General features: G+C 30.7%; 9 protein-coding genes across 14 annotated transcripts; 5 read left to right on the top strand and 4 right to left on the bottom strand.

Annotated features, from left to right (window-relative positions):
- Positions 1-2,880: 2,880 nt before the first annotated feature.
- Positions 2,881-6,164, top strand: LOC148204770 (C2H2-like zinc finger protein). Its single transcript, XM_088097496.1, has 3 exons — positions 2,881-3,485; positions 3,626-3,726; positions 5,103-6,164. Exons 1-3 carry the CDS (start codon positions 3,007-3,009, stop codon positions 5,759-5,761), a joined length of 1,239 nt encoding a protein of 412 aa, XP_087953622.1. The 5' UTR covers positions 2,881-3,006; the 3' UTR covers positions 5,762-6,164.
- Positions 6,165-12,380: 6,216 nt separating this feature from the next.
- Positions 12,381-15,925, top strand: HXK3 (hexokinase 3). The gene is made up of 9 exons (XM_088097480.1): positions 12,381-12,754; positions 12,888-13,038; positions 13,376-13,558; positions 13,859-13,933; positions 14,167-14,322; positions 14,419-14,514; positions 14,608-14,738; positions 15,014-15,095; positions 15,476-15,925. The coding sequence occupies exons 1-9, from the start codon at positions 12,480-12,482 to the stop codon at positions 15,818-15,820; spliced, it is 1,494 nt and encodes a 497-aa protein (XP_087953606.1). The 5' UTR covers positions 12,381-12,479; the 3' UTR covers positions 15,821-15,925.
- Positions 15,926-16,681: 756 nt separating this feature from the next.
- Positions 16,682-18,639, top strand: LOC124842518 (SNARE-like superfamily protein). The gene is made up of 6 exons (XM_047319020.2): positions 16,682-16,846; positions 16,931-17,029; positions 17,107-17,157; positions 17,324-17,497; positions 18,086-18,145; positions 18,377-18,639. Exons 1-6 carry the CDS (start codon positions 16,844-16,846, stop codon positions 18,416-18,418), a joined length of 429 nt encoding a protein of 142 aa, XP_047174976.1. The 5' UTR covers positions 16,682-16,843; the 3' UTR covers positions 18,419-18,639.
- A 278-nt stretch (positions 18,640-18,917) lies between these two features.
- Positions 18,918-23,675, bottom strand: LOC124842516 (uncharacterized). Of its 5 annotated transcripts, none has more exons than XM_047319018.2 (14): positions 23,522-23,675; positions 23,212-23,343; positions 22,831-23,021; positions 22,273-22,321; positions 21,792-21,898; positions 21,438-21,660; positions 21,082-21,349; positions 20,931-20,994; positions 20,777-20,831; positions 20,585-20,645; positions 20,399-20,495; positions 19,949-20,266; positions 19,650-19,874; positions 18,918-19,402 (listed from the first exon to the last, which is right to left on the bottom strand). In XM_047319018.2, exons 2-14 carry the CDS (start codon positions 23,306-23,308, stop codon positions 19,052-19,054), a joined length of 2,106 nt encoding a protein of 701 aa, XP_047174974.2. In that variant the 5' UTR covers positions 23,309-23,343; positions 23,522-23,675; the 3' UTR covers positions 18,918-19,051. The 5 variants fall into 5 exon arrangements, with proteins under 5 accessions (XP_047174974.2, XP_087953593.1, XP_087953598.1 ...); XM_088097467.1 differs by having other exon boundaries at positions 20,585-20,642; XM_088097472.1 differs by having other exon boundaries at positions 21,082-21,337.
- Positions 23,676-29,054: 5,379 nt separating this feature from the next.
- LOC124842521 (gibberellin-regulated protein 11-like) lies at positions 29,055-29,839 on the top strand. The gene is made up of 3 exons (XM_088097490.1): positions 29,055-29,173; positions 29,339-29,399; positions 29,496-29,839. The coding sequence occupies exons 1-3, from the start codon at positions 29,096-29,098 to the stop codon at positions 29,675-29,677; spliced, it is 321 nt and encodes a 106-aa protein (XP_087953616.1). The 5' UTR covers positions 29,055-29,095; the 3' UTR covers positions 29,678-29,839.
- A 3,902-nt stretch (positions 29,840-33,741) lies between these two features.
- Positions 33,742-34,650, bottom strand: LOC148204768 (snakin-2-like). Its single transcript, XM_088097459.1, has 3 exons — positions 34,493-34,650; positions 34,350-34,389; positions 33,742-34,223 (listed from the first exon to the last, which is right to left on the bottom strand). The coding sequence occupies exons 1-3, from the start codon at positions 34,643-34,645 to the stop codon at positions 34,042-34,044; spliced, it is 375 nt and encodes a 124-aa protein (XP_087953585.1). The 5' UTR covers positions 34,646-34,650; the 3' UTR covers positions 33,742-34,041.
- A 7,031-nt stretch (positions 34,651-41,681) lies between these two features.
- Positions 41,682-42,722, bottom strand: LOC148204767 (transcription factor bHLH52-like). Its single transcript, XM_088091520.1, has 2 exons — positions 42,084-42,722; positions 41,682-41,897 (listed from the first exon to the last, which is right to left on the bottom strand). Exons 1-2 carry the CDS (start codon positions 42,720-42,722, stop codon positions 41,682-41,684), a joined length of 855 nt encoding a protein of 284 aa, XP_087947646.1.
- Positions 42,723-46,181: 3,459 nt separating this feature from the next.
- LOC124836945 (vacuolar protein sorting-associated protein 35B-like) lies at positions 46,182-54,048 on the top strand. The gene is made up of 22 exons (XM_088097453.1): positions 46,182-46,390; positions 46,458-46,554; positions 46,660-46,783; positions 46,904-47,092; positions 47,497-47,590; positions 47,794-47,850; positions 47,939-48,028; positions 48,128-48,250; positions 49,340-49,414; positions 49,483-49,542; positions 49,975-50,091; positions 50,188-50,427; positions 50,501-50,566; positions 50,759-50,848; positions 50,930-51,019; positions 51,783-51,872; positions 52,099-52,167; positions 52,533-52,613; positions 52,703-52,810; positions 53,067-53,170; positions 53,451-53,564; positions 53,641-54,048. Exons 1-22 carry the CDS (start codon positions 46,298-46,300, stop codon positions 53,849-53,851), a joined length of 2,382 nt encoding a protein of 793 aa, XP_087953579.1. The 5' UTR covers positions 46,182-46,297; the 3' UTR covers positions 53,852-54,048.
- Positions 54,049-55,267: 1,219 nt separating this feature from the next.
- On the bottom strand, positions 55,268-61,628 carry LOC124836940 (ABC transporter B family member 13-like). 2 transcript variants are annotated; one of them, XM_047312192.2, is made up of 10 exons: positions 61,246-61,628; positions 61,093-61,147; positions 60,808-60,983; positions 60,513-60,713; positions 60,054-60,313; positions 59,666-59,979; positions 58,850-59,073; positions 57,938-58,724; positions 57,599-57,840; positions 55,268-57,202 (listed from the first exon to the last, which is right to left on the bottom strand). In XM_047312192.2, exons 1-10 carry the CDS (start codon positions 61,501-61,503, stop codon positions 55,979-55,981), a joined length of 3,741 nt encoding a protein of 1,246 aa, XP_047168148.2. In that variant the 5' UTR covers positions 61,504-61,628; the 3' UTR covers positions 55,268-55,978. The 2 variants fall into 2 exon arrangements, with proteins under 2 accessions (XP_047168148.2, XP_087953570.1); XM_088097444.1 differs by lacking the exons at positions 61,093-61,147; positions 61,246-61,628 and having other exon boundaries at positions 60,513-60,709; positions 60,808-60,931.
- Positions 61,629-70,252: the final 8,624 nt, after the last annotated feature.

Here is a 70,252-nt window from a genome sequence, read left to right as displayed (position 1 = left end):
TGTGTTAAAAAATAGGGTTTGGATCGGTGATGTGTAGTTTATATGTTTTCTTTATGATAATTCTTCTAATTGAATGGTTGGCCAAATCTATGTCTCACCTAATAATAATACTAATTTTATGTGACTTGTCCCGATTTACTTAATATTAAAATTGATTTCTCAGCCTTTTCTGCATTGTACGTTGAATCTCACAGAAATTCATGGAATATGACATATGCAACAAGACCAACTCCATGTTTAGTAAAATTATTTCATATTTAATTTAAAGCAGTGTTGTATGAACCTTTTATTAAGATAGCAAGAGTTTTTATTATTCTTTTATGTAAGTAGAGAATTTAAAAAAAATAGTTATATTAAAATGTCTACAAATCAAATTATATATAAATTAAATTTCAATACATGGAAAAAGCATTCATAAAAGAATTGTCTAAATAAATATATGTTTTAGTGGACATTGTATTCTTAGAGAAAAAGAAAATTAGGGAATGAGATTGGAAGGTGCAAATTAGCATATGTTTTTTTGGCTCATATGCTTTTAACTTTTGCTTCCTTTTGGAATCTTATGATCGTTTCTTGTTAGCAAAATTAAAAAATAAAAATACCCAATCCACACTTTTTCAAACCAAATCTCACAAGTTGCTTCATTTCACTGTTCTCTTTCTCGGATCTATTTGACACTATTCTAATTGCTTTATTCTCATGTTGACGAACTTTCCAAAAGGAAAAGAATAACTGGTGTTTTTTTTATGTCTATGTTTAACGAAAACTTCAACTTTAATCGAAAATTCTAACTATAATTCACTTGTTACATTATTAAATAAATGTAAATATACATAAAATGTACTTTTTTTTATCAGTTTTTACATAATATTTTTATTTATTTTATAGACAGAATTTTTTTTTTTATGTTATTACCTATAGAATATATTTAAAATAAGATATCAAAAAAACAAAAGAAATATACTATAATTTTAGAAATTGAGTTTTAAATAAATAATACAGCATTATAAGAGATAACATATGAAAAAATGACACATTTTTATTAAAAAAAAAAAACAAGGTTTGAAAACAAAAGTAATAATTAATTATCAATGTAACTGATTCTAGCGTGGACCGCGCAAAACAAGGAAAATAGTAATATATTGACAGCTAATATTATTTATATAATCTATTAACAACCATTCATTTAATTACTTAACAAAATATTGTTAATTATTTCAAATAGTATTATTATGAAGAATTATTATTTGGTGTTGTGAGAGCATGATTTTTCTTAAAAGGAAAATACTACACATCAAACATCTAAATTAACCAACACAGGTTTTTCTAGATTAATATGTAATATTAAGTTTTGCATTTAGCCATAAATTATTACGCATAATTAAATGATTTTTTTGCAATTATCAATTTAAATATTATACCTAAAATTGTTTCTAATTGGTTGATAATGTAATATGTTATTTTGGCGAGATAAGTTTGTGTAAGAAATAGTTTTATTTATGTTTTGATCATATAAACTTGGAAGCAATTGAAAAGCACACGAGCTATTTAAAGGAAAAATAATACTTTCATACACTAAATTTTTACATTTGAAATTACCTTTTCTTATTTATTTATTTTAAATACAAAAATTTAATTTTTTTATGACTATTTTACCGTCTTAAATAAATATAAAAGAATGTCATCTATCATTATTTTATTTAAAATGCACAGTTGGAAGTTACAAAAAATGTTGGCGTACGTAGATGTATGCAATGCAACAAGTGATAGTTTATGTTCCATTGATGGCATCATTCTCACGAACTACACATCCTGGTCAAGTGCCTATTTCTGCGCCACCTTTCCATTCACCACATCTTTTCAAAGGTTCCTCTTCTCATAACAATTAATTCTTATTTAACAAAACTACCTTATTTCTATTGGTACAAATAAAATCCCACGATAAAATAAAGAATGACATGAATTTATATATATATATATAAAATATCTCTGTTTTAGAGTGATAAAAAAGTAAATTCAATTTATTTCTATTTATTTTTCTTATTTCTAATATATATATATATATAAAAGCTGTATAAATTAGTTTAAAGGAAAATATCTTAATTTATTGGTAATTAATTATGGTAAAGAAAAAATTAAAGAGCATTTATTATCGGATTTTTTCTATTCACATGTATACAACTACATCTACAAACTCTACATATATGCGAATGTTCAAACATAGAATTGAAAACCCTCCAACACAGTTAACACCTTGGTTTTTTCCTCACCGTCGAAGCACAGGTAGGCCACAGCTTCCCAGTTATAGGGGTGCTCACATGGCCATTTAAAAAAGTATCAAATATTAATTACCATTTCATATCTTTCAATTTTTTTATTCATTTGAAGACATTCAATCGCACTTTCACGTTCAAATAAAATCAAACCCCAACTTCTAGCTGAGAAATTCAAATCTCCCATCACTTGTACCATAAATTTTTAGTTGAAGGACAAGCACCCCACCACCCTCTGTTAAAAACTTTAAAGTGGAGAGAGAATATATAAATATATATATATATATATGAATGAAGGAAGAGGAAGCAACAAATATACTAGTATTCGAACACGTCCAAAATCTTAGTGTTACATTTATTTATTACATTCCCAATAGTGTACCAGAGGTAAGTGCATTTTAATTTCACGCGTTTGTAGGTCCAAAGCAGTGAAACTAATAACTATATTATAAAAAATAAAAAAATTAAATTGTGATACAAATACTACTACTCCATTATATATTAACATGAGGGTATAAATAAATAAATAAATAAATAAATAAAGCATGAGTGGGTGTCCCACCACACACAGCACCTTCTGCATCCTTCTTTATTACTCATCTGTGAGATCCTCTATTCTGCTGTCTCTCATTTACACAGAAAAAATAAAAATCAAAACTTGTTCAAAAGACAACCTTTTTCATTGTATGAAACACGGAGAGAATTACCCTTTTGCTTCTCAAGGCTCTCTTTCATGGCTCTCTTAACTTCCCTGCCTGAGCACTCCACCACCCCAAAACGCCATAAACGAAAACCACAGCAACAGCAACAACAGCAGAAACAGAAACAGAAGCAGAAGCAGAAAGCAGCTTCTTCATGGGATCAAATCAAGAACCTTTTAACCTGCAAACAGATGGAAGGATCGAGGGTTCATGACCCTTCAAAAGGGTACTCAAAGATAGGGTCTTCTTGCAGCTCCATATGCAGCTTCAGAGACGTTGTTCATGGGAACACACGTGTGGTGCATAGGTCTGATAACTCTTCGCCGGAGAGTAGCTCTCTGGGTCAGGAAACCGGTTTACTCACCAGGAAACCGGTGACCGCTTCTACACGGTCCACTGCCGCAAAATCAAACGCTGGAACAACCTACACGTCATCATCATCTTCCAGGGGAATGCAGTTCAGAAAGCTATCTGGCTGTTATGAATGTCACATGATCATTGACCCTAGCAGGTACTACTACTATACACAAACACTTCAAATTAATTGCTTTAATTTCTCCTGAATTGATTAACTTATATATTTATCTTTTTTATAGTAAAAATTCAAACATTTTATTTAATGAAAATGGCTTTGAAAATGTTATAATTCAGGTTACCAGTTGCAAGAAGCACTGTGTGTGCTTGCTCTCACTGTGGTGAGGTCTTCCCTAAAATGGAGAGTTTGGAGCTTCATCAAGCTGTTCGTCATGCCGGTATTTTCAACATATCTCTCTTTTTTTTTCTATTTTTTATTTTATTTTCAGAAGAATATACATGCATCATATTTTAATTCCATTTTGTAATGTGATTTAATTTCAGAAAAATATTAATTCCTTCCTTTAATGCCATTTAATTATTCATTTATTCGTTCTTGAGTGCTAGTATACTAATACAGGTTAACGTTTTACATCTTTAATCCTCAAAGAGAAACAGTAACAGAGGTCTTCTAACATTAACTCGAATAATAATTTTTTTTTTCATGATATTAAAAAATGCTGTACTTCATCTGTTTTTTTTATTTATTTTCTAAGTGTGACTTTTTAGTTTAATTTTCTTTTCAAATTCAAGATAATGTTAATTATTTTGTCGTTATTTATTACATTTTTTTTCACCTAATCTGATTTCGACCTGGCAGTCTTAAACTACACTTAAATGTCAATTATAAAACGAATTTAATGTTCTTTAATTAATTCATTTAAGTGCATCCATTGACTTTATTTCTTTTACGAAGATATAACTACGTTTGTTTTCAATGACTGTAACAATTCATTAGGGTACTATAATAAGATTTTTATTCTGGTTACCTTTCACTAATTAATATCATGAATGTTTCACTTTACTGAGGAAAAAGAAGAAAAAAAATATGGAACATTGTTTGAAGCATTATAACAATTCTGTCTCTGTCAAAGTTAATTGATTGAACTGCCTTGTGCTTGAGGGAACGTGTTTGTGGGGTTAAAAAGTAAAAGTCAGCTTCGAAATCCGAAACATGGACTCCATCCATGCATTCGAACCTTTTATCCGATAATTTTGCTCTTCACGGTTACTTCCGTCGCAATCAACCCTAACACTGTTCTTTAGGATTGGATTTATCTTAACATGTTTGAAAATTTTATTATAATAATTTTTTGAAAAAACCAAATGGTAGAAATTCCAATCTAGTTTATTAGATAAAAAAAAATATTATATAAAATTAAAAGATGCATTAATTTATTATCTCCGTTAAACTTCTTTCTATACATCCATCATCATAAATCTCCTCTTCGATACATCTATCACTGAATAAATTTAACATTCAGAAAATGCACCCACCAAAATTTCAGTGCATTAGTTTGTGGGGGCAAAACATCCTCGATAGCTTGTTGTGTAGGAGAATTCGTACGAGATCACAGCTGTCTGCTGCAAAGGAAGATAAATGATCTGCTTCCGCAACGCGCCACCTCTTTATTGGTCCACACAGCACCACCCACCAAAAATAACAAAAAATTGACAATTGCGAATTTTCAATTAACTATGACTTGTTTAATTATAGTATTTATATTCTATTTCTACATTGAATAATAATATTAATTGTGTGTTTGGTGAACAGTTTCGGAGCTGGGTCCGGAGGATTCGGGGAGGAACATAGTGGAAATAATATTCAAATCGAGCTGGTTGAAGAAGGATAATCCCATATGCAAGATCGAACGGATACTAAAAGTGCACAATACTCAACGCACCATCCAACGGTTCGAGGAGTGCAGGGACACGGTTAAGAACCGTGCGCTGGGCAGCACCAAGAAAAACCCCAGGTGCGCAGCCGACGGCAACGAACTCTTGCGGTTCCACTGCACCACCTTAACGTGCGCACTTGGCGCACGTGGGTCATCCTCGCTGTGCTCCGTACCCGGCTGTGGTGTCTGTACAATCATCAGGCACGGTTTCCAAGGCGGTGGCGGCGGCGGCGGCGGCGAACACGCGAAGGGCAAGGGCGTGAGGACCACCGCAAGCAGCGGTAGGGCACACGACTCCGTCGTGTGCGGCGATGGCACGCGGAGGGCCATGCTGGTGTGCCGGGTGATTGCGGGGCGCGTGAAGCGCGTGGCGGAGGACACGCCGCCGTCGGAGGAGGAACACGTGTCGGTTGCTTCCTATGATTCTGTAGCCGGGTACGCTGGAATCTACTCGAATCTCGAGGAGTTGGTTGTTTTCAATCCAAAGGCTATTCTTCCTTGTTTCGTGGTTATTTACAAAGTGCCTTCGTGTTAAGGAAACACAAAAAAAAAAAAATTTCTATGATCGTAGCAGTACTGTATATTTAAATTTCTCCTTCAATTTCACAACTCTACCAAATAACAATGAATAAGTTACTAGTTATTGGTAATTGTATAGTTCAGTTACAAGTTGATAACTAGTAATTTATTGATCGTTAATTATATGGGGTTGTGGAATAGTGAAAATGTAAAGAACATCATGGTAACTGAATCATGGTAACTGAATCATGGTTCTTGAGTTATGGAATTAGAATGTTGTAATGTACTTTCTGCTATTTCTGCTATTTCTGCCATGCACACGCATGACCATCTAATTATGGTGGAAGGTGGATGTGGAACCCAGTTTGATGTAGTTACTTTTTCTTGCCATGAGTTTTCTAAGTTTATATATTCTCACATGATCTTGTGCTAATGCAGAATGTTGTTTTCTATACGCAACACTTCATTAAGAATGTATGAGTTTATGGAACAATATTAGCATTTGAGGACATTTAGTGCTTTGATTAAATTAGTAATGTGATTATGTTATGTCAATGTGTTAAATTAAATCTATGGTCAGGAGTGATTAGATGAAGAAATGGAGGATTAATGTGAGGGAGACAATGCATATGAAGCATTAAAACATTGTTCTCTTAGCAGGACCAGTAATAATTAGGAAGTCCACGCTTTTATTTTTCTTTCAGTTTTCTACCTATAAACAAGAGCAAAATGTCTTTCCCCAAAATAAAATGATGAGCATTGGTAACGGTGCAATTACAAAATGTTACTTCCTAAGTTTTCAAAGGAGTGAAATTTGAATCTCAACTCTCTAAAATCACATGGTAAGTGATTTGTTTCTCATTTTCATACCCATCAAGTAAATATTATTTAAACAATATTTAGAATTACAAATTTATTTTTCATTTATATACCAAATGAAAAAAATTAAATTTAATCATTTAAAGTTAGAACGAAACGAACTTACTTTTTATCTACCAAATTTAAAATTGAATTTGTTTGCATTTATAATTTTAACAAAAATTGTTAAATTAATCATTTTGTCCCAAACAGGTTAAATTTGATTAAAGAATAATCTTTTTATACATTATTTCGTATTTATTTACCTTTATAACATTTGGGTATAATAATGCCGACAAAGGGCCGATTTTTTAAAAATTGTAGAAATTAAAAAAATAAATCTTAAAATAATAAGACGTAGTCTTTCTTTGTCAACTTTGTTCATTATCACCATAAACTTTTATTTTTGTCGTGGTTGCAAGAATTTCTTCTTGGAAGCCGAGAATCTTTTATGAATTATTTGAAGGATTAGTAGCATGATTTAAGAATTGAATGAGACACAATGATGATGATGGTCAACAAATCAAGGAGGTAGAATTGTTGTATTAAGCACAATAATTGAAAGAATAAGAAAAGGAAAAAATGAGAAGAGGAGCAGGTTGGGTCGTGATCTGTTTGGGTTGTCCTTCTCTCAGCAACACTTTACTGAGCAAAGCATAATGAAGAACACTGCTTTTTCTATTCCTTTTTTGTTCCTTTTTGAAGGCATCTATTAGGGTTGGTTCATTGGAGAACAACACAAGATGATAATGATGGTGATAATTGCAGACACATGCACCAGCACATGGATATTTATACTGTTTTTTTCTCTCTGTCTTGTGTGATTGTATTTTGGGACAAGCCATGCATTACGAACACAGTACTATCCCACCGAATCTAACATCCCACAAGATCTTGCTAGAGGAGTAAGTAATATGCATCATTTTGTTGCTTCCATTTTCTTAATCATTAATTAAGAACTAGGTTTAAAGTTGTACTGCTTTTACACACCAAAAACGACAAATTTAGGGTTTTTGGGTTTCTTATTCTTACCACTTATAATCATTCTCAAAAGCTATAGCCTCTTTAGAGAAAATTGGTTTTTGCTCTCTAAGTTTTTAATCCCATTTAAAAAAAAACTTTTGTATTGTAAATATAATTAATCATCTTTCAATACTTTCCGAATTACAGAACTAAAGAGTTCTTGTTCCTTGTTAATAGAGAACTAAAAAGATTTTGGAATATAAAGTTCTTCTAAGAATACTAATTTGTCAATATGTACAACTTTTTCATTTTATAAATGCTTTTTTTTTTGTTGTAAAAATAATTAAATTTCCATGAGTTAGTCAAATTACATTTAGAATGTTGAATATTAACAGTACTCTATGTTCACACGGCTATTCCTATAGACCGACCAAACAGGATTAACGTGTTACAAAGATTGGTCAGTCATGCTTCTAGGACGACCGAGTGACCATAAATTCCAAAGAGCCTTAAATACAACTTACAATTGAGTTTATAGGTAAAGCGTACTTACTATGTATTGGGTCATGATTATGACTGTGTCGATCACAAACCCATCAGGCAATTTGCAATTAGTATTCCGATGGAGGCGCGGCGGAGGGATCATCAATGGCGTGACGGAGGCGCGGCGGAGACGGGACAGAGACACGGCGGGGCAGAAAGGCGCGTGGCCGTTCTTACTGTTCTTCTTCTCTCCGTTCTGATTCGCAGCGAAGGAGGAAGTTTCCTTCCCTCCCCTTTTTCTGATTTTGATTGAGTTGTTTTATGTTTGATTGATTCTTTGCAGGAGTGTTAGTGTTTGATTGATTCTTTGTAGGTGGTGGTGGGAGCGCGCCGTCCTCGTTCTTTGTTCTTCGCAATTGGGAATCTTTGATGATGATGGTGTGAGATGGAGCAGTGGACGTTGATGGATTGCAGCCAAGGACTAACAACTAACCTGGCGAATGATGAAAACAAAAAAAAACCTCTACTGCCTCTGTTTGATTTGAACCGAGGCAAAAGCACACACCTTTTTGCCTCGGTTCAGAACCGAGGCAAAAAACCTACCCCTTTTTGTCTCGCCTGTATATGTCTTGGTTGTGGAACCACTGCTTATAAGCGAAAATAAACGCTGTCGTTTCCCTTTACTATACTAGTGTCAAAACCTATTAATATGAATATAAGGTAATCGCTTGCACTGTTTGGAGTTGAAATATCAAATACTTTGGAGAACTTCACAATAGAAAACTAATGCAACGTTCAGTGACCCAGAGAAAAAGTGTGTACGAGTGTTTTAATTGTGATCACATTTTTCAATTTTTTTTCAGACAAACTTGTAACAAGGAAGACGAGTGGTTGGGAGAATTTCTTCTTACAAATTATAGCTTTTTTATTCACAGTTAAGCCAAATAATGTAGTTATAATTATGTATATAATAATTTTTATGATACGAATATAAAAACCAACTAAAATTTTATATTTTGCAATCTTATGTTAATGATATAAGATATGTTGATTATACAGTGTAAAATTCTTGAGAATGTTTGTTCTCTCTCTTCTTGTATTGAAAAAAGTCTTGTATTAAGAAAAGTGTTTCCTTATTGTTGTTTAGAACCTAAACATATATACGTGAGGAAATTATTTTAGAATCACATAGATTTTTTTATTTATAAATATTAGGTTTAACTATTTTTTAATTTTCTAAAAAAAATACTATATCCTTACTAAGTTTCAATATTTCACTGGATTTGGACGCCAGCAAGTTGAGTGCTTCATCCTACACCTCCAACATCTCATCCTGCACCTCCAAAAATTCCATTTTTAACCTTCTGACACCCTGCACTTCCAATTTTTAACTTTCTTCTCTTTCTTATTAAAGATATTTTAATAACTATCTTTTCATTTTCTTCTCTTTTTTATTAAAGACACTTTGCACCACCTTAAAATTAATTCTAATTTAATTTAAAATTTAAATATTATTTAATATAATTTTATATTTTAATAATTATTAAAATATGATTTATATTATAATAATAACTATATTAAAAAAATAAAAATAAAATAATTAAAATAAAAATAAAAATAAAATAATAATAATAATATAAAATTTGACTTAATATATTCAAATATATTGAATTATATTAAAATATTAAAATATTAAAATAAATTAAATAATTATTAAATTGTAAATAAAAACAAAAATTTTTAAACATTTGTTATCAAAAATCAGTTTTGTTTTTTATTTAAAATTTAATCAATATTTAATTTAATTAAAGTTATAGTATTATTTATTATATTTTTATATTTTAATAATTATTAAAATATGATTTATATTTTTATAATAGTTTTATCAAAAAATAAAAATAATAATAACTAAAATAAGAGTAAAAATAATAAAAATAAAAATTATATTAAAAATCACATTTAATATATTTAAATATATTAAATTATATCAAAATATTAAATAAATTAAATAATTATTAAAATTTAAATAAAAAGTAAAATTTTAGAAACGTTAGTCGGATATTGACGTCCGATAAATTTATAATCGGATATGGATATCCGATAAATAAATTTTTCTAAAATTTTGATTTTTATTTTAATTTTAATAATTATTTAATTTAGTTTAATATTTTAATATATTTAAATATATTTAAATATATTAAATGTGATTTTTAATATTATTTTAGTTATTTTAATTTTTAATTTTTAATTTTTAATTTTTAATTTTTAATAAAACTATTATAAAAATATAAATTATATTTTAATAATTATTAAAATATAAAAATATAATAAATAATGCTATAATATTTAGTTAAAATAAATATTGATTAAATTTTAAATAAAAAAACAAAACTGATTCTCGATAACAAGTTTTTAAAATTTTTTGTTTTTATTTACAATTTAATAATTGTTTAATTTATTTTAATATTTTAATATAATTTAATATATTTGAATATATTAAGTCAAATTTTATATTATTATTATTATTTTATTTTTATTTTTATTTTAATTATTTTATTTTTATTTTTTTAGTATAGTTATTATTATAATATAAATCATATTTTAATAATTATTAAAATATAAAATTATATTAAATAATATTTAAATTTTAAATTAAATTAGAATTATCATTGAGGTGGTGTAGAGTGTCTTTAAAAGAAAAAGAGAAGAAAATAAAATTTCTTTAATTAGAGAGAGAAGAAAGTTAAAAATGAAATTTTTAAAAAGGTTGGAGGTGCAGGATGTCAGAAGGTTAAAAATGGAATTTTTGGAGGTGCAGGATGAGATGTTGGAGGTGTAGGATGAAACACTCCAGCAAGTTTTTATTTAGTTATGGACTCAAAGTTTGGTTGGCCCGTCAAAAGGAAGAGGTCCATCACCCCAAGTGTTAATGCACCTCTCCACTATTTTCTTTTATTCTAAAAATACTTTACACCTTCCCACTATTTTCTTTTATTCCAAAAATACCCTACACCTTCCCACTATATTCAACAATCTTTCTCTTTCTCTTTCCACGTTAATGGAGCATTCACATGGCTCAGATTTAAACTTGGGATATATTGTAAAATTTTATTTATACTTTCCCTTAAATTAGTTTGATTCAATCTTATTTTCACTGTTCAATATTTTTTTTCTTCAAATTACTTAATAAATGGTAAAATTTTGTTCTAAATTTCTAGAAAAATGTTTATATATATGTGTGTTTTTTTTACATTTAATATCTATAATTTTTAACATTATACTATGTTTTAACTTACCGACATGTTTGACTCAAATAACTTGAATAAAGTATTTAATTTATTAGATAAATAATATAAAAATATTATTAAATACTTAAAATATAAAAAAAAGTTATTTGTTAAAGATTTGGAATTTATTTAGTTTTTTCGTCATTATAAAGTTACTATATAATAATAATAATAATATATTATTTACTATTAATATTATTATGTTTATTATTTTGTATTTGCATCTAACTTTTAAGTTTATAAAATGGAAGTGGTAAAAACACTAATATTGAAGTTTTTTCTAAATTTTATATTTTGCACTATATCACAAATTTAAATCTAAGCCATATGAATGCTCTATTAATACAGAGAGAGAAAGAGAAAAATTACTGAAGATAATAGGAAGGTGTAGAATATTTTTAAAATAAAAAAAAATAGTGAAAAAGTGTAAAATATTTTTAGAATAAAAAAAAAATAGTGGGGAGGTGAAAAAATACTTTGGGTGGTGGAGGGAGCAACACCCAAAGCAAGAACGAGTGCAATACTCGGGCTTTAACATCCGCAGCCCAGCATTGCAAAAGACCAGAGAAAAAATAATTGATCTGAATACTTACTATATAGTCCAGTTTTTTAATTTTTTTTTATGGGCCTTTGATATATGAATGCACTTTGATATTTCATTTTAGAGCTAATTATGTTTTAATTCAAGATACATTAATTTCTAAGTCTATCAATGTAATAAAATGTTTTACCCCACAATGAAAATCTTTGCAGTGGCATTATACTTATATAAAATTCAAAGCATTCAATAAATCTTATTAATCGTATATAGAGAAAATTGTAATAACTTCGTCTATAATAGTAGATTATATTCGTATTTTTTGTTTAAATATTTCACTTTAAATTTATTTCCCTCTTTTGTAAGTTTTTCTTAGATTACTGTTTTATAAGTATGATTAACATTGCTCTAATAATAATATTAATTAATAATAAAAATAAGCCGTGTTTAACTAATTCAAAAGTTAAAACATAACCGTTTTAATGACTGAAATTGGTTCATCATCAAGTGAAGGAGAGAGAGAGCAAACAAGTGAGTTTAATTACTGCTGTGTTTTTTTGTCACATAAAGAATGTGTTGGATCAGCAAAAAAGAGAAAAACAAGCATGATGTCCGTTACAGTCACTGCCGCCACTTGCTTCGCCGGAGGCTCCTATCTTTCACGGTCGCCACGGCGGAGCTTCGTGGTGGCTCTCCGATCTGACGTGTCAAGTACCGCAACGAGAATATTGACGGAATTGAAACGCGAGTGTGCCACTCCTCTCCCCCTTCTTCAGCAAGTGGCCAAAACCATGTCTGATGATATGCGAGCTGGGCTTGGGCTTGGGCTTAAGCCCGGGCTTCCCATGATACCCACCTATGTTGAAAATCTTCCCACTGGGTATGTTATGTTATTCGTCAAGGTTCTAGGATTGAGCATGTTAATGATTTAGGATTGAGCTAAACTTATATTGGGGTGGCTAGTGTTGTTATTAATGATTTGATGTGTGTTGTGTTGGATTGTGACATGTAAGGAATGAGAAAGGGTTGTTCTATGCCTTGGATCTTGGTGGAACAAACTTCCGTGTGATGAGGGTGCAGTTGGGTGGGAAAGATGAGCGTGTCATCGACACTGAGTTTGATCAAGTTTCTATACCACAGGATCTCATGTCTGCTACATCACAAGTAACAAACTAAGTTATTTATTTTGCATAATATATGATGATCATTTTGCTTTTCTCAAAATGTCGCCATGTTTAAGTAGTGCTTTCAAATCTATAATTTGTCTGTTCCCATATAGGGTATGATATTTTTGTTATATGTAAACTTGCCCTTGATCACTCACTCAGGACATTTCTGCTATTTGATTTTATGAACACTTATTTCGGAACAATTTCTAAGAAAATCAGAAACTAGAGATCATGGTACATATATAGTTACTATAAAAGTAATGATGATAGGAATGACTTTTAATCTGTCAGATTATTTTTTCTCATCAAACAGATGCTGAGTTTCATTGCAGGAGCTGTTTGATTTCATTGCTTCCGGGCTTGCAGAATTTGTGTCAAAGGAAGATGGTAGGTTTCATATCTCACCGGGAAGAAAGAGAGAGATTGGATTCACGTTTTCATTTCCTGTGAAGCAGACATCTATTGATTCTGGCATACTAATCAAGTGGACAAAGGGTTTTTCAGTCTCTGGAACAGTATGCATTTATCTACCTTTCCTGAGTGCAGAACCACTCTCCAATCTCTATTATTTAACTTGGTGTGCATTCATTCACAGAAAAACTTCAAACAAAACTAAGATAATAGTTGCCTTGCCACTATTAAAAACAAACTATAAATTTTAATACAAGGGCACTGTGCCATTTAATCAGGCAATGTAAGTTGTGTCATTTAATCAGTACCATTAACTAGAGTTTTATGTTTTGGTATAGTTAAATGGTAACTGAAATATATTAACCCAATTCTGGCATGGCTGAATTTTCAAACTACTTACACAGGCAGGAAGAGATGTGGTTGCTTGTCTGAATGAGGCAATGGAAAGACAGGGAATAGATATGCGAGTTTCTGCTCTGGTATGTTGTTTTGATGTCAATAGTTTTATAGAAGTTCAAGAACTTAACCAAAACAGACTGATCCAATCATGAATTGTTATATAATATAATTCAAATTTGTTGCTTCTTTAGTTATTTACTTTAAAATTCATATATAGAATCTAATTATGCAATGTGTCTATTTGTCAAAATTAAACTCAAAAATGCAAACTTATAGAGTGGTGCTATAATTTTAGAAAATGGGTACTTAATAGGTGAATGATGCTGTGGGAACATTAGCTGGAGCGGAATACTGGGACAGTGATGTTGTGGCTGCTGTCATTTTGGGTACAGGAACCAATGCTTGCTATGTTGAGAAGATCAGTGCCACTCCTAAGTTACAGGGCCATGCCTCTTCTTCTGGCAAAATGGTTAATATAGACTTCATTACTCTCCTTCTTTTCTTCATATTAATGCTATGGATGAAGAATATCATCTTAATATGAGCAAAGCATTCCTTGATTCAGATCATTAGCACTGAGTGGGGAGCTTTCTCAAATAGTCTCCCTTCAACCGAGTTTGACAGGGAAATGGATGCTGCTACCATCAATCCAGGGGAGCAGGTAACTTTTGAACCATCTCCTCTATTATTTAGATGTTCTTCCGACAAAGTAGCAAGTAGAAGAGTCACTGGTTCTCTTCACATTACTTGGCAGATATTTGAAAAGACAATCTCAGGACTGTATCTAGGCGAAATTGTTAGACGAGTGTTACTCAAAATGACTGAAGAGGGTGGTTTGTTTGGCAGATTTGTCCCACAAAAACTATCTACACCATTCATACTCGGGTAAATTTTATTTCAGTTAAAAATCAGAGGTGAAATCATATGACAATCACTCTGTTCACGTAGTTCTAATTTCAGTTTACTATCTCTAGTTTTCTCTCAATTATTCATTCTCCAAAGTATATATTAATGCATCCCAATTTTCATAGTTCACTCTTTGCATCTTGTAACTCTACACCTTCTTATCATATACATGTTATGCTGGTTAAGGTATATTTTCGGCTTAAGACTCTTGAACTATATTCAAACTGAAATATGCCTTTATATAAATTTAACAGAACCCCAGATCTATGTGCCATGCAGCAAGACTATTCTGGTGACTTACATGCAATTGGGTCCCTCCTCTATGATATATTAGGGGTAAAAATTTCTTGTCCTAAACTTGATGAAAATGCAGTTTAAGCACATGTTCCATAACTCAACATTACCAAGTTACTAACGGATAATTTCTTTCATGGATAAAGAAAGAAGATGGTAATTTTTCAAGAAAACTATAATAGTAGTATAAAGAAGCACCATTTGGTTATTTTACAATCAAAATATAAAACTCATTCTTTCAACAGTGTTTTTTTGAATTAACTCTACAAAATTTAATTTATTTAAAAGCTTATGGAAAATGGAGAAAAAATGTCCTTGTGCATCAGACTTTCAAGATGATAAAGAGTTATGATTATATTATTATGTGACGCTGTCAAACATGAGCTCATTCTGTTTTGCTGACACTGACTCATTCTCTTCAGGCTGAATCCAATTTAAGTGAAAGAAAAACAGTTTTAGAGGTTTGTGAGACTATTGTAAGGAGAGGAGGGAGGTTAGCTGGTGCAGGAATTGTGGGGATTCTACAGAAAATGGAAGAGGATGACAAAGGTCTCATATTTGGCAATGGAAACAGAAGTGTTGTTGCCATTGATGGGGGCTTATACGAAAATTATCGTCAATACAGGACTTATTTGCAAGATTCAGTGAAAGAGCTGCTAGGGTCAGAAAAATCAAACAATGTGGTGATAGAACATACAAAAGATGGATCTTCCATAGGAGCTGCTCTGTTGGCTGCTTCAAATTCCATCTACCAACAACACTTATAGTATTCACTCTGACCCTGCTTGAGGAATTTTTTTCATTTGTAGTATTGAAATTTGAACTTTATGTAAATTATTCTTAGTTTAAATATTAGTATAGTTTTTTTTTTTTGGCATGAAAATCAGTTTTTAACAAAATAATCTAATTCAATAAAAAATAAGCAAAGTTTAATGAAGAGTTATTTCTACCAAAAATTGTATTTAAACTATGTCAAAACAATTTAATCTAGATTCAGTACAGTGTCGTTCAAATAATTTCTTGGTGTATTATGTATTATGATTCAGTGGCTTGATACTAAAATGTATACATTTAACATGTTTTAGTAAGGTTAAGCAAAAAAGAAAAGAATCACAATAGTAGAAAGACACATGAAAAAAATAAAAAAAAATAAAAAACTTCTGGAAAAGTCATAGCAGTTATTGTAAAAAAAATGGTAAGGAACTTGTTCTTTTAAAACAAATTAATTTTAATTTTAATATTTTTATTTACATTTGTCAAACTTTATTTTGTCTGTTCTTATTTGGTACTTGTTACTATATGGACGTAAGATATTTTTCCATCTAATATTAAATATTTAGACAAAAACTTTAAAATTACAAAATGATAAAAATACTTACTTAAAATGACCCAAATCAAAATTTACATGTTTTACTGTAATAAAACAATTTTAGATTTTAAAGGAAAGAGAGCTATTTTATTACAAAAACTAAAACAACATTTTCTTTCACTCTAAATTTAAATTATAAAAAGGAGATTATATAAAAATGTAAATTATTTGAAGTATTTATTCGAAATTAATTTGAATGTTCAAACTTCAAAGAAAGTCAAAATATAGGCAAAACCCTTGTCTCTCCCGTCTGTGTCATTACACGCTAGCAGCATCCAAAAACAAACAAAATAAAAATAAATAAAAATAACATAGAGAGAGTTTCAAAGTAAAGTCGTTGGTATGATCATCTTCTTCGTCTCTCGCACTTAGATACATTGCACAATTCTCCCTTCTCTGGAACCCTAATTCATCGTTGCAAATGGTAAATTTCTCTTACTGATACTCGCTTTCATGTCAATTTTCAATTTGGTTTTTGTAAATTGTTGTATCCTTTTCGTGTTTGCAGATCCGATTCATTCTGTTGCAGAACAGACAGGGCAAGACTCGTCTTGCCAAATACTACGTTCCTCTTGAGGATTCGGAGAAACACAAGGTCGAATACGAGGTAACAACAACACGATTCCTTTTCTTATTCGCACAACTAACAACGCCTTAACCTAATTTTCACCTCAATTTTCTCAGGTTCATCGCCTCGTCGTAAACAGAGATCCTAAGTACACTAATTTCGTCGAGGTCAATTTTATCTCCGCCATTTTGATTATCATGCAATTTGTTGTTTGTCTGTTTATTGATTGATGTTATGGAACTGTGACGAGGTTCTGGTTCTGTCGCTCTTAGACTGTCTGAATTGCTACAATGTTTTTGTCTGTCGGTGTTCTTACCATCTCGTGTATTGCAGTTTCGTACGCACAAGATAATATACAGGCGATATGCTGGCTTGTTTTTTTCACTCTGTGTTGATATCACTGATAATGAATTGGCATACTTAGAGTGCATTCATTTGTTTGTGGAAATACTGGATCACTTCTTCAGCAATGTGTGTGAACTTGATTTGGTATTTAACTTCCATAAGGTTTGTTTTTCATCTTATTTTCCCTCTACAATTGTGTTCTTATCTGACTCCTGTTTTTCTTTGCTTGTTATAGTTTATTTTCAGTAAAATAATTGTGTGACTGTTTATGTGGATGTAGGTGACTATAAGCCGTAGTTTCTAGTCTCGGTATTGCTATTAATTGATTTCTTCTGCTGCGTGTATTCTTGAGCTCATGTTAGGATATTGACAAACCATACCCGACAATAATCAGTATGCTACATTGATTATTTAGCTGCACTAATCAATATGTAACACTATAAATTAATGCTAAAATGGGGTCTGGGACAGGATTACCTCATACATGTGGAAAACCAAAGAATATAATCAATATGTAATGTCATCGTTTATATACATCAAGATCCTCTGGTGGATGTATGTATGTATGTCTGTTATAATGATTTTTACTGATCTTTGTTTTATTTTTCTTTCTAAGTACAGTTCATGGTGGTTTAGTGTTAGGACTGGAGTAGTTATTGCCCACCATATTGAACGTTTTTCTTCCTTGAGATTATTATTACTATTTTTGAACGTTTACTTACTCATGTAATTTACCTGTTTGTCTTGAAGGTCTATCTTATACTTGATGAATTCATTCTAGCGGGTGAACTGCAAGAAACAAGCAAGAAGGTATGCATTATTTTGGTTTCTAAGCACTCCATGTATGGCTGCTGCTTTAAGGTTTAAGCCTTGTTGTTATACACTATGATTTCAGGCATAGTTGTCTACTTCTATAACTTCTTCCTACACATTTCTCCGCTTATGAAAATGCTGTTTTGGGTGTAATTGTTTTGACATAGCTATGAAGTCCGTGGAACAGAAAACCTCAATTCGATAACTAACCTGTTTTTGTGCTCGCAGGCTATCATTGAGAGAATGGGGGAATTGGAAAAACTGGAGTGATACATTACTTTTCTGCAGTCGTAGCAGTTTGGAGGTTTCGATGACTTGCTTTTGCCCTCGGCGTAATTCTTGCATTTCAATTGTGATACAGAATTTTGAAAATATTTTTTCTTGAGCCGTGTATTCAGTAGCCTTTACCTACGCATCTTATTGGGCTTATGTTTATATTTGTAAGACATTAGTCAAATCCGGGTTTTCAATAGCCTTTCTTTTATTGTCGATTTCTATTATGTATTTTTTTTAAAAAAAATTATTTGCTCGTCGTGACAGTTTGTAAAACACTTAATGGAATATAACTGGACAATTGCAGTGTATAAGCAATGAAAATCGATTAATTTTGGTGGTAGGGATGAACCATTAGGGAACAGATACTGGTGTTTTATTTTCAGTTAGATGGTGCTAGTGTCCTGCAAAATGAAAAATGATTAGGGGGCAATCCTTCTAAGTTTGGTTGGGGGATATTTTAGCGCAAATTAAGAGTTCTATGTTACTTTTAATATGAAAGGTGAAGCTCTAGAAGCTGCCCGTGTAGAAATATAAAACAATGAATCGTAGTACTGATGTTGGTCATGACTTTACAATCGCATTGGCAGCCACATTGTTGCACTAGTTGGGAGTGTGTCTCTGGTTTCTTCATATGATGAAGGGGGATGATGAAGGTCTAGTCCATTTGTCTTGGAAGGGTGCAAGGAGCTGCTTCTGTTGGGCAGGGATTGAAGAAATCTTAGATCCCAACGTATCTTGTGATGCAGACGAACAGGGAAGAATGGCTTGGGAACATGGATTCATTGCAGAAGAGTCATGCCTTGCACTTTGCCAATTAGGAAATTGGGTCCTCATTATATTGAAATTTACTGTGGACCTACTTTGTTCTGCTTGTTGCAACCCCCAAAAGCTTCGATGATCTGATTTATGTGAGAGCGTTGAACTATAATTAGTTCCACATAACGGGTTACCAAAATAATGAGGTTGCTGCAACCGAACCTGCACTCAATTAAAGCATTGCGTGACGATACTAGCAGGACAATAAGAGTGCATATTTATGAGATATTAAATTGCACGCTAGTTTGTTCAATTCATTACTAGCAATAAACTTTAGGCACCTCATTTCATATAGATGATCACATTAAACTATTTTTACCAAAGTTGGACCCTAGATTTCCGAGCCTATTTTATTGGATTAATGATACTTTAATAACATTGCTCTTGCAACAAAAGAGATATTTAATACCTGTGGTCCTGCTACAGAAAGCTGATCAAGGAAAGAAGTTGAGGCATACTGACTCTGAGCTACAGGAATTGGCATGACCACCCCATGCTGCTGTGCTAGTGACTGAAAATAAGGCATTTGCAATTTTGATAATGGTTCCAACCTACTTCCAATTTTGTTATTATTATTATTATTGTCGGCCTTTAACCCATTACTTCCTGCTGACAAGGACAAGAAGTTGAAATTCTGCATAATAAGGATAATCATTAGTGCATGAGGAAGAGGGGTGGCATCATCACCAAAATTAACCTTAGGCTTACTTGCTTTTGAGGGCCATAAACCACAGGTGTTGGAGCAGACTGTGATATCTCTCGATAATGACATTGCTGCTGGAGAATAATATTCTTACTCTCATTGGGATTCGTCACAGTAGAAGTAACTCCATTTTTCATTCCGTTTAAGCTGTGCGCTTGTAAAAGAACTCCACGCTTTGATCCTTCATGTGCTCTCGGTTGATGACAGTCAAAAAGCCTAGTTTCTTTGATAACCTGTCTTTTTGGCATCTCTAAACTCTTGATTATATGACTGATGTGAATATGAGCTGCACACTTCTTCCATGATCTCTTGGGAATAAAAACCTGCATGGTTTGTTATTGGCAACGATAAATTGTTGTTTGAGTGGAATGTACACAATTTAGGATCAAGAGAATTTAACATAATAGTGTAAGTCAAACAAAAACAACAGTGATAGTAAATTTGTTAGTCCTTACCCTCCCACTTGACGAACAAGCTGAAGTTTCCATCAAATCCAGTTTGGAGGCACGGATTGCAGCTTCAAGCCAATCAGGAGCTTTAATAGCAGAAGACCTTGGAAAGGAAAAAAAAATTATCAGAATTGGACAAACAGTAACAAAGGTACCTAACTAGGCGAAAATGAAGAATGAAAGAAACTTTACTGAAGATAAGCCTGGCTAGTTGGTGCCAATGGAGACAAGCCTGGCCACAATGCAAGGCCTTCTGGAAAAAAATAAAAGAAGTTCGAGAATCAGCAAAATTAAGGAAAAAACTTTTCGCCTATACTTTAGTCATCAAAATGAGATCAGCCATATCAAAAGGGGCATTTGATCTTCGAGAATGAGGGAGCATACCGTTTCCTTTTTGTTCCTTGATCATATGCTGTTGCTTGCAATCAACTTCTCTGGCCTAAATGTAAGCCAATAATACCAAAAATACAAGTGTACCAGCTCAGAAATCAGGTTATGGTAGGACCGAATAAACTGTAAAAGTTGAAATGTTCATCACCTCAAATTCCACGTGTGGTTTCCTCTCAACTTGAGAAATCTTTGATTGTCTGGGCATATTTAATCTGCAATATGATGAAGCATGTCAATAGCAACAGACAAAGGACTTGAAAAATAGAGATATTTCAGAATGTAACAAAAAAATTACCCACCCCATTGCTAGACTTAACTCAGAGTCGTGCAATGTAACTCTGTTGCCATTTTCACTCTTAACAATCACACTAGGCATGTTCTTGTTATTTATTGTTCGAGAAGTGCCATGAGATGGCATCAAGGACGTCGTACTCTCAGGAAAAGCAGGCTGCTGTTGTTCTTGACCAACATCTTCATTCAAACAACTTTTTTTTGAAGCTTCTAAAGGCGAACTCTCATGACCATAAGCGCTTGCACCCTGAATAGTTGCTGAGGCTACAATAGAATCTATGACAAAATGAATAATAAGAAAGTGAAAAAGATTGAGTAAATATTTTTACAAGTATCCCAGATAAGGGAGAGAATGAAAAACAACCTTCCAGAGCAAGAGCAGCACTAGCATTATCCTCCAAGTTTTGCAAAACTGACGAGTTATCTGGCAAAGATTCCCCTTCTAGTTCCTTATTATTGTGATTGGAGCCATTGTCAGGGAACATTCCAGCCAAAGCATAGAGAGTCTCAGCAACCTCTTCCTCATCTTTTGTGATGGGCCCAGAAACAACTTCTCTTGGGGTCCATTGTCGTCTTATTCCTTGTTTCTGCAAAAGCATAAAATTCCAAGCAAAAGGTGAAGGAACAGAAAATGCTGAGAAATTAAACCAACAGAGCAAAAGTGTCAAGTTTTGAACTGGCAAACACAGCCCACAGATGTCTTAGTTACAACACTCACTTTGGACTTCTTTACACTATCCTTTTTGAGAGATTCTATTCCATCCACCTTATTCTTCGCCTTTTCTGAATCAAGTAACATGGATTCGCGACCCCGTTTCTTCGTGGCTATGTAATTTCAAAATACAAAACAAAAAAAATCATAATATTTTTAGCAAACAATATTTTTTCCCCACTTTCTACACAAGATTGCATGCAGAAGAAGAAAACTACTTGGTCAATTAAAAGCTTATAGTACATTAAAATATCAGTGGAACTAAAACGATTGCAATAATTCACGAGTAAAATAAAAAGACCAAAACTAAATCCGTAGTCCAACAATTGCAACAAACAAACAGAGGAAAAGAAAAGGAAAAACAAAAGCGCTTCTCAGAGATTGCTCAGACTCTAATCCAAAATCAACTATAGCAGAGAATTACAAAGGAAAATGCATATTATGCATACATTAGAAACGCTGGGTTTCGAATTTGAAACTCACGCACCTGAACGTAGCTTCCGTGGAACAGAGGCACCGTTGCAGTCATTAAAAAACTGTCAAATCATTCAGAGTAGAGAAAGAACCAAACACAAGAAACTCTTCAGTGAGAAAAACATCCCCGAATTAAAAAGTAAGCAAATAAATAAAAAATAAAAACCCACTTCCTAATATGCTTTTGGTATCAATTTTACATTCAAAATGAAGTTTCAATTCTCAATAATCTATATAATAAAATTTCGTCAAAAATAATGTGATTATCCAGATAAATAAATTTCTAATTCTGAATGAAAAACACACGAAAACGCAACATGTAAGTTTCTTTCGGCGATTCTACCAGAAAATAAAATTGAAATATACTTCTCTAAAACAGTTTCCAAGTAAACTAAAATTGTCTTCCGGAAAAATTAATTAGAGATAAAGTTTGTATAAATTAGTGTAGAATAAATTAATTTTAACCTTTATTTTCTCAACTTAAATTTCGTTTATGAAACTCTACTTGGAAAAAAATCGTACAAAATTAGGCATGAAACAGAATATTAAGCACATAACAAGAAGAAGATACATTTCTATGAAGCTTGAATCTCTTGGTGGTGGCAATGAGAGCCGAAGAAGAGTCACGTGTTTGTTGTTGTTGCTGTTGAGAGACATGGCAACTCATTTGAAAGCTCGTCGACGCCGTTCCCACCGCACTCAAGCTTCTCACCTTTTCCTTCTTCAATTTCTCCGAGAATCGAAGGTCGCCACGGCTGAAAACTACGCCTCACAAACCAAAACAGGTAAGAACGCAGGGAAACAAGAGAGAAAAACGAAGAACACAAAGCGTTATCTGCAAACTCTTCGTTATCGTAAAAGATTAAGAAAAAAAAAAAGAGACAGGAATAACGACAAATATAAAATAGGTTTTGTCTGGTAGCGCAGAAAAAGTTGGTGCTGTGTAATTTACCAGCGAGGAGGTTGTGTTTGTGCTTGTGCTTGTGTCGTCGTTTGTTCGTGCTTGAGAACACACTGCTTCCACGCCTCACGTTTCGAGCTTTGTCCATTTCTCCACGGAAAAATAACAAACAAACAACAAGAGCTACAATAATAACAATAATAATAATAAGTTATAGGAATAATATCGTAGCGAAAATAGTGATAAGTGAAAGAGAAGGTTGAGTGGTATGGAAGGTGTTTGATGTAATGTCCGGTGAAGTTGAAGTTGAAGTGGAAGGGTTGAGAGAGACAAAAAGGAAGTGAGATTGTACGGTGCTTACTTGTTTACATGTTAAGACTACAAACACAGTGGTTGGTTTTGGCTTTTGGTTTTTGGTTTTTGGTTGAGTTCAGTGGAAAAGAAGGCAGAGAAAGTAATTGGTGCCTCGTGTTCAGAGAATCAGGTTCTTTTTTTAAGTAAAGGTATGTGGCAGAGCAAAACACACCCAAAAGTCAGAAGAAGAGTGCCAAAGATCTAACCACCAATAAAAGGCAAGAAAATTTCAGATTTATGGTTCTTAACAATTTTATTTAGTTATGATTTCCAAAAAATTAAACAAAATGGGTCAAGAAATTAATGTTGGAGACATTAATTTCATGCTATGACTATGGAGATTGTTAAATGAGCATGGAAATTGTAGGGTAGGGTTGTAGGGAAAACATGAATGGATTACTTAAAGAAGAAGAAAAAAAAAGTGTGAATTTTGAAACCTTGAACAAAAGAGAAATAATTATCGAAAATTATTATTTTACACACATAATTTTTTTTTACCTTCATTTCACAAATATAAAAAAATATGTATAATTTTTTTTTATTTTTAATTATTTTATTTTTATATTGTATATCAAATAAATGTAAAAATATATTACCTTATCGTTATATCTTTCAAAAGAATAAAACAAAAGAAAAAGAGAATAGGAAGATTGAAAATGTTGATGGTAAGTTTTGATTGAACAATGAAGTGTGAGAAATGATTCTGTGGAAAAAAGAAAGAGGCTTTGGGTTAAGTTGCATGTAATAGCTATTCTTCTTCTTTAATCCGATAGGTAGTTACCTAAGTCTTTTCAATGTTGTCTCATTAGGATTTCAAATTGGCTTCTTTTTCTCGTTTTGCTTTATTTTGCACTTTTCTGCTTTTTTTATTTTATTTCAATTTTAATTATAATGATAAAAAAAAGTTAATTATCAAAATATTCCTTGTACAACGTAAGAGAAACTGCCCAATTGCGTGGATTTATTTTTGTTTGATAGTGTGGAGAAGTTACTTTTAGCATGTTTAGATACTTTTTTTAATAGAAAAAAAAAATCTATAAATTAAAATTATTTTGTAAGAAATTTGTCCATATGATTTTCAAAAATTTTATTTTTAATTTATACCTAAGCTATATATTGTTTATTTTTTCCTTATATTTTCATTAAAATCGTTCCAAAAAATTTACAGATATTCCACGCTAACTACTTATACGAACCATTATATGAACCATTTGTGGTGATTTTTCAAGGTTTATTAAGGAGTTTTAAACGTCAGGAAAATTTCTAATAATAAAATAGTAAAAGAAATTGTCAATTTTAGAAAGTTTTCGAGCTGAAGTCAATTTTTGAATATTTTTTAATGGAAAACATAAATTTAGTGCAGGTGGCAGGGCGATTTTTGTAGTATGCATTCGGTATATTGATATTTGATTTTGTTATTAAATGTAAGGTTTGTTTTCGTATACGTGTGTTAATCTCAAGTAGCTTATTGTGTTTTTTTCTGTCTCAATCAGGTCCATAAACTTGTTAAAATAAGTCAATTAAGTCCTCTCCGTTAAGTTATCACAGACGGTGTTAAAATGTGATGACCTGGTGTACACATAAGATGTTGATGTAATAATGCTATATTACGTGAATTTTTTTTTTAAATGAAGAGTTGAGATGACACAAAATTTAATTAGAAATGTGTTAGGGATTCAAAGTCTTCATCATCCTACACCGTCTTCATCCTTCACGTACTGTGCAATGGAGTCTCTATAAGGTTGCCGACCGTAAATTTCAGCGTCATCAGCATGTGCACGACAAAAGGCAAATAGGTTTTCTACCTTAAAAGAATGTATCATGAGAGAAACAGAATGATGATAAACCAATCTGCAGATTTTATAGAGATGGCAAGAGAATTCCTGTTAAAGAAATAGGCAATTAAACCCCTCCAACGCAACCTCCTCACCTTTCTCCTTGAACCTTCTCACATCACCTAAACCCCAAGCCTCTTCCGACCTCCCCGAAGATACCAATTGGTGCTACAGCGAGATCTTGAACATCGTTAAGAAGGGTAAAGTCGAGCGAGTCAGGTTCAGTAAAGGCGATTCCACCCTCCAACTAACCATCGTTGACGGTCGTCAAGCCTCCGTTATCGTCCCCAATGACCCCGACCTCATCGACATCCTCGCCATGAACGACGTTGACATTTCTGTCGCCGAAGCCGAATTGCCTAACAGCTTATTCAACATCATTGGTAATTTGTTCTTCCCCTTTCTAGCATTCGCTGGGTCATTCTTCCTCTTCCGCAGAGTTTCAAGAAGTCCCCGAAACCGGCGTTGAAGAGGTATTGGATAACGTTTTCAAAGAACATAAAGAAAAACGAAAAGAAACAAAAGAAGACGACCTTGAAGTGGAGGATGAGGATTTTGTCGACGTTCTTCTCAAAATTCAAGATGAGAGAACGAATTAGGGTTTTCAAAAAGTCTTCCCCTTTTTTTTTCTGTGCCTTTTGATTCTTCTTAGGATTAATCACCTTAGCAGGTATGTTCCCTTTAACCATTCAATTCCAATTTTAATTTTTTTTTCAAAGATAACAATGTTTTTTGTCTCGTGAATTTTGGGTTTTGATTGGGTTTTTTTGTTTTGATATTAGAATGGTTTTTGTTGCAGTGTGGTGTGATTGCAGAATGAAAAATAATGGAGAAGGACTGGAAAAGTTGGAAGATGAAGTAGAAGAGGAAAAAACAAAGAAAGATTGCAGCTTTTGAGCGTTGGAAGAGATGGGAGAGAGAAAGTGGTGAGACAGAAGAAGAAGAAGAAGAAGTTGATTTGAGGTGTGATGTGAGGTGGAGGAAAAGGCACCGAGCACGAGCCTCTCAGTGGAAGACGATGAAGACTTTTAATCCCTAATATTTTTAATTAAACTTTATGCCATGTCATTACCTACAAAAATTTCACGTAATATAATACTGTCATATCAGTATTTTAAGTGTGACCACGTCAGCACAGGCAAACGACGTTACCGGAGAAAGCTTAATTGGCTTATTTTAACAAGTTTAAGGACCCGATTGAGACAAAAAAAACATAATAACCCACTTGAAATTGACACACAAATATGAGGACCAAATAAGGATTTAAACCTAAATTTAATTATAGTTAGTGAATATAAAACTTTTAAAATGATTATTTTACAAGGCGATTTCACTGTTCCTACTATCTCTATCTCTATCTCTTGACTCTTATAAATAATATTTTAACATCAAAATTTTTATATTTATTTGATATTATTTTTTTTATCATTTAATTTTTTTAAAATATATATAATTTCACTTTTTTATAATTATATAAATGTATCACTTTATCATTTCTATTATCAAATTGGTGTTCTTAAATAAATGATTCGACCGGGCCCCTTAAAAAAATTGAATTTGGTTGACGTAATTTGTTTTCCAAATTACAACATTTCAGCCTCAGGGCTAATGTGTTTTCTTGACCAGTTTTAAAAGAAAATTAAAAATAAAAATAATTAAATTTAAATAAAATATTTTTTAATTTGGAGTGATATTAATAAAATTAATTTAAGTTTTAAATATATTGATTTATAATATATGTTCATTTTCTCTATTTTTGGAAGATAAATGTTGGAATTATTTTTATACAAACTATACTCATCCTTTATCATAAATAATTTTCCTCAAGGGAATATGAATAATCTAACTCTCCTTTTAATCATTTAGAAATTCAAACTTGATATCATTTATTAAAATGAACTCACTTACTTGAAGGTTAATTTTCACTCATAATTCAATTAAGAGCATTTATACTATCCATGAGATATTTAAGAAAAATTAGGTATAGAAGTTACATTAGACCATTATCGAAAGTACTGCTTACCCAATCCTTTGATTTGGTCCCTGCACTTTGAAACTTCTTACGGGTTTTTTCTTCATGCACCTCTATAATTTCTAAAATAATCATTTTATCTTTATAAAAGTGACTTCCGAAGTATTCATTTCAAAAACCTTCCTATAACAAAAATGATGTAATATTAACAATGAATGTATTTTAGTCTTTTTATTTTTAATATGAGACGCAGTTAGTAATATGGAGGTGCAGGAAAAATATCCTTATTAAGTTCGACCCTTGGCCCTAAATATAGAAGCCCGGCCCAATTTGACTTTGGACTTCAACTTTTTTGTCCAAACTTCATTGGAGATTACTCCCTCCACCACCATGTATTGTTTCCTGCACCTCTACAACTTTTCTTATTTACTAAGCTAACCTTATCTAAAGGTACCAACTTTGACCATATGTCAATCACTTTTATCAAATCCACTTCCTTTTTATTAATATTCACTCTTAAAGCTTAAAGATTAAAGAGTCTAATATATATATACAAATTCATGCTCATCTTATCTGCCCAACCACCATGGTAAGAGTATGTAATGTAGATACCATTTTCGTTCACCTTCTACTTTCTTTATGTTAATATTTCTGTTTCTATGTTTCTCGTATATATACTATGTTTTAAAATATTTTTGTTTTGTATAATTCGGAAATCATTTTTATTTTCAAATTCTACAACCTATTTTTTTTTTAACTTTTATGTAATTTAAAAGTTGTTTTTTATTTTAAACTTTAGTTTATATAATATAAAAGTATTTTTGTTTTTTGCATAAAAACCATGGCATGTGGGCCAGTTTAGTTTCTTAACTACGGGGTTGTAGAAAAACAATGAAGGAAACGAATGCTCATATCCGTTTGTCATTAAACGGATTCTTATACCGTAAATGGATGTGCACGTCCGTTTTTTAAACAGAATTTTAAATTATAAAAACATAATATATCTATATATTATTAATATAATTAAACTAACTTCATAAATATATAAATAATGTAAAAATTAATAACTCTAAATTAATATTTTGACATTATAAAGTTATTGAGAATTCTTCAACGGATATGAAAATCCGTAAACGGACGTCAACATTATTAAAGAATAAATGGTGAAAAGTAAATTTTTTTAATCATCCAACTTTAATGTCAACTGAGGGTAGACTGGGGATATGGTAGTGCAGGAAGAAGGACGTAATGTCAACTGAGGGTAGATTGGGGATATGGTAGTGCAGGAAGAAGGACGTGGTAGTGCAGGAATAAACGCTCCAATTCATTTGGATTACAATAGACAAAAAAAAAATTCACACTTACATTTTTTTTATAAATCAAACACATTTTTACAAATTAAATTTGACATAACCTGTAATGAACAACGTAATCTAAAATTTGTTTATTTATTCTCTATACTATAATTATTTATTCGTCGTATATAACAAATTTCCATAACATGGATACATACATTGTTTATTCTTTACAAAAAAGAATACACTTTTGATTCCTTTAGAAATCTTCAACACTTTTATAATCTATACCTTGAAGGAAAGAAAAAGGGACCCACTTTAATGGAATATATTAGTTTTAAGAGGGCTAATAAATACAACAACACTTCTTTCGTTTAACTCTTCCATGCAACTATGGCTATAAATACAACTACACTTTTTCTCCTCGTTCACATAGCAACTCAAAACCTTTTTCATTCTCATCTTCAAAACTCACCTTCATGGCCATTTTCAAGCCTCTTCTATTTTCAATTCTCATTTCTCAAATCATTGTAATTCTCGTGGAATCGGATACAATGGTAAACTTAACTTTTTCCTTTAATATATATACACAGGGTTATAATCTTCTTTCAATTTCATACAAATCATATTATATATATATGTTGAAATTTTGCTTCTCTATGTCTTTTTTTCCCGACCAATCTTCAAAATTGCATGACGTTTTGTTTTCTTAAACATCGCAGGTTATTATCAAGAACCCATTAGAACAACCAAGTCCCAGCCCTTCTTCACCTCCAACCATAGGTACAAGTTCTTTGAGTAAACACTAAAGCTAACCTTTGATGTTACATAGACGATGTTTTAAGAACTTTTTTTCTTTTTTTTTTTTATGTTACGTAGATTGTGATGGTGAATGCAATAGAAGGTGTCAATTATCATCAAGACCAAATCTATGTAAAAGGGCATGTGGAACTTGTTGTGAAAGATGCAATTGTGTGCCTTCGGGTACTAGTGGTCACTATGAAGAATGTCCATGCTATGCAAATTTGACTACTCATGGTGGAAGACACAAATGTCCTTAATTAATTACGCTAATTAATTGTTTTCTATATATGAATATAAACGTTTGTAATAATTTAGTTTGGTTGTTATATCTATGCATTTTAAGTGGTGCATAGTTACTTATTACTAAAGTGAAGTTTCTCACTTTGCTTTCCTTTTAAGGTATTTTTCCTCATCTTTCACTCATGTCTTAAAGATACAAGAGTAAATAGTGGAATTCATCTTCAAGCATTGTTAACTATTTATATATATATATATATATATATATATATATATATATATATATATATATATTTATTTATTTTTGCTTTAGAGTTAGGGTTAATTAAGTCTTGAGTGTTGAAGAATGTTGATATATTTGTATGAAGTTATGTGACCAAATTTGGGGTGAAATGAATGAAGGGAAAGAAAAGCTTAATGTTTAAGGAAAGAAAGAAAAAACATAGGAAACAGGTGGAATGTTGTTTGAGAGCATTTATAGGATGGTGAGATTGAAGTAACCATCATCACATTCCTACATGGGAGCCTGGTAATGTTGGGAACCATAACTGGTGCAGGTTTTTGTCACCCTCACTCACACACAATTTCTACTCCCAACCTAAATGTTTTTTTAATGACTAAAATAAATATTTAAAAAAAAAAAATTTATGTATTAGAAATTTTACATCGATTAAAAATAAAGTTAATTTAAAATATATAAGTAAGTGCAAATCTCAAGTTAGTTTTGTAGAATTGAATTAAGTTTAGAATCCAATATTTAACATGATGTTAAAGTCTGATTTAGATTTTATCCTATCAAGATTTCTTATTTGTTGGATATATTTTGAAACTATATAGATATTTGATGTTTGTTTGATATATTTTGAAAAATACAATGTGATCTTCTTAAAAATAACGAAGAAATGTTTTTTACTTTTTTTAATAAAGCAAATTAGGTAAATGATGATTTTGTTAGCTGTATACTTTTCTTTATAATAATTTGAAAATTGTGTAAATGATAATTTTGTTAGTTAGCTATACTTTTCTTTATAATAATTTTTTTAAAAAGAGAGACAAATAATGTAAATATTTTTGTAAGATAAAATTAATATAAGTTAAAAATAATTTTTTTGATGAATCATAAGAATTTTTTTAAGTTCATTTTTATCATTACAAGGAAAGTTAATTTGACTTTTTAAAATGTTTGTAGAAAAATTCGTCCTCACAATACCATATTAGAAAGTGGGTTTTTAAGCCTAACTCAACCCCACAAAACCGGCTTGTAAGGTGAAGTTTGCATCTCATTTATATATTATAAATTGACCTTATCTTTAGTCGATGTGGGACTTCCAACACATAGAGTTGCAAGACAGGAAAAAATGCAAAGTACACACAATTTCACGTGTTAGGTTTCGTAACTTTTGCAATGTTCATTGTTGCATTCTCTTGTTGGAATATATAGAAATTTAGCTAAACAATAATCTCTAAAATTCGTTAGCATTTAAATTACCATCTTAAAATTTTTATTATTATTCTTGTATTCAACATTTTTTAAATATATGTAAGTTTTATCTCATTACTAATGTTATTAATCTTGAATCAACGATGTTAATATGTAACTATTTTAATCAAATGTTTTTAGTGTAAAGGTATAAATATTAGTATATTACCATAATTTTAAAAGTACCAAAATACTTGTTAAAGCTAAATTAACATATTTTTTAAACGTTAAAACAGTAAAAAAAATGGATTTACGAAAAAAAGAAGATTATTTACTTTTAGATTTGGTGGGTGTAATTAATATCTCCTAATAATTAATAAATTTGGTGCTTATCCACCAACCAAATCTGCTCTTACATGGAAGATTTAATAATAACTAACATGATTTAGACAAGTAACATTTAATTGGAAATAATTCATTTTGTGAACATGTGATGTTCAGGATTTGTTATGACTCTATTTCTGAAAATTTCTCTATTATTAGCTGAAATTACCAATTTTAGTGTCTTGTTTAACATTTCTCATGGCATGGTAAATTTTAAATCAATTTCATTGAAAAAGTTTCAAAAAGAAAATATAAAATAATCAGTAGAATGATTACAATTAGTTCAATGCATAAATTCCTCATATAATCTTAATCTGGCCCGTACTGCCAAGATATATATATATATATATATATATATATATATATATATATATATATATATATATATATATATATATATATATATATATTTTCAATTTAAAAACTATGGTGATACTAAAATCATAATATTCACTCATTTTAAGCATACATGATTATTTTAATTTTACAAATAATTGTTACCATTTAGTAGATTTTTTAAAATATAAAAAGTAAAAGAAAAAAAGTATATAAAAGGATAACATAGATTTTCATAATGTTAATATATTTTCTGTAGATCAAATTCTCACGAATTTACTTTTAATATTATTTTAAAATGTCTTTTTGAAGATAATATTATATATATATATATATATATAAATTTATGTCTATCTTTTATTTAGGCTTTTGTTTTAATTATATATATATATATATATATATATATATATATATAATAAGAAAAATATGTTTTGCATGGTTGAGGTGAGAGAAAACAATTAAAATAAAATTAGTATAGTAAAATTCATACAATAAAATATAAAATAGAAGTATATGATTAATGAGTGATAAGGAGACGTGAAAAATAGAAATATATATATATATATATATATATATATATATATATATATATATATATATATATAAATAATACAATATGTATTATAACTTTTTTAAATGATTTTTTGCTATCTGCATCTGTTACAATAAATGTATTATTTCTATTTTTATTCTCATCGAATTGAATCTTAAAATAGAAAGAAAAAAAAGATAAAGTAGAATACGTCAATAATAAGTGAGGTATATATATGTTCGGAATTGTTCCATGTGTAATTGCCATGCACACAAAAACAAAGCAATAGTTTGGTTGCTTGCCTGTGTGAGTCAGCAGCAATCAACATCATCACCGATTGCTATTTGTCACGTATGTTCCTTTTTAATTTTTCAGCAAATTTTACTTTGGTTTTTAATTTTAGTTTGTATTTTTAAGATGATGCTAAATTGTTTTTCATTGACTTTTTAACTCGGAGTTAACTTTTTTTAATATAATTCCAATCAGTTTAACTTATTAAATTAAATTTTATTAAAATTCTAGGAAAAAAATTTCAATCAAAATTCTTCTTATAACCTTAATACATATTAATTCTAAACCTTTAAAAAAAATATTACAATTGTTAGGATCTAATTTATATTTTAAGAGATTAAACTGAAAGGTAATTAAAAAAAAGGTTAAGCTCTCTCAATTTTAAAAATACAATAAAAAAAACTAAATTAGCTCAACAAATTTGGAAATCAAAATTACAGAAATATACCATATTGAAGAGATCACAAAACATAATCAGATTTACGTTAGGAAAATAATCCAACGCTTTTTCAACAAATCTTTATTATTTTTATTATCTTTATTATCATCTATTCATAATAGAAAATTATAGCCATAATACAACACACGTGTGCATATCTTTTTCTTTCAAACCTTGTCATATATCTTCAACGATGCATAAATTAGAATAATTTTTAGAAAAAAAATTATTCAAACGCGTCAGAAACATTCAGCTTCTCCTTTAAGATTTGACCCATGTTTGTATGGTTTTCAAAGTGTATATATAAAAAACCTTAGTAACAAGCTCTAAAATAAAAACTTTGTATTTTTAAAGATACCTTCATTATGCTGAATTCAGCTGGCTAAAAGCATCTAGATACTAACAATTTGTTCACTTAAATCGAATTGGAAGTGAGTGATTTAATGAATTTAAGAGAATTTGAAGATAAATTTTTTGTTATTTATTTGAGTATAAATTTGGAAGTAAATTTTTTTTAATATGTCACATCAATCTCGTAAATTTTACTTTCAAATTTATTTTCAATTACCTTTAAATTCACTCAAATAAACAACAAAAAAATTTATTTCTAAATCCCCTCAATTCATTCAATTATTCTGGTCACTTCATTTAAGTGAAGAAAGCATCAAAGTTGAATATTAAATACAAAGTCAAATACATAAATTATTATAAATAAAATGGCGTAATTCTCACTGATACAAACGATGAAACATTACAACGAAGGCAAGTACAACCTTAACAGAAACTCAACATAGTTCTTAATTTTTGTAGTGTCTAAATATACATATCCACGTCAAGACTCGATGATTCAACAAGAATTGAAAAAGGGGTTCGATATTTCAGAACGTTATTCTTCACCTTTCACTCAAAAACACACACACTATATATATATATATATTATTTGATTATATAATATATAATATGAAAGAATTGTGCATGAAATTTAAGGGCACTTGCGTTTGCCACCATGAGTAGTTAAGCTAGCATAGCAGGGACACATTTCTTGGTTTCCAGCAGTACCAGGTGGGACGCAGTTGCAGCGACTGCAACAAGTTCCACAAGCTCTTTTGCAGAGACGAGGACGAGATGATAAACGGCACCTCGCATCGCATGCTCCTTTACAGTCTGAACATCAAAATGCATATATTCATATACTTTTCTTCATATTTTCAATTTCAAATTATTTAATAAAAAAAATTGTATATATATATGAAGGTTTAATTTAATCAGTTTTTATATATATAAATATACCTATCTGCTGAAGAAGAGAACCCTGCGTTTGTGCTTGCACCTGCAGTTTCTCAAAACCATGCATAAAGTAGTCAGTTGTTCGTGTTGTCGTACGTATGATATATATGAATTCACGAAGAAAGAAAGCGTTTGAATGTTTGTACCGATTGATTAGCATCAACGAGATGAAGCAGGAGAAGCGAGGCGAGAAGGGAAGCGAGTATGAGCTTGGAAAGAGCCATGGCTAAAGGGGATGATGATGATGTTGATGATGACGATGAAGAAGAAGAAGTTTGTGTTATTGGAATGAGAAGCATGAAGAGAAGGTATTTATAGTAGTGTGAGGATAGAAGGTGATAATTGTCATAAATGTGGGAATATGAAAGTGGGGCATGGCGATGTGGTGGAGCATAAGTTGGCTTTGTGTTAATGACTGGTGAAGGAAATTTGGTAACGAAAACTCAAAAGAGGTATTGGAAGCATCCAGAGGGATATTTTTTTTTATGTCTTTTTCCAGTTAACACATAATTATTGCATATATTAAAAAGTGTTTAAGTGGGGTTTCATTAATTAAAAAATGAAAAATTATTTGCCTAAAGTTAGACATCCATTGTAAAACGATGCAAAACAAGTTTCTTTCTGGGTGAAATATGACAAGTCATTTCAACGATGCTGTAAAAATTTGGCGGCGTGTGGTTTTGGTCAAACCATGTGAGCTAAGGCATCATAAATTGGTGTTTTTTTTAGGTTTATTAGGATGTTTTGGTCGATGTACTGTTTCTTTGGATATTATTGAGACGATCTCGGTTAATTGAATCTGACAATACATGAATATAGAATGTCTATTCATTTAGGAAACATTTTGATTGTGATGTGTGACATAACATTGTATCACATAATTTATGTTTATGTTGGTTCTAGCTAGGTTGTTGCATTATTGGGGAGGGGAAGATATTGCAAGAATTATGAAAAAATGTGTGAGGGAAAAGTTTGATAGATGGTGATATGTGGAATTGGATGCATATAAAAAGTGTGTGGAGAAGGAAGAGGAAGTGAGTATGAATAGAAAGTAGGAAAAGGATTGCTGAAGAAAACCTTGACAGCTGTGTGCGGTGGCAACACAGCTGGATTATGCTAAAGAAAATGAAAAACTATCATCACATATCACTTACCCCCACCCACTCCAAACTTATCAAGTACTTTCTTTCATGGATTTATTATAATTTTCTGTTTATCTTTATCCTAATACATTTAACTAGTTAGTTATCATGTTGGTCCAATTCGCATCAAACTCTTTTTTCTTTTTAAATATACATATGGGTTTAATTCAATTTCAGAGATACAAAAATAATGGTTTATATTGTATTTTCTTTAATATTAAAAAACATATTTTAAATTTAAGTTAGTTTTATAAAATTGAATTATAAAATAGGATAAGGAATTTATAATATATCATGAGACTGGATATTATTGACGGTTTGGTAATGAGTGACAGGTTTAATAAAATAAATTTTCAATAACTAGTAAAATAGTACAACAAACAATAAATTTTACTGTGATATATTTCATATAACTCTAATACTAAATTAACTTTAAATTTATAATTCAATATTACAAAATTATCTTTTAAAATTTGTATTTATTTATATATTATAAATTTGTTTTATTTAAATTTTATATAAAATCTCTAATATATATTGAAGTACAATTTGTAAAAGTGGCCTGTAATATTTGTTTCGCTTTTTTTTTTCAAGTGATGTATATCTTAAATTGAAATTAAAATAATAAAGAGATTATATTACGGGGATTAGTTATAAAATATTATAAATGTTTTTTAGTCTTAAATTCATTATTCAATCCCTTTGTTTTTTGAATTTGAATTTTTTATCACGATTTTGTTTCTGATAAACATTTTAAAAGATTAAAGAAAAAAAGTGTATTTGAAAATCAGCCCATAGCATTTGAATATGTGAAAAGCTTTAGGCAAAGGAGAGAAAGCAAACGGTGAATTTGAAAGGAAAATATCTCTTTAACAAATTTTTTTGATAATTTTTTTACAACAACATATGTGGTAGCTTGTGATTGGTCCGTTTTAAATATACGAACTAATAAAATAGTAACACATAGTTTGTTATCAAAAAGTTATTAAAAAAAGTTGTTAAAATATCATGGTTCAATTTGAAATGGAATTCCACGTGGTATTTTGAGAGTGAAAACTATGGTGTGAGGACAATAATATAAGAAAAATGTATTTTTAACAATTTTTTTTGACAATTTTTTATGTAACAACATGTGATTGGTCCGTTTCAAATATACGAACCAATAAAATAGTGACACATAATCTGTTGTTAAAAAGTTGTTAAAATATCATGATTCGTAATATAAAGGTGGACAATGAATAACAAAATATGCAAAAGAAAAAGAGAAAAGGAATAATAATACATCTGAAAAGAAAAAACACACTCTTGTAAAGTGTATCTGTTTATTAAATATATGCATAGTCGATCTTTTCAAATTTTGAGATCGGAGGTGTTGTTTAAGGTATTACTATACAAATACCACAAACTTAGAGATTAATAGTTTTTTTTTTTGTTTAAAACTTAATTCATTATGCTGCGGTTGTAGAGTTGAGTATTTTAGTTTAATTAATTGGTCTTTAAATAAATCCAAGTTCTATTTATAAATGTCAGTGTATATGCATTCATATAAAATATCTTTCAATATCAACAGATAGAATAATAAATATGTAATTAATATATAATTTATTTTTTCTTTCAAATTACTATTTATAGATTTTATGGTTCAGATGATAAGAATAATTAATATATAACTAATTTATAACCTTTTTCTCTCAAATTATTATTTATTTATAGTTTAAACATAAATAATAATGATTTAACTTTCGAGTGGGATAGTTGTAGAATTAATTTATTTAAATTTGATCGACCGGTCATAATATTTAGACCGTTTAATGGTTGATCTTTCGACTCATTGTTACCTGTACACATTATTTCCAACATAATATAGTTTTATATCATTGTTATGAGTGATAAATAAATGTCCAAGGAGTAAAAGATACTATCACAAACTTAAACATAAACTTAAAACTCTATGTTTCTATATATAAATACGAATTTAAGACGATGAAATTAGGCTGAATGAAAAGTGTATATAAAGAAAATTATTTATATTAATTTACAAAATTAGAAAGGTCGTTACATGTATTAAAAAAGTTATATATTAAAATAGAAGTCATTTGTGAAACAAATTGAAAAGAGATTACATATCTATACGCAATTGGGTATTCTTAATTTCTTCTTTTGAATGCATTGTTTTTACACGTTATCTCTTAAAACTAGTAAATTTCTGTGTTTTATATAATTTGACAATAGTTATTTCTAAAAATAATTAAAAAGTGTTTCCGTGTTAAAAAGAATATTTATATATTTTAAAATATGATATTTTCAAAATAAACTAAAAAAATCACAGTGATTTAATAAAAGTAATATGATATTGTTTCAATTGCAGTAAAAGAATAAACTCAAAATATTTAAATTTCCCATATTCATATAAAAATAATTTTATGTAAAACAAAGATAAAAGTATTCTAAAAAAATATCCTTTGATAATATCATTTTTTTTATGAAAATCAATCAAAAACATACATTTTACACTATTTTTTTTCTTTTAACATATATACATATATGAAAGTATTAAAAATAAGTATAAGATCATGTTTTACCAAACTTCCACATAAAAAAAAGTTTAATAATTTTCTTCGTAAGTTAAAAATTAAAATTTTAAAAAGAACTATAAAACATACCTTTTAAAGCACAAATGTTTTATACCATAGACTTCAATATTTTACTATTTAAATTATTTTTCACGAAACATGTTTCTTAATTTTTACATTTACCAATTCTTCAAATTAGACTCCACAACCGATACATATATAATGAATATACATAGAATGTATAAAAAATATTATAGAAATTGCATAAAAACTAAACGTTGAAACTTGTGGACAAAAACGTATGTGCAATTATCCACTGTTACATGATTGACCCAATTATTTGGTTGACCTAAATTTCTCTATAAGGATGAATTATTAAACTTGCGTAGCTATCCAAATTCAGATATCTGAAAAAGGAAAAATGAAAAAAGTTGGAGTGTTTAATTTATTGAACAAAGCCGAAAAACAAGGTTAAGGAGAAAAAAAGAAAGAGGAAAAAATGATGGGGACCTCCTCACACAGCTGTTTCATCAACATACTAATTTGTCGCTCATCAAATTAAAGATATTTTAAATATATATGATGCTTTAAAAATATTTTTTTATGTTAAAACATATAAAAAAACACAATTATTTATTTATTTATTGAGTAAATATATGTGTACAGAATATGTTTCCATATCTCAAGTAACATCACCCTTTCATTCATTTAAAATCTTATTTGTCAGCTTATTAGTTAATTTTGACATCTTAGAAAGTAAAAGAAAATAAAATATTTAAACTGTTTTAAACATTAATTTTTAAATAAAGTAAAACGATTGAGTATGGTAAAAGTAAAAAAAATATCATTCTTTCTCTCATTGCTAAAAATATCTTTCAATCAAAATAATATCAAGCTTATTACTTGAATTATAAAAGTTTATAAACTAATCTGAATATTTATATGTTATATAAAATTTATTTAGAAGACCTTTTAGTTTTTTATAGGGTTAAATATGTTTTTTATCCCTTAACTTTCAGTGAAAATTGGAATTAGTCCGTCTTCAAAACTTTAGACTAATTTAGTCCCCAAACTTTTGAAATGTGTGAATTTAGTCCTTTTAACCAAATTTTGTTAACTTTATTTGATGTTTCGAACCCATTTCTCAGTTAACATTGAAGCAAAAATGTGTCAAACTAAATTGTATAAACAACTCAACTATTATCATGAAACACACTTGAAACATCAAATAAACCTAATAAAATTTAGTTAAAAGGACTAAATTCACACATTTATAAAGTTTGGGGACTAAATTAGGCTAAAGTTAAGTTTTGAAGAGAGACTAATTCCAATTTTCACTAAAAGTTAAGAAACCAAAAACATATTTAACTATTTTTTATATAATATATAAAAATTCGTGGAATCAGTTGCCTGATAATTCAAATCAGTTTTTCTTTAGTGGAATGGAAAAAAGAAACAGTCAGATAAAAAATTTGGGAAATACTATATAAAACAAAGTTTTTTAACTGTGGCCAATGTAAGATTTCAAAAATATTTGATAGTAAATAATCTTGTTTCATGAGAGTTATCGTTATATTAGTGTGGTCCTATTTTAAAAAGAAAAATATTAAAAAATATTACTATCATATTAGAATTTTTTTTGCACTTATTTAATACTACTTTTATTACCTTTTATCTCTTTATTTTTAGAAGTATAAAAGTCAACTTTTTGTGTAGATCATTTTATTTTTATAAAAATTATTAAATGGTGTCAACAACATTATGATCATATTTTGGACAGCTGCGTTTTCTATGTACACTCCTTTTTTTATAGATCCACCTATAAAACATCCTTATCTCAATTTAGGCCCAATTGTAAAATCCATTTAGTGATGTATTAGTGTGAGTATTTCTTTTACCAGAGTCTTTTACTTGCAGTGTAAAATTAAATTGACAATTTAGGTTTTTGAATTTCTCGATAAATTTTATACTTTAATTTAAACTGTAGTATGTAAATTAGTATTGGAATATACACCATCTTTTAACCTTCGGTACTGATTCTTTAATATAGTTGAGTACCTATATATTAAATTCTTTACACGTTACAAATATTTGGACTGAATTTTTTTATAAAGACTTTTAGGATAGAAAAATATTAAAGCAAAATAAATTCAATACTTTTATAAATTAAAATTAATTTATGTACAAACAAAAGATAAAAATATAGAGAAATTATATAAGATAATTTTTACAAAATAATTTTATACATAAGTTAATTATAATTTATAGAAAAGTTATTTTTATGTTTTACTATGATTTTTATTAAAACTTATTGTAAAGAAGTTTGTCTAAATAAATTTTAAGACTAAAATGTAATTTTCATTAGTTGAAATGTAATTTTAATCAGTTGAATATTTATTATATGAAATGTTCTATTATTATTATTATTATATATATATATATATATATATATATATATTATTGAACTAAAAACTGATCTCACATTGTGATTGGCCTGATTAATTTTCCAGACAATAAAAATTGAATCAAAACTTTAAAAGGGGGTAAAAGTTTATTTATATAGCTGACATTAATAAAAATTAAATGATAATCTACTTTTAAAAATTAATTAATTTTGTAATGTCATTATATGATTTTTATATTTTAAATATATTTTTCTGCTGACGTAGACATCATTTTTCGTAGTCATATATTATATATTATTATTATTATTTGATCCAGCAATTTATTTGCAAATATTTTTTATGTTAAAATATTATCTTTACGTAGAATAATTAATATTATTTAATAACTGAAGCAGAGGTTCTATTGCCTTATATGTCCATATTTATTATTGTTTATGGTATTCAAGTTAGGTTGTAATACAAAAATCTATTATTTAAAATCGATTATAGGTTATGTATTAATGTGAGCAACTTTGTTAGTTTCTTTGTTTTTCAGTTATCTTATCACTATACTTTCATACAACTCTCATTACGTATTTCTAATACATAATATATAAAAATGATGTATTTTTTTTTTATTTATTGTCATTTTCTAAAGTCTTCTTTAACCTTAAAAAAATTATAAATAATAATAATAATAAAAGAGCATCTCAGTGTGTGTGAGAAAGACACTTTTTTTTCAATTTCACTCCACTTCAATTCACTAAATTTTCGTAAGAATCTTGATACGTTATTTTATTTTATTAGTGCGTTTGAATTTTTTTTAAGAAAAATTATTTAAAATGTCAAAATATTATTAAAAAAAGTTGTTAAATTTTTTTTTTTTTTGTAAATTATTAATTATTTTACTGTAGTATGTTCCCTGTTTAGGTACAATTTACACTAGTGCAGATAATATTATTGGTTGTATCAAAGACCCTGTTATAAGAGACTTAAGAATTTGATGATAACAGAATTCAATATAACTAAACAATTTATTCTTACATGCAACATGAATTTAATCTACTCTAGTGAACCTGAATTTTGACTGTTTGGACATGCAAAATGAATTACAGATTTACTCTAATCTAAATCTCTATGTACAGAGTAACTAACTTAATATAAAAATAAATAAAGTAAGGCATAGCTAAAAAAAAAGCTAACAACAACAAAACCTTATGAGCATATTATAAAGATTTATTCTTGCTTTTCTTTCTCAGGGTCTGTTTCAATTAGCTGTTTAAGTTCCTCAACCATGGTAGGTCTCGATTGAACAACTTCAAGATTTGTCAAAGTGGTGACAGTTTCTTTTGGCAAAAAGCACTTTTCCACCGCATACAACTTCTCTTGAACAAAGGGAGAAACAACCAGAGCGTGTAGAATCTCAGAAGGAGGTGCTGCTTTATCTTCATGCTACAGTTAGAGAAAAAGGTAAGCTTAAAAAATAAGAAACAAAAATGGAAAATTCATTTTTTTAATGTTGTTTGACAAAAAAGTGTATCACAGACAAAACCAACCACGTGTCAAAGAAACAATGATGTTTAATGGAGCAACAGAAACAATGATGTTTGATAAAAATGGAGGTGATCGTGAAGTTACCTCAAACGAGTTCATGAGTTCAAGCATTTCAACTTGGACTTGAAGATACTTAACATATTTTGCAGCTGCATGAAGCATCTCGGCAGTGTTCATTTTTGTTCCACCAGGGACCAACTTACTGAGTTCTTGAGTCTTATTTGTAATCTTTCTTCTTCTTTCTCTTGCGGCTACACTCTGTGGAGATATGACTCTTTCCTTGTTACCTTTCTCCTCGTCCATACAAAAAAACTGTGGTTGTCTCTCTTCTGATTGAAAAGAGTAGCAATTAGCAAACCCATCTATATGATTGGATGGTATTGTTGGTGTGGTAAGAAGCTCTGGTTGTTCCTCGCAGAAGAACTTTTGGCGTTTTGGGCACGGGAGAGGATTGTAATCTTCATGAGTTGGGAAGATTTGATGATGAGGGAATGAAGTGAAAGGATCAAAAGGAGAGTGAATATCTGAAGGATAGATAAAACCATCGTTTGGGTCAATGCAGTACTCAAAAAGGGCATTTGGAAGGAAAAAGCTTTCATCTGAGTAGGGAAAAAGGTGCTGGATATTTGGTGCTATTTCATCTGCCATGGCTTCGTTACGGAGGCTTGCTTCTGAATCGGAAATTTGAAGAGTGTTCCAGTCGAAAAACTTGCTTAGCGACATCGTAACACATTAATCTTCTGCAACACGATGAAACAACAAGTTCACTTCAGTGAGAAAGAACAGAAAAAATGGTGCAGTAGTAGTTGATAACTCAATATATATATGTGTGTGTATGCATATGCATGCAAGCAGTTAAAAGTTAAAGCTGAAGTGAACCATGTAAAAACACAAGAATCTTTAGGATCTACCTAGAGTGTCGTAGAGAGAGTACAGACATAGGAGAGAGGGAAATACGATGATGTAGATTTGTTGAGTGTGAGAAGAAAACACACTGTAGGAAGACCTTTATACGGAAAATACGAAAACTGATTCAACCCTCACCTGCCTGTTGCTCCTTTGTTGGTGGAGAGATTTCAGGAGAAGTTGAAAGCAGTTACCTAGATTCGATTATTACCATTTTTTATATTTTTTTTATCCATTTCATAATTAATATATAGTATTTTATTAATTTAAATTGATATTAATAAATATGATAATGTATATTGAAATTATCTAAAAAGCTGATCCATGTATTATATATATATATATATATATATATATATATATAATTTACATACTTTTTTTTGAAAATTTTCCAGAAATAATGCTATTTTAATAAAAAATTATCCAAATGATTCTTTACAAGTTTATTTAAGAGAATAACACTTAACATTGTAATAAGTAGAAATTTGACTCCCTAAACTGAATCCCAACTTACTTTTTCATGACAAAAGCTATTAAAAGATGAATATAAGAGAATCAAACTGCAATATAAATTTAGAAGATGTGATGAGTTAAAAAAATGGGTCAGTTGGATTTGGTCCATAAAAATAAGGGTCAGTTGGATTGTTTATGTTATTGGACTAATGTCATATTAATGTCGGGTTGTCAGGTGAATTGTCAGGCTGATGTCGGGTTGTCAGGTGGATTGTCAGACTGATGTCGGGTTGTCAGGTGAATTGTCAGACTGATGTCGGGTTGTCAGGTGAATTGTCAGACTGATGTCGGGTTGTCAGGTGAATTGTCAGATTGTCAGGTGGATTGTCAGATTGATGTCGGGTTGTCAGGTGGATTGCCAGACTGATGTCGGAGATGATGTCAGATTGATGTCGGGTTGTCAGGTGGACTGTCAGACGGATATCAGATCAATGTTGAGTTGTCACATGAAGTGTCTGATGTGGGAGCTGTCAAATTATATTTGAATAATTTATTACTTATTCGAATATATCATTTTTACTTACATTTGAATTTTTTATTAAATATCAAAACACGTATAAATAATTTATCACTTATTTAAATATAAAATCATTGTCAGCTTGGATGTACTAGGTTAACTTATCTAAATTGGATGAGAAAGATTTTTAATTATATATTGTTGAATTAACCTATTAGGTATGTGAAGTAAGTAAGGACAAGTTTATTTAAATGGTTGAATTAGACAATTGTGTAAACAAATTTGCAAAATTTTTATTGAAGAATCAAATTAAAGAAATTCTCTTATCTCATTTTTTTTATGAGACTATGGGAAGAAAATATTCTAATAAAGATTGAAGTTTTAAAGACACACAAATGAAAAGAATCAAAATTTGTCAAAATTCAATCTCAGCATAAACCAAAATCTAGCGCGATTTTGTCACCACCAATTAAAAAAAATAAAAAATGAGTTAGAAATTCCGATCTCAAAAATTAAATTCCATCTACTACATTTCAATAATTTTTTTTATTAAAATAATATTATGGGTAGAAAATTTTCACTTTATCTTATTTTTCACTTGACTTTGTTACTGCATATATAATTAACAAAAGAATAATAATAATAATTTATTATCAATAAGAAAACTTAAAGACAATTAAATGAGTTTGATGATAAAATGGCAAAGTCATGTCAATGTCTTTCAAATCTAATCTAAACTATTACAAAATTGTTCTCTAACTTTTTATTTATTTTTTAATTATCCTACCTAGTTGTCTTGAACTCCAAGTAATACTCTAATCCGTTACTAGCTAACCATATTTAAAATTCTAGAAAGTAGAACAAAAGTAAATATATATAATAAAATAAACAGAAGAAGATTAAGTCAATATTATTGTCATTGTTACATACAATAATAACATCATGTTTTGATATCTAAACCTTAAAAACAGAATTATCTCAAATTCCTCTGTCATAGCCTTATGCACTCCTAAAAAGTAAAACAACAAAAATACAAGTAAAATCCAGATAAAACAAAAAAAGAAAAAAAAAATGTACATCTACGTACAAAACCTAGAAGAGAAAAACTAATATTGAGATAAAATGTGTTAGGCTTAGAATTTGTTAAATTTAATTTTGATTGTCATACTCTAAAATGTGTTAAGAAATTTAAAATAGAAAATATGTTTTTGTTAAATTAAAAAATGCTCTACTAGTTAATATTCTGCAGCACAATATAAATATAAATATAAATATATATATATATATATATATATATATATATATATATATATATATATATATAAAAGCAGTTTGAAACCGGTTCAGAAGTTGTTGAAGCTGTAAACTAGTTTTGAAAAAGTCTAATAAATAAAAACCGGTTCATTAGTGGGGTTCTATGGACTCTTTAAAACAGTTCTCCTTAGAACAAATTAGGTTAATTCAAGATGATTTATGGAAATCGTAAATCAAATTTATAAGGACTAACTTCTATTATTATAATTAAATTTGTTAAAAATAGGATTATCAGCAAGACTTATTTTTAAACTACGAACAATACTCTTTTAATTTTTTATAAATTAAAACATTATAGCATTTGTTTATTGATAGTATGGAACTATATATTTTGACAGTTTCATGCTTACACACTTTGATTTGGTGGTTGAATTAAACATTATAAACATGATAATATTAAATTACAAAATATTTGAATTTTAGTTGTTATATATTAGTTCTAATATGGTTGGTACTATAATTAAATTTATATTAAATGATTTGATGAGCCTAAGTTTGAGTTTCATTTTAATTGAGTAATTGAGTTTTATAGTTTAATATTTTGATTTTAAATTGGAGTATTTTTAAACACATTGGATGTAAAAATTTCAAATTAAACTTTATATTCTAAATCATAGAGTACTAAAGTAGAGAGACTTTATCAAAATGAAAACTACAAGCATTTAACATATTTTCATACTTAAATAACATATTAAACTATAAAAATTCTAAGTAAGTCTTTCTTATCAGTAAAAGAACTTTTTATTTTAAGAATTTCAAATTTCAAATAAAAAATACAGAATTTTAAAAATACATGAACGTATTCATTTTAAAGTTAAAGCAAATAATTTACGGATAAAAAAACTACCTTAAATGTAACGAGTTAAAAGAAATATTTGATAATAAGATATAATTAACATTTTATGAATAAAATTGAAATCTAAATTAAAATTGGAGACCTAAATTACACTTATATTTTTAATTTATTGAATTCACGGGTAATTTATTTGTTTTTTGGCGTCAAGAATCTTCTCCTGCGATTCAATTCAACTGTCTCGTGCTAACCCCATCGCGGTGGTGGGTTCTAGCCTGTTACTGTAGACGAGCGATCTCGCCCAATTGGAAGAGAATGATTGCAGAGAGATTCGAGGACGAAGAAAAATGGCTCGCCGAGGGTATCGCCGGGATTCAGCACAACGCGTTCTTCATGCATCGCGCACTGGTATTCTCCCATTTCTTCTTAACCTAATCCATTCCCCTTCTCAATTCGTCACGGTTCGCTCTCGCAGGATGAAGACAATCTCAGAGACGCTCTCAAATACTCTGCGCAGATGCTATCGGAGCTTCGAACTTCTAGGCTCTCACCGCACAAATACTACGAACTGTGTAAATAAAATATTCCTTCTTATAATTCGCATCGCATATAGTAATTAATTGAACTTCTAGGTTTTCAATTCAATTGTTCTATTACATTCGGTGTTTCCGTGATAGATATGAGAGCCTTCGATGAGCTTCGGAGGCTGGAGATGTTCTTCAAAGACGAAAGAAGACACGGCGTTGCAATTGCTGATCTATACGAGCTTGTTCAGCACGCTGGAAATATATTGCCTAGACTGTGAGCGTTATTTGCACTTTTTCCCACTGTTGTTGAATATCGAGTACCAATGCTCGTGCTTATGATTTCAATTTGAATGATTGTGCGGTCTCTATGTTTGCGTTGGTGATTTACTGCCAGGTATCTGCTTTGCACGGTAGGATCTGCTTACCTTAGAAGCAAGGATGCTCCAGTAAGGGATGTTCTTAAAGATCTAGTGGAAATGTGTCGCTCTGTTCAGCATCCAATTCGCGGTCTGTTTTTGAGGAGCTACCTTTCTCAAGTCAGTAAAGATAAGTTGCCTGATATTGGACATGAACATGAAGAGGGGTAAGACTGTTATTTGGTTTGTGATGGATTAGTAGTTTTTGAATGCGGCATGCTTGTCTATCATTTTAATCAGAGTAATGCTATATCCTATAATATTACCCCACTAAACCACAGAGAAAAATGGAATGTATGTAATTTCTTGATAATATAAAAAAATTCGGTACTTTCTTCATATATTAAATTGGAAGATTGGTAGGAGGATTTAGATTTTTTTTCTTTCATTTAATAAAGATGCAGTAATTAGAAAGTCTCTACAAAGATAACCTTTTATCTTTCTCAAATTTTCTTCCCATGTATTTGGTATCAATTTTCAATATGGACTATTTATTTTGGGATTATGTGTGGGGCTGAGTGAACAAAAATTAAAACGGTGGATATTGAAAGGTGCTTCTGTTGTCGTGCAGGGAATCTAAGGATGTGATGGTTGCAGTTGAGTTTGTTCTACAGAATTTCACAGAAATGAATAAGCTTTGGGTTCGGTTGCAGTTACAGCATCAGGTTCATTGAACTTCCTTAACTCTTTTCTAATCTTATCTTATGAGATGCATAGCACCACAGTACTTGCATGCCATAGCCATTGAGGTAAAAATAAATCATGAGAACATGATTTCTGGCCATGCAGGTGTTATGGTGCTTGTGAATCATGCTTAATCTTTGGCGATCCTGAGCTGAGGTCTTCAATTGGGATTTCTGGTCTGCAGGGACCCAGTCGGATAAGAGAGAAGAGGGAAAAAGAAAGGAACGAGCTTCGTGATCTTGTAATATAAACTATTTCCTGACCAAGCACTGTGTTATACATTTTGATAGAAAGATAAGTTATGTGATTTTGTTTCCTCAAATTATTAGGTAGGGAAGAATCTGCATGTTCTGAGTCAGATAGATGGTGTGAACCTTGAGATGTACAAAGACATCGTCCTTCCAAGTGTCTTAGAGCAGGTCTAATAAAGTACATTTTCTCCCCAAAATGTAATTGTTTCTCATATTGTAACCCTTGATGCCATAATGTCTCTCAGCTGTCTAAATTGACTTGAGCAGGTTGTCAACTGTAATGATGAGCTTGCCCAATTTTATCTTATGGAGTGTATAATCCAGGTTTTTCCTGACGAGTACCATTTGCAGACACTTGAGACACTGTTAGGTGCTTGCCCCCAATTGCAGGTGGGTAGCGTGATTAGATTGGAAATAGATAACCTTTTTGTGTGATTGAGATTAATTATATTTGATCAGTCAACCTTGGAGAGGCCTACTATACTTTTTGATTTTTTAACCCTTTGTTAATATTATATTAATCCCTTCTTGAGATTTGTTTTTTAGAAGTTTTAATGAGACATACATTATAATTGCCCCTTTTAAGGTTAAATATTATTTGATGCTCCATGTTTTTTGAAAAGTTTATCACATATTTGATTGGTCATGAATTTAGGCAATTTGGAATGGTGACTACTGACCCTCAATTAAATTTTGATAACACCGTGAATGTAGAGCATAAAATTATTGCACGTGTTATGGTTAATGACAAGAAACAATGGGACATACTTACAGTGCCCTTAAAGAGATTTTAGTGGTCAATGTAATTTTTAAGACTATTTAAGAGAAATTTTTTGCTTTGATACTGAACAAGTGAATTTAAAATCTCTAAGCAATTTGGTTGAGCATAAAACAAGAATTTTGAAATTCTGCCTATTGAAGTGGAATTTCATAAATTCTTCAAGAACTGAGTGAACTGTCGTCTTTCTTTCACACTCCTTTGAACTTCTTGGTCACTTCACCCTGTGCCTTTTGTCCAATTCTGCAGCATTTGTTCAAACAGGTCCATAACTAAAGTTGAAGTTTATACATATTTACCTACTTTTCTTTTCAAGAATAAAGTCTTTCCTTGTTATTTATTGCCCTAGATTATTTTTTTAGAAATTATTCTCAGTTTGTATATTGGATCTTCAATCTCTGTTGTTACCTGACTCTGTATAGGCTGCAATTGTCTTTCTCCATTCCTCTATCTATTGTAAATGCGTATAGATTCATTCTGTACTTATCTCAACTCATCATGAAAGGTTTTGCTTCACACTATCAATTAACTTGGTCAGTGAATCATCATACATTTGCTAGGACCACCAATCAATCATTTGATAGCATTCCTAGTCCTTATACAGAAGATACTCAAAAATCAATTCTGTTCTATCTATCTGATTTTTTTAAAGCTGATATCCATTTTTATTTACTCTTTGACTAACTTGATTGTATTTGCAGCCCACAGTAGACATCAAAACAGTGCTATCTCAGTTGATGGACAGGTTGTCAAATTATGCTGCCTCTAATACTGAAGTAAGTCTGATGCACTTTTTTGTCAAAAATTAAGTTTCCATGTGTTATTGATATCATTTATGTCTCAGGTATTGCCTGAATTTCTGCAAGTGGAAGCATTTGCCAAATTAAGCACAGCAATAGGCCGGGTAAGCCAGATTTCCTTCAGTTTGTAACTTTTATAGTGCTTATTTTGGGAGAACTGCAGAAAAGATGTCCTGGTAAAGTTATGGACAATGAAGGAACTAAATGTGATGGTGTTTGCAAATGCTGTTTCCCTTAATGATAAATATTTATCTTTGATAATTTAGTACGTGTAGTGGTACCTCGACTATTCCTTTAGTACGGATTTCTTTTCCTTGTTTTAAAACTTTTATGAAATCTTATGCTTAGAAGTTGTACAAGTTTAAAGTGCACTGTTAAAGTAGTTTGAATTAAAGGCATCTGTATGATCTTATGTGTTATAGGAACTAAATATTGATTATACTCTCTTGGTTTGTGCCTACTAGATACTAGATATACCTTTTATTTTATGGACTATGGAGCCTCAATCCAAACCATATACCTGCTATTGACTGCAGGTGATAGAAGCACAAGCTGACATGCCTATTGTAGGAGCAATTGCTTTGCATGTTTCTCTTCTTACATTTACTCTCCGTGTTCATCCAGATCGATTTGATTATGTGGACCAAGTACTGGTATGTTACTTTTCAAACATGTTTTGATCTACCAATTTTTGAGATGTGGTATTTGCATCTTAGCTCTAATCTGCATCTTTTGTGGAATTTGTTCAGGGATCATGTGTGAAGAAGCTTTCTGGAAAACCAAAGCTTGATGACAGTAGAGCTACAAAGCAAGTCGTAGCACTTTTAAGTGCCCCACTTGATAAATACAATGATATTGTGACTGCATTGACACTTTCTAATTATCCTCGTGTAATGGATCATCTTGATCATGAAACAAATAAAGTCATGGCCATGGTTATTATCCAAAGTATTATGAAGAATAACACTTGCATCTCTACTGCTGATAAGGTATGTTATTTTTGCCTTTGACTCAACCTAATAAAATTATTTCTATGTAACAGTTTTCATTATGCCTTTGCAGGTTGAAGTTTTATTTGAATTAATAAAAGGGCTTATAGTGGATTTGGATGGAACAATTGTGGACGAGGTGAGCCTGAGAGTATTGTTAGAATATCTTGGGATTTTGTTTATCCGGATAAAAAGGTTCTCTGTTATACGTTATCTTAAATTTTTATTCAACTTTTTTTGTATGTTTATTCCATTAATATTCTATTATTATTCCCTACATAAATATAGTATTTTCCTAAGATCAGCCCTTTTTTTTATGTCTAATCTGTAGGTTGACGAAGAAGATTTCAATGAGGAACAAAATTCTGTTGCTCGTCTCATACACATGCTTCATAACGATGAACCAGAGGAAATGTTCAAGGTAACAATGAGTGTATTCGGAGTCAAATTGAATTTCACTGGTATCTTTCTATTAAGTGTTTCGTATCTTATTGATCTTCAGATAATTTGTACCGTAAAGAAGCATATTATGAGTGGAGGACCCAGACGCTTGCCTTTTACAGTTCCTTCCTTGATATTCTCTGCACTCAGGGTATCCTTCCTTAATGATGCTATTCTTTCAATTTGTGTTATCTACACCATCTTTAACATGCTTCTTGAATTGAATTCTATGTGATGATAGTTTTAAAATTATATGAATGGAGTTGCCAGGTCTGTGAGGTCCATATTTCATAATTAAAGCTGCCAATGGTTGTACAAGGATCCTATTAACCATGTACAGCAGAGCTTTGAGACTAATTATATATTTGAAATCTCAAATACTTAATCTTTTCTTTCCACTCTTCACCTTTTTATACCCCCTTTAGCATGTGAAGTATTCTGTAACACTTACAATATTTGTACTGTGGCATTAATTTCAACTTTATGTCTTGAGGTTTTATATATGTGATTTAATGGTTAAGCCTCATTATTTTTTAACCTTGTGTGGGCTTTAATGGTGTCTAATATTATTACCCCATTATCTTGTGAAGTATTCTGTAACACTTACAATATTTGTACTGTCGCATTAACTTCAACTTTAGATCTTGAGGTTTAATATATGTAATTTAATGGTTATGCCTTATTATTTTTTAACCTTGTGGGGGCTTTAGTGGTGTCTAATATTATTACTCATTAGATTTATTAAAATCCATTGTTTTCTACTTCCAATTGGATACTTGATAGCTGGTAAGGTCTGAAAATATTTACTTAAACTGTATGCCAAATTCTAATTGGGGATTTACTTTTTGAAATTTGAGAATAATACTTACAGTGAATAATTCATTTTGCCTTTATGAATCACATTTTTGCTGCAGTTGATCAGGCAGTTGCATGGCCAGGATGGAGATATAGTTGGAGAAGAAGTTCCTACAACACCGAAAAAAATATTTCAGCTTTTAAATGAGGTGATTTAAAATTTATTATCTTCGTGGGGTGGACGAGAATAATGTCTATCTTTATAATTACATGTGCACAACTCTACATTTTTTACTAAACTGTTATGGTGTTATTTTATCTAACTACTGTATGGCATTAGCATAACTATCAAGTCATTTATTTTTGTTTATATAACGTTGTATGCACCATATATTGTTATCATGTGATGGACAAATATTAGTTATTTTGTTACAGATAATTGAAGCTCTTTCTTCTGTGTCATCTCCTGAATTGGCGTTAAGACTGTATCTGCAATGTGCTGAGGTATGCTTGACCCTGCAAACTTGAATTATCTAATCTGATGCCTTTCGCCTTTGTTTCTCTTTATATTTCCAAACAGCTCTGAGAAGACCAATTAAGGGGATTTGTAAATGAAGTTGGGTCTTGAAAACTGATTCTCTCATGCGCAATTCTTTCCCCCCATTAAATTGAAGATTTAACATTTTAGTCCGAGTGGGGAATTGATTTTTAAGGGCTATACTCATGCTGGACTTTTGGCTACTATTACAACCATGAATTTTAATATTTTCCTGACATTTTAATGCCTATTTATGATGATTATGACACTTCTCATTTTGTGGAATTGTTTCAGTGTATTTTTTTCTCACTTCTAATAATAATATTATCAGGCTGCTAATGACTGCGACCTTGAGCCTGTTGCTTATGAATTTTTCACTCAGGCATTTGTATTATATGAAGAAGAAATTGCGGTAATTATTATAGAAACAATTCAATTTTAACATATTCTTAGTATGACTAAGGAATGGATTTTACTAATGACTGTTCATACTGGTTTTAGGATTCTAAAGCCCAGGTAACAGCAATTCATTTAATTATTGGGTCTCTTCAGAGAATGAACGTCTTTGGTGTTGAGAACAGGGATACGTTAACACACAAGGCAACAGGGGTATAGTACTGTTACTTGTTTTTTACTTTTTCACCCTTGTCCTTTTACTTTTTAAGAGTCTCTTTGGAGGAGGAATGATGGCAGGATGAAAGGAGACCAGATGGGGAAGGAATGTTGCCTCTTATTTGGTGGTTTAAAACTTTTTTCGAGGGAAAGGAAATGTCAGGGCAATCATTCAACTTCAGCTCATAAGAAAATGGATTGTGGCAAATGTATTCATGTCAAACTTAATATAGTTTTCTATCTATTTCTACAGTATTCAGCGAAGCTTTTGAAGAAACCTGATCAGTGCCGAGCAGTTTATGCATGCTCTCATCTCTTTTGGGTTGATGATCAAGATGGTATTAAAGATGGAGAAAGGTATACTCTACTGGTTTGATTGGGATAATTTGATCGGTTTTATGCATCTCTGCCTCTGCTTATGTTTTCTAAAATAATTCTCTCCTCTGATACAAGCTATATGAAGTGTTAGGCTTTGCACATTCGGTACACACTTTTACAATTGCTTAAAAGTTTTGATATAGAATTTTACTGTTTCCTGAAAAGTCTTCAACTTGTCATCTTTTGTTTTCGCTGTTTCTTTCTTTTGGGATGGGGGTGTTGACTGTTTGATTACAAGGTGTTAACTGTTTCATTACAGGGTGTTGCTTTGCCTTAAGCGTGCTTTGAGGATTGCAAATGCTGCTCAACAAATGGCCAATGTAGCAAGGGGTAGTAGTGGTCCAGTAACACTATTTGTTGAAATACTGAACAAGTTGGTTCCTTTTGCTCTAAAACTGTTTATTATACTATCTTCGTGACTTTCTTACTGATGGATGATTGGTTTCCAGGTACATATATTATTTTGAGAAAGGAAACCCGCAGATCACTAGTGCTACTATCCAGGGGCTTATAGAATTGATCACGACTGAGATGCAGAGTGACTCTGCATCAGCTCTCCCAGCCTCAGATGCTTTTTTTACCAGCACATTGAGGTACATCCAATTCCAAAAACAGAAGGGTGGTATACTTGGTGAAAAATATGACCCTATCAAGGTCTAAATCCCCGCCTAACTTATCCAAGAAGCCCAAATGTGAAGTAGTATGAAAAACCCAGCATGTAGTTGTCAGTGTTCACTACTTGTGCATTATAAAATGTTTGCATTTAAAGTGAATAATTATAGATCTTCATATTCTTCCTACAAATTGTATGTATTTTATATTTCCAAGATATTAAATGTATTCACTTTTTCATTTAATATTTCTTAGAAGATTAGTAGGAAGATATACCATTACTTTTGTTTCAAGTACAATTGGCATGTGCAGATTAATGTTCAATTAAAGCTTGTTTGAATTGAATGTTCATTACGTGCATTAACATGTTCGCTGAGGCGTCAAGGACATTTTTAAAGCACGATTACAATTTGCTTTCTAGAGTTTCACTAGAACCATATAATTGGTTTTTCCAAGTTCACTCATAAAAAGGCTTTTTCCATTCCTTCTATAGCAGTCTATCATTCCTAATTGTGCTTTCTGTCGTACCATAAGGCCCCGGCACTGCTGAATTAGTAAAGCAGATGACCCGGTCAAGAGCCCCTGGACATATCCTCCCAGCCATCAGGTGTTCTGCTAATTGGTCTCTGCGATGAAGCAGAAATCAGGTTATGTTTTAGCCAAAATAATAATAGTATTGGGTAGAGGGGTGTTTGGATGAAAAAAAAATTATAAAGAAACTAAAATGTTTAATGACAATATAGTGTTTGCATAGGGAACATTAAGAAAATGGAATTATTTAAATTTATTATAGTATTTAAAGTTGTGAAATTTAATGTTTTTTTTCACCTTAAGCAATCCAAAATTAGCTAATGTATGCCATCACAATTTAAATTTTAAAATTGATTTGTCTAAACAAAGTATAAAAGTAGTAGATGAAGTCAAAATAATGCCGAGTATGATCACATTCACATCGACAATTAATATTTGTAGTTTGTAGACATACAAATGTTATAAGTTAGTAACTGTACACAATAGCATGAAATGTGATAAGATAAAATCGTCCATATATGTTAGTTTTTTCATCTGCAACAATGTAAACATTACACTCAACTAATACGTGTTAAAAAAATATCATGTACGATACACCCATCCTTCTTTTAGAGAGGACTATGAATCAACTTTGTTGATTGTTCTCCCTTCAAGAGTGAACAGGTCTTTACCTGAAGATAAAATAGTTTCATAATCGACCCTCTACCCCCAACGAAAAACATGAAAATTAGTTAAGATTTGATTCAATATTTTTTTGTTCTCGTTTACTTGAAAGTAGAAACTACTCTAATTTGTTTTTATATAGGTTTTTTAGGCTACTATTCATTAAAGAAAGTTTGCCTTAATTTTTGAGATACAAAAGTTTAAATAAGGCTGGCTCAAATGCTAGCTTATCACTGCAGAAAAGATGCTTTAGTTCAGGGAACACTGAAATGAAAAACCAAAACACTGATAACTTTCTCGATTGGATAGGTGCATAAATGGGTAAATGATAACGAACCAAACTAATTTTTTTAAAGGCCTACACCATTGGTAGTAATAATTCACGGCTGGCCTTGCTAATAAGAAGCCAGTGTACAGACTCATGGTTCTAAATGGCTCAAGGGTCTTTTTCTTAATCCATTTTAGTACTCTGGACTTTTCTTCACTCAATAAGCCAAGCTACCATATTTAATATGCGGGAAATGATAAGCAAATTCTATATAATTGGCACTTGGTGGGTGGCAGTGTCAGCAACAGTTTCCCATAATACCCTCGTGTCAAGGGTGTTCCCGCAAACATCTGCACTGAATTGGATAAAAGGTTGGCACGTAGCCCTTTCGTTGATGTTGACGTGCATAAATTAAGAAGGTAAAACCATGAAGCTATATTTAGTAAAACAGAAGGATCCATGCATGTATCCACCACTTTTATAAGATTTATTTTGGTCAAATTCAGAAAGAATTGCAAAAGTGGTATCACTCTACAACAAGACATCCAATCATAGACTTTGAATTTTTCGAAGCGCTCGTGTGTATATATATAAACATAAAAACAAAGAAAAAATCATTCAGGCATGCTCTTAAAATAAACTAGGCCTTGCCTCAATTCAAGTTGTAACTTGCAAGTACCCTTTTACTTGGGAAATTGCAAATGAACAATTCATCAATGGTTTTCTTGGTCTCGCGATTCATGCTGTAGACTAACCAATTGCTTATAGATGCTTCGAGGTTTGGCCATCAGCCTCTCATGGCTTCCCATTTCGGCAACGCTGCCATTCTGCAGCACTACAATGCTGTCAGCGTCACGAACAGTTGATAGCCTGTGAGCTACCAAAATTGTTGTTCTACCTTCCATTAGTTTATCTAGAGCCTCTTGGACCAGCCTCTCTGATACTGTGTCTAGAGCACTTGTGGCTTCATCCAGCAAAAGAATGGATGGATCTTTCAAAATAGCTCTAGCAATTGCAACCCTTTGTTTTTGTCCCCCTGACAACTGCACCCCTCTCTCACCTACCTCAGTTTGGTACCCTTCTGGCATCCTGCTGATGAATTCATGAGCATTTGCTGCTTTGGCTGCCTTCATTACCTCTATTTCTGATGCCTCCTCTTTTCCATACTTGATGTTTTCATAAACTGTGGTTGAGAACAAAGCAGGTTCTTGCTGAACCAATCCTATTCGCAGCCTTAAGGATCTCAGGTTTAGGCTTTTGACATCACATTCATCTATAAGGACTGATCCAGAATCAGGGTCATAAAACCTCATTACCAATGAAATCACTGTGCTTTTCCCTGAACCACTTTGACCCACTACTGCCAGACTCTTGCCTGCTGAGACTCTGAGATTCAAGTTCTGAAATATGGTGATGTCAGGTCTCATAGGGTACTTGAAGCTTACGTTTCTAAACTCTATCTCTCCTTTGACAACAGTTACAATCTTTGAGTTGGGATCATCTGGGGTGATGGATGTTCTCCTTTGGAGGATGCCAAAAACCGATCCCAGTGCCTGTGATCCCTTCACAATGTCTGGGGTAAGAGCTAGTGTTTCTGCTATTGCCAGAGAAGTGATGATTAAGACCATGAAGGACTTCATGATGTCTCCAAAATTTGACTCTTTCTTCTTGATTAAAACTGATGCATACCAAAGGCCAAGTGCATAGGAACAGAAAGCCAATAGCTGGGTTATGCCATAGCCAAAACCTGATATGTGGCCCCGTAGAAGAGCTTGTTTGTTAGGCTTGTTCAGTTCAGATGCAAACTGGATTGAAATTCGATCTTCGGCGCCAAAAGCAGCAACAGTTCGTATGTTGGCAATAGCTTCACGAGCCAAGGAAGTTGCTTTAGAGTAAGCCTGGCTGTAATCTCCTCCAAACCCCTTCAGAAATAATTGCTGCAAAAATAATTTCAACTTAGCTATTCTTCTGCTAAAGAAGGAAAATATTTTTTTGACACTAAATGCACCACTTGACAACTCAATTTTAGAACCACAACCATCGGCTATTATAATATTGAGGAGAAGGTTCACTGGAAAGACACAATATCAATGAGATCTCCATCCAATTACATAAGGGATTGACACTATTCTCTACCCAAAACCTTAAGACAATGGATTCATGAGTCTTTCACCTCTACATAGTGCTCTACTTTCTCATTTCTTTCCAATGTATAACTTGGACTCACACTTGGATTCCTAATATTATGTTCATTAAAAAGTTAACTTTTGTATTTGTAAAGAAGGAAAAATGCTTTTTTGACATTGAATGAAAAGTGGCGTTATGAAGCTAACCTCAGTGATAGAAGCTCCTATGAGGAGGGGAAGGCAGGCTACAACCACTGCTGTTAGTTTCCAACTCAATGTGAAGCCAATAACAAAAGCTGTGACAGTGAGAGCTACATTTTGCACAATGGTTGAGAGTCTGTCAGCCAGAGCACTTCTCACTAGTGTTGCATCAGCAGCTAGCATGGCTGAGAGTGAGCCAGTGTTGTTCTCATCCTTATCAAACCATGCAACTTCATTGTTGAGAATAGCTGCAAATGGGTCCAAAGACAAACTTAAATTTTCTCATTTCAAAAAAGTTAATGCATGTGATATTATAACAGCAAAGCTTTTGCAGCCATGGAGTACCTGAGAACATTAACAAACGTACACGGGCAGTGAGATGTTCTCCCATCAATGTATAAAAGTAGTGAAGCAATAGATAAACAGGTATAGTAATAAGAGCAACTCCAAGAAATATTAAAGCGACACGATCTACTTCTTGCTTGATTTTAGAACTCTGAGGAGAATAAAATGCAGTCAAAATGTGAGTGATTCCAAGTGCAAAGAGAGGGGCTTCCATGCCAGCCAGTATCGCACCTACCGACCCAAGTATTGCATAGGGCCATTCTGGAGCATTCAGTTTCAGTAAATCCAAAATTGTTGGAGCTGAGGTTGTCTTTGATGGCAAGTGTTGTTCACTTGATTGCATTTCTCCTGTCGTGTCCAACATCAGCTGCTCCTCTAAGGTCATGTTCTCTGAAGGTTCTCTAAAACTAGAATTTCTTGAACTTTCAGAGCGAGATATTGATCTAGAGTTTGAGAGGTTTTGTGATGCCTGCAAACTCACCAGATTCACATACTCTCCATTGTTGGACATCAATTCCAAATGAGTTCCACTTTCAACCACCTGGCCGTTCTTCAACACAATAATTGTATCTACATCGCGTATGGTGGACAATCTATGAGCAACAACTATTGTTGTTCTGTTTGACATTATTTTTTCTAATGCCTGTTGGACAATCAGCTCTGACTCAGAATCTAGAGCGCTTGTGGCCTCATCTAGAAGCAATACTTTTGGGTTTCTGATCACTGCTCTTGCAATGGCAATTCTTTGCTTTTGCCCCCCTGAAAGTTGGGTGCCACCCTCTCCAACCTGAATATAAAACATAGTGTCACTATAACTTTTCTATGTTAAGTAGAACAAAGATATAATGAAGCTGTTGAAGATAATTCACACATTTCTACAGGTCAAAGAACTTATGGTATTGCAAAACTAACCTGAGTTTGATAACCATCAGGCAATCCTTGAATAAAAGAATGAGCATTTGCAGCCATGGAAGCTTGTATGACCTTATCCATGTCTGCATCTTCTTTTCCAAACAAAATATTTCCAGCTATTGTTGTTGCAAACAGTGCTGGTTCTTGACTGACCAAGCCCATCTGTTCTCTCAACCATTTCAATTGGAGATTCTTTAGCTCATATCCATCCAACAGGATCTTACCTAGTGAAAATTAATGCATTAACCTCTCCTCCTAAGTATTGAACTGTTCATTGACAAAAAGAAAAAGTGGATGTACTAACTGACTAAATAAGAAAAATGATTATTTGACACACATACATTTTTTACATTCATTTTGACATTACATTTTCTTACTTTTTACTTTCTTTTTTCTTGAAAAAGAATAGCGGTACCTTAACACGCCAATGTGGCAAAAACACTCATTTGACATGTCTAAGTGTCATTAAATTTTAAAATTGTGCGCTGTGATGGTCTAGAAATTCAACAAAGATGGACTCCACACCTTGTCAAATGAATGTTAAAAACCAAAACTGTGTCAAAGTATTATTATTGCTTGAAAGAATACAAAAGTTTATACTTTTATAATCATTTTATCCTTGTATTGTATGTAAAAGTGTGTTATGGTACTATTCACTGAATAAAAATGTGGGATATGTTTGGCATAGGTTAATTTTGTCCCTACATTTTCTTCTCTCTACCTTGGTGTATCACTCTCCTACTTGTTCCAACTTGCCATAAAGGGCCATGGAAATTTCAAATGCAACCAACTCTTAAAGGTAATATTAATGATTACCTGAAGTGGGGTCATAGAACCGTTGAATAAGTGAAACAATCGTGCTCTTTCCGGAACCACTGGGACCAACAACTGCTATAGTCTTGCCAGCACTCACTGAGAAGCTCAATTTTTCAAAGATCATATTGGTTCTTGAGGGGTACGAAAAACAGACCTCACGAAATTCAATTTCCCCAGCAACCAGTGGCACGACAGTGCCATCATCCAACCTCTTAGAATTGCTTGAAGCGGACGCAATCATGTTCATGATGTTGGCTGCAGCAGCACGCCCTTTTGCAATGGAACCAAGATTTGGAGCAGCTTGACCAAGAGCACTTCAAAGGAGGAAAAGTTATGAGTTATCATACGATATGATCATAATCATAATAGCAGTTTCTGATGTACTTACAATCCACTAAAGATGACATTGATTATTGTTGTGAACGCTTTTCCTCCATTTGTCTTGTGATGCCTCACGAGTATGCTAGAATACCATAGAAGCAATGCCCAAGCACAAAATAACAAGCCATACGTGAAGCCTACTCCAACTCCTTTTGCCAGACCACCCTTTTTGCCCAGTTTCAGAGCATTATCAAGAGACTTTGAGTATGAACCGATTGCTTTCTCTTCTCCTACAAATGAGTAAACAGTACGCACTTGAGAAATCACCTGATCCACCCAAACATTGGGAAAGAAAGAGATATGTTATGCAAGGCATAGTTAAGGATAAAACACCAATTTAACTGTTGAAATAACCGATCAAAAATGACTTTTAGACACATAAATTTTTTACATTCATTTGACACTATCTTTCTTATTTTTTACTCTGTTTTTTCTACAAAAGTTTACATTTGGTTTATTTATTTACCTCTTCTGCAACCTTCCCAGCCTCAGCATAAGCTGCTTCACCCTTTTCTGATAAAGTAGACATGATTATTGTATAAGCTCCCCCAGCTAGAGCTATCAATGGAACCACAGCCAAGGTGAGTAGTGTGAGCTGCCACACTGAGGTAAATCCAATGGCAAATCCAACGATGAATTGAGAAAGGTAACGAATGGCGTGGCCTGTCTGCATTCAGCACAATGAACAACAGCATTTCACCATAAAGAACCAATCTCAACAATCTTAAAACATCATAGTTTCTTTGAACCATGTCACACACCTTGTCACCAATAGCATCTTGTACCAGTATTGCATCACTTGAGATGTGGAAAATGATATTAGCATCCCTTGCTTCGTTGTCGAAGAAATTAATATCCTTCTTTAGCACTGCCTGCAAATATTTCAAACGCAAACGTGCAGTTTGCCTCTCCCCTGTTTGCATCCAGAACGCTACACCTGAAAAATAGTAGTAAAAAGTGATTATTGAGGAACACCCAGAAGAACCATCCCTCGTTAGAAGCATTACTTAGAAAGAAAGAAATGAAGTTGAAGTTATAAGACGTACCCATCCAAGCAGATACCAGAACAACTCCACCAAGGTAGAGCAAATACAAAGCATGCTGCAATGAAGAAAAAGGCCATCACATATATACACAAACACGATAGAATCTCATGCACGTAAGAAAATACAATAGTCCAGAAGATGGTGATACAGCACCTCAGAAACTCTCGAGGACAATTTGTGAGGATTGTTAGAAAGATGTCCCAAAGAGTCGATCATGCGACCAAACAAAATGAAGAAAACAGGAAGAGCAGCACCATGGAGACAAGAACCGACACTTCCGAGGAACATTAAGACACAGTCAGTTGAATCTGCTGTGGCAAACAAGCCAAAAAACGACACAGTCTCAGTTTTGGTCTGTTGGTCGGTTTTAGATGGCAGGACTTGTTGGGGAGGTAGTTCCAGTTCAGCCATTGTGTTTGTTTGAATGTTGAAGATGAAGATAGAAAAAATAAAGAAAAAAGAGTGTAGTGTGTTATATGTTAAAGATAAGTTAGTATAAAGAGTAAAAGAGAGTGCCCCGTGAGGTACGGTTGGCGTAGCAGAGTCTATTCCCGCCAATAAATATAAAGTAGTTAAGGTTAACTATGCCAACGAACTCTTCGGTTCCATAACTATATTATCGGAAAAATATTATTAAGCCAACAACCTCAATGCCGATTTTGTGGTTCTAAGAGCAACATGTTTGATCATGTTACCTGTCACTCCATGAGCCCATGCTTTTCTTTACAATGAGGTTCATAACTTCACTTCATTATGGTTGCTAATGGCCATCCATTTCGATGTTTTTAATCCAAAGTAGTAGGTGGAACTCACAACAAATAAGCTTAAAGAGATTCACATTGGGATGTTGGAAATGTTAGAATGAAATTAAAAGTCTTTCTTATATAAAATAAGAAATCAACGTGAATTTATTTATATATAAGATATCTTAAATAAATTAATATATGAATAACTATACATGTAAACGTGATAAAAACACTCATTTAACATGTCAAATGTCATTAAATTTTAAAATTGTGTAATGTGATGGTTTAGAAATTCAGTAAAGATATAACATACGATGCCACACGGTGTCGAATGAATGTTAAAAACTAAAATTATATCAAAGTATTATTATTATTTACATTTACCTAAGATATCCGAATTGATAAGAGATTTTTTAAAAATATCCGAATTGATAAAGAGATTTTTTAAAATAGTAACAAAAATATACATGTGAAGACTTTTCCAAAAATGATTTTCATGTGAAAATGAAATTTTTTTTATCTTCTAACTATAATGTGTCATTTAACAAATTATTATTAAGGTAAAATAATTCTAACAAAAACGAATTTTAAGAATAATACTATCTTGGCACTCACTCATTTGACATTAATATTTATTATCTTTTATTTTTTATTTTTTATATTTATAAATATAAATATTCACTTTTTTATGATTATTTTATTGTATAATGTGTTAAATAAATATAATATGTATTAAAGTATTCGAACTTTGATATTTATAAAGAAAAATATCAAAACAAAAATAGTAAAGAATAATATGAAATAGAGAGAAAAAAAATTAGTTAAAATTATCATTATCCATAAAAATCAAACTTCAATTTTCTTGCTCTATCTAACTAGTTTTTTTAGATTACATTACACAATAGGTTCAATTAAGTCACTGAACTATTTGTTTTTATTGGTTTTTTTCCTAAACTAAAAAGAAAAAGTTAATCTTAGAGGTACTTTTTTACTGCCTAGCTCATATGATACATTGAATACTATATAAGTTTTACCTTGTGAATATTTTTAATAAAGTGTGTTGTTGACTTTTTTCTCTAACTAGCTCAAATTTTGTTGTTCACGTAGGTTTTGACTTCAGAATGCTCGTTTACTGCATTCACATCTAGTTGCCAAAATTTAATGCTACATGCCTTTGAAGCTATGTTAAACCCCTCTTGCTTCTATATATGAATGAATCTTTAGGTTTTGTATGCATAAAAGTTTATATGTTGAGACAATCACTTGAATAAAGATTATTTCTATCTGAATTTCCATTAGAAGATATATTGCATTAAAAAAATAGAAGAAATGATGCATTTATTGGAAATACACACGTACATAAAGTTTTATGGTGTAGTCTTTTTATTTATTTATTTATTTATTTATTTATTTATGTGTTTGCTAATGTACAAAATACCTCAGATTTCATAAAGAAGCGATACCACAAACTTTGTTAACTTTGAGGAAACTTGTCATTTATTTTGTTTTTTATAAAAATTTTGATATTCAATTTATAATAATGCAAATCTACATTATTTAAATTCATTTAAATAGATTTTCTTAAATTCAAATATATAGTTTTAATTTTAAATCCAATCCATTTAATTAGATTTAAATTTTAAAAAATAGATTTTAAAAATTTAAATCTCAATTCAATTAATTCTATTTTGAATTTTGAAAATCCAAATCTCAATCTAGTTAATTAGATTTAGATTGAATAATTTTTAAATTTCAAAAATTCGATATCAAGTGTGCCTAAAGTTCTTAATTTAGAGTGTAGAGTCGACTCTAGTTGTTTTTAACTAAAGATCAATCTTAGTCTTCTCCGTTGAAAAGTCGACCTAAGTCATCTTCGGTCAAAACTCAGTCAAGAAGGCCTCGACAAAAGTTTGGTCAAGTCGACCCAATTAAAAATCAACTAAGAAGGTCTTGGAAAAACAATTTGGTCAAATCGACCTTAGTCGATAATCGATTGAGTCGACCCGACTGAAATTCGATTGAGCGAGCCCAGTAAAAATTTGGTGAAGTTGAACCTGATCAAAATTCAGCCGAGTCAGTCCCAGTCCAAATTCAACGGAGTCAATCCCAACTAAAATTCGATAGAGTCAACTTAGACTGAAACTTGGTCACATCGGTCCCAATCAAAATTTTGTTGAGTCTGCTCCAATTGAAATTCGATTCAAAATTTGGTTGAGTCAACCTCAATCGAAATTAGACCAAGTTGGCCCAGACCGAAATTTAATATAATCAATCTTGATCAAAATTTGGCCAAGTCAAGTCCAATTAAAATTTTGACTAAGTCGACCCTAGTTGAAATTAAAAATTCAACCTAGTCGATTTCAGACGAAATTCAATTGAATTAATCTCAAGCGAAATTAGATTAAATTAATCTTGATAGCAATTCGAATAATTTAAAATAATGTTAAAATAATAGTACAGAATATAATAATTAATTAATTATTATCTATGAGTAAATTAGAGACATGATGAATACCTCTATAATACAACTTCTTAAATTTATTTAAGGGATCTACAAGTTATAATAAGAAAAGAGACTATTAAAAATCATGATTAAATATAATTTAGTTCTTAAATTTTGACATTAAATTTATATTTGTCTTATTATAAACTTTGATATATTTTATTTCCAACAGGTTTGAAATTAATTACATATATATGACTAGTATTTTAATTTATGTATTCATATGATAAATATGTCTTTATATGTAATTAATTCATAATAGATAAACATTTAAAATTTCTAAACTATACTATAACTAGTGTTTCAATCCTACACAACAAGTACAGGTCAAATTAACTCTGTAAATTTCATGGTTATAATTAGTTATCATATTTATGTTAGTTAAATGTATACATATATTTAATTATTTTGATAATTATAGATCAATCAAATCAGAAACAAAACTTAAGTATTCAACAAGGTCCATAGAAATTCACCCAATACAAAAAGATGCCTGTAAATAGACCGTTAAAATATATGGGTGATTTTTTTTTTCATGGTGTAAAAATTTAAACATTTTGTTCTTTAACTTCTCGTTTTAATATTTATATTGAAAATTTTCACATTTTTAGTTTCCATAAAAATATTTGTTTACATATATAGAGGGTAGTCTCTTTTATTAGTTTTCTAGCAATATAAATCCGGTATATAAAATATAAGAAAAACATAAAAACATAAAATCTATTTATATAGAAAAATATATAAACCACATTTTCAGTAACATGAAATATATAACAAGTGGAATTATGAATTAAACTAATTAATTTATCTATCTAATAGTAAAATCACAACTTCATAAACATTCATTCGACATAAGAATACTTACCATATATAATTGATTAACGTAACAAGTTAAAAAGAAACTCACTTCGTTGGTGTGTCCCAAATTAAAAAACATTCATGGTTCACACAAACAAAAGAAGTAAACACCATTGATAACAAGAACAAGGTAAAACAACTTCATCGTAGATATCGTAGGTTAATTAATAATTACCATACGCTAATCTTTAATCTGTCTCTGCATTGCAACTAAGCTTTGATCTTCTTCTCACACAAAACTTTGGCACCGGCAAACTGCTTGGTGGCGGTGACAAATTGAACACCCAACTGGAAAAATCCACGTTTTCGGTGCCATAGCCAAAACCTTTCCCTGCCATAGCCGTTGACCTAAACGACGGCGTATAAGCCACAGGAGTCGTACGAAGCTCCATCGTGGGTTTCTTCTTGAGTTCGTCTCTCATGGTTTGCTTTGGTTTTCTGTTGGAAATTTCTCTGCTTCTGTTTTTTCCACTGTTCACAACACTTGCAGAAACTGTGGGTAAAGGAAGCAGTGGCGGTTGCTGCTTTGGGTGATGATAGTAAAAGGAAGAAGACAGATCAAATGGGTAAGGAGGAAGATTCATGAGACCTGCATAGGTTCCAACATTGTAACAAGGATTTGACATGAACTTGTTTCTAAGGTTGTTCTTCTGGATTTTCATTCTGTTTTGGTTGTTTCGAGCAATAACTCTTTGTTCATCTTTGTGAGGTTTCAAAACACCATTCATTTTGTTGCCACAACCACACAAGGTATGTTTTCTATAAACCTAATTTTATACAAGAGCAATGCGATCGTTCGTTCATTCAGAAAAAAAATAAATTCAGAAAAAAAAATTGTTTTTTGCTAAAAACACTTTTCTTTAATCTATAAAATCTTGACAGTATCATAAAAAAAATAGATTGAAATAGAATAAGATGAAGTGTAAAAGAAGATGATTATATTTGATCTTAAGAAAATAAGATGATTATTTTCTATATATGCATGCAATGGATCTACGTTCTTATAGGATCTGTTTTTTGGGTTAATGTTCTTTTCGAATATATCGTGCATATTTTACTTTTATTTAATGTTTTGGAATGTTTAAAAGGAAGTCACCGTTTGCTGCGGTCGGTTACCGGAAAAGAATAGTGTAGGACGGTGACCGCCGGATTATCGACTGCCGTTGGATTGTCTCCTTAGAAATAGCCGTTCAGAGGAGTATGACCGTTGATCGATTTCTTGTACTTGATCAAATTAATAACTTCTTTGCTACAGTGTACTTTGTCTTATGTGAAAAAATTGTAGGATTAATTATCACACACAGTGGGAATATAAAAAAAATTATATCATCGATTAATGAAATAAATAAATAATATGATTATCATAAAGTCAACAAGTATATGTATTATGTTATATACGGCATGTAATAATAGATTAGTAGTGTGATTTTTTTCTTTAAATTAATAATAACGCATATGATTAATAGTACCAGATAACCACTTTTAAACATATTTTTAAAGTTGAAAAACATATGTTTTTAAAAAGTAATTAGTTATACTTTTTTCTAAGTTAGGGATCTACGCTAGACATTCATATATGGAAGTTTTAAATTAAATTAAAAAAAACTGAATAATGTATTAAGAAAAAACCTGCAAACACATTGTTTGAAATATTTTTCGAACTTTTATAAGATAATATCATATCTTATAAGGTTTGCTCTCACTTCAAAGTACAAATATAATATATAACTACTACGTGCATTAATTTATTTACTTGTAAATTAAAAGAGGTATAAGATGAGAATTAGGATAATAATACCTTTTTAAAATTATATTCTTATTTTATTTTATTTTTTTAATAGTTTATTCTTTTGAATTTATCATGAAGTAGAAAAAAAGAGCAGATAAAATAATTTATAATATAACTGTTTTTATTTAGCTATTGTTTTAAATTATCGTTCTATTAACAAAATTTAGAATTCATTTTTTTTAATTTCCAATATGTAATAATATAGTTTATTTATAAGTTGTTATTATGTATTAGGTATGATTTTGAAAAGAGTAAGTGGTAGACATGATGAATGGCGTGGCCCGATGGATAGCCGGCAAAGGCACCGTCCTAACTCACAGCCATGTGACGATAAATAGTATAATTAATAATGCGTGGTTACTTATGTGCATAATTTGATTTTTCTAATTTTTAACATTATTATGGATATATATTTTACGTCTTGTAATTTTCCACCACGAATTCTTTTAATTTTTTATTTTAAATTTAAATACATTTTTTTTCTATGTAAACTTTTGCTCTAAAAATTTCCTCTTTCTCTATTTTTTTATGGCATCGCATTCGGTTATTTTATTTTTGTAAAAATAAAACTAATTACAAAGACTTACATCAAAACATTTGAAAATTAAGTGAAAAAATTATGGATCAAAAATTAAAATTGATCGAAAACGGATAACTAAATCAATAAAAAGAATAAATCTTTCCATGCTTATTCATAATTATGTTGTATATACACCATTATTTATTATTGGTTTACTCTCTCTTTTTTATCATCAAAGATATTTTTCTTTTTTATCATCAAAGATATTTTTCTTTTATTGTATATTCTAAGGTAACAATAAAATAGTAAATTAGACCTGAATTAAACTGATGATTTTAAACTAATGCGATACAAAATAATACCATAATTATATTTTTGAGTTCAATGGTTGAAATGATTTGCACGTGGTCCTTTTCATTATTGTAGTAGTTGGACCACGTGCTTCAAGGATCTCCACACTTCAAAATTTTGATCATAACAAATACTTCTCCTCATGTTTGGATTAGGATTTAAAATTTTAAAAATTTGAAATGTATTATATATTTTTTTTTAACTTTCAACCATATTTGTACAAAATAATTAAAATATTGTATGGTTTAACTTTCTATTTTAAATAAAATAATTTATTTTCTTTCTTAAAATTAAACTTCGTTAGAAATAATTTTTTACGGTTATATGTCTCAACTTCTAAAATTCATCACATAATGAAATACCACTTTTTCCTCTCATAAATGTGTTGAGACGCAACTGATTACTAAATATATAGGAGTAAATAACTATACAGTAATAAAGGAGTAGGAGTGTAAAGACAACTATAAAATTTGCTTAAAAACTCACATCCTTAAAAGGATGCGTAATAGTTCAATGATGAAGTTTTCTTAAACCAAAGATGAGTGGGACTAGATGGTCTACTATGGTAATTAAATTTGTATAAGGTGATAAATTTCACAAATACTATTTATCAATTATTAATATCAAGAGTGACAAAACGGGTCAATCTAGCTCGTTTAAGCCTTTGACTCGTCAAAAATTGACCATATTATACTAGCATGTCACTTAATAACAATTGACTTCTATTGAATTGTCGGGCTAGCCAAGCTGTCAGGCGGACTACTGGACTGATGTCAGATTATTGGACTGATACTGGATTGTCAAGTTGTATTTGAATAATTTATCACTATTTGAATATAGCATCTCTACTTACATTTGAATTTCCCATTAAATATCAAAACATGTCCATACATTAAATAATTTATCACTTATTTGAATATAACATCATTGTTGTGTTGGCATGCTGGGCGAGTTTCTCATATTTAAGTTAATTTTTAATGTTTTCGGTTGTTAAGATGGGTGAGGACGAATTTCTTATATTTAGTTTTTAATGATGTCGAATTATCAGACTAAACGAAACAGAACAAATTGTAGCAAGCTATCATATTGAAGAGGTTGTCCCAATCCTTTTTGTCACTCCTAATTAATTAAGATTGACTAAACAATCATATTTTATTTATCTAAATAAAATTATTTTCTCGATTCTAAATCTAAATAAAGTAGAAGTTTATGAAAAATATTTAATTATACATATTCTATTTTATGAGAAGAATACCATAATTTGATTATTTGAAAAAATATAGCCAAACCATGAGTTAGCATTATCTCGACGAATCATTCCTCTTTTGCATTCTTGTATCCATACAATTTTTTTTTTAAATTTCAATTTAAAATTTGTAATGTGTTTCTTTGTCAATTAAAGACCTCATAAAAACTAATTAAATGCTTTTTTATCAATAACTATATGTTAAACGATTAACTTAAAACACTAATGAGAATGTTTGATTATGTTGCAACCAAAAATAAACAAAATCCTAAATTCATGAAATAATAAAGCATAAGACATTAATAATAACGAAATTTAAATCATAAAAATAAAAAAAATAACCTAATAACAAAGGGAAAACAGATAAAATTCCTCAAAGATGAGAAAGTGTGGAAGTGAGTAAAAGCATAAATTAGAAGAAAATGATGTAGAAACTTAGATTAAGAGAAAAAGGTGTAAACAAGGGTTAGAAGAAGAATGAGATAAGAAGGTAAACAAGAAAATACATTTGAAAATTTATTTTTTCCTTAGTATATTTAGAATATTCGAAATTCTATTATCTTGATTATCAAAAGTTTATTATAAAAAAATAATTTTTAATTTTTTTATTTAAAAGTAACTTATTACTTAATTTAAAAAAAACTTAAATAAATACATTACTCTATTAGATCTAACGATGATAAATTGGATCAGGATTCACAGATAAACGTTAGCCTGTCAAAATTTGGTGAGTTAAATTATAGATTTTAATATGTTAATCTGCTTTAATCCATTTCATCTATTCTATCAAACTAAGATTACAAAGGCGAAACAAAATAGATTAGTCCGCAAACTATTTTTTAAAATTCTAAAATTCAAATAAAAAATATTTTAAAATATTATATTTGTTATATTATATTACTCTACACTGTAATTTAAATCATTGAGAATTATAAATTAAAACCTAATTATAATAATATAATTTAACATAAAAATTGTAATAATTATTTTAGTTTATTTAATTAAAGATATTAATTGGTTTAGAAAACTGGCATGGAAGAGAAAACTCAAAATTAGAACACATTTACAATGAAAATCACAAAGTGAATTTGAACATACTCACTATCCAAATCCTAACGTGAAACCTGAAAATTAGAGCGTGTGTACT

Source organism: Vigna umbellata, chromosome 1 (assembly GCF_029865625.1).
Source record: "Vigna umbellata cultivar VRB3 chromosome 1, Vumbellata_1.0, whole genome shotgun sequence".
Classification (NCBI taxonomy): Eukaryota; Viridiplantae; Streptophyta; class Magnoliopsida; order Fabales; family Fabaceae; genus Vigna; species Vigna umbellata.
The sequence above is the reverse complement of the archived record's forward strand: the minus strand, read 5'-3'. Positions and strand labels throughout refer to the sequence as shown.

Bases quoted from the DNA above. Each gene is read 5' to 3' on its own strand.
- LOC124836945 (XM_088097453.1), top strand. From the start codon at position 46,298: ATGATTGCAGAGAGATTCGAGGACGAAGAAAAATGGCTCGCCGAGGGT. The intron at 49,415-49,482 runs GTAAGTCTGATG...TTTATGTCTCAG, and splicing joins ATGCTGCCTCTAATACTGAA to GTATTGCCTGAATTTCTGCA. The intron at 50,092-50,187 runs GTATGTTACTTT...GAATTTGTTCAG, and splicing joins ATTATGTGGACCAAGTACTG to GGATCATGTGTGAAGAAGCT.
- LOC148204770 (XM_088097496.1), top strand. From the start codon at position 3,007: ATGGCTCTCTTAACTTCCCTGCCTGAGCACTCCACCACCCCAAAACGC. The intron at 3,486-3,625 runs GTACTACTACTA...GTTATAATTCAG, and splicing joins ATGATCATTGACCCTAGCAG to GTTACCAGTTGCAAGAAGCA. The intron at 3,727-5,102 runs GTATTTTCAACA...TTTGGTGAACAG, and splicing joins TCAAGCTGTTCGTCATGCCG to TTTCGGAGCTGGGTCCGGAG.
- LOC124842518 (XM_047319020.2), top strand. The intron at 17,498-18,085 runs GTTTGTTTTTCA...TTTGTCTTGAAG, and splicing joins TGGTATTTAACTTCCATAAG to GTCTATCTTATACTTGATGA. The intron at 18,146-18,376 runs GTATGCATTATT...TTGTGCTCGCAG, and splicing joins TGCAAGAAACAAGCAAGAAG to GCTATCATTGAGAGAATGGG.
- LOC124836940 (XM_047312192.2), bottom strand. From the start codon at position 61,503: ATGGCTGAACTGGAACTACCTCCCCAACAAGTCCTGCCATCTAAAACC. The intron at 60,714-60,807 runs GTGTGTGACATG...TGCTGAATGCAG, and splicing joins AAGATGCTATTGGTGACAAG to ACAGGCCACGCCATTCGTTA. The intron at 59,980-60,053 runs GTAAGTACATCA...CCTCCTTTGAAG, and splicing joins AATGTCATCTTTAGTGGATT to TGCTCTTGGTCAAGCTGCTC.
- HXK3 (XM_088097480.1), top strand. From the start codon at position 12,480: ATGATGTCCGTTACAGTCACTGCCGCCACTTGCTTCGCCGGAGGCTCC. The intron at 14,323-14,418 runs GTTAATATAGAC...TCCTTGATTCAG, and splicing joins CCTCTTCTTCTGGCAAAATG to ATCATTAGCACTGAGTGGGG. The intron at 14,515-14,607 runs GTAACTTTTGAA...ATTACTTGGCAG, and splicing joins CCATCAATCCAGGGGAGCAG to ATATTTGAAAAGACAATCTC.
- LOC148204767 (XM_088091520.1), bottom strand. From the start codon at position 42,722: ATGTCGCTAAGCAAGTTTTTCGACTGGAACACTCTTCAAATTTCCGAT. The intron at 41,898-42,083 runs GTAACTTCACGA...CTCTAACTGTAG, and splicing joins AACTCATGAACTCGTTTGAG to CATGAAGATAAAGCAGCACC.
- LOC148204768 (XM_088097459.1), bottom strand. From the start codon at position 34,645: ATGCTTCTCATTCCAATAACACAAACTTCTTCTTCTTCATCGTCATCA. The intron at 34,390-34,492 runs GTACAAACATTC...GAGAAACTGCAG, and splicing joins TCGTTGATGCTAATCAATCG to GTGCAAGCACAAACGCAGGG. The intron at 34,224-34,349 runs GTATATTTATAT...TTTGATGTTCAG, and splicing joins TTCTCTTCTTCAGCAGATAG to ACTGTAAAGGAGCATGCGAT.
- LOC124842521 (XM_088097490.1), top strand. From the start codon at position 29,096: ATGGCCATTTTCAAGCCTCTTCTATTTTCAATTCTCATTTCTCAAATC. The intron at 29,174-29,338 runs GTAAACTTAACT...TAAACATCGCAG, and splicing joins TCGTGGAATCGGATACAATG to GTTATTATCAAGAACCCATT. The intron at 29,400-29,495 runs GTACAAGTTCTT...TATGTTACGTAG, and splicing joins TTCTTCACCTCCAACCATAG to ATTGTGATGGTGAATGCAAT.
- LOC124842516 (XM_047319018.2), bottom strand. From the start codon at position 23,308: ATGGACAAAGCTCGAAACGTGAGGCGTGGAAGCAGTGTGTTCTCAAGC. The intron at 20,646-20,776 runs GTATGCTCCCTC...ATTTTTTTCCAG, and splicing joins CAAGGAACAAAAAGGAAACG to AAGGCCTTGCATTGTGGCCA. The intron at 19,403-19,649 runs GTATTAAATATC...AATTGAGTGCAG, and splicing joins TTTCTGTAGCAGGACCACAG to GTTCGGTTGCAGCAACCTCA.